The 57,844-nt window shown below is 39.3% G+C and overlaps 1 protein-coding gene across 1 annotated transcript; it reads right to left on the bottom strand.

The window, feature by feature from the left end:
- Positions 1-11,263: 11,263 nt before the first annotated feature.
- On the bottom strand, positions 11,264-41,136 carry SMPD3 (sphingomyelin phosphodiesterase 3, neutral membrane (neutral sphingomyelinase II)). Its single transcript, XM_009869581.1, has 7 exons — positions 39,787-41,136; positions 29,117-29,192; positions 22,109-22,264; positions 18,406-18,495; positions 17,501-17,564; positions 13,179-13,341; positions 11,264-12,065 (listed from the first exon to the last, which is right to left on the bottom strand). Exons 1-7 carry the CDS (start codon positions 41,134-41,136, stop codon positions 11,964-11,966), a joined length of 2,001 nt encoding a protein of 666 aa, XP_009867883.1. The 3' UTR covers positions 11,264-11,963.
- Between the last annotated feature and the right edge of the window lie 16,708 nt (positions 41,137-57,844).

The raw sequence follows: 57,844 nt of genomic DNA on the forward strand, positions 1-57,844 counted from the left end.
CGGCCGGCCCGCGGCTCACGGTGAGCGGCCTGGCTGTCTTCCTCCAGAAGCTGTGTCAGCGCCTGGTTGCACTCGGCGAGTTTGCACCAGAGAGCGAGCTCAGAGGCCTGCTTGTTTTGTTGAAGTCGCAGCGGGACTTCAGAAACAAAAGTTGGCGTGTTGAGTGTGTCTGTGTCACTTTAAGGCTGAAGCAAGCAAGCGCAGCCATGGTAATGGACTGGTGTAACAAAGATGCTCATACCATGTAATCTTGCTCGCTGTTTGCCACATGCGTATCCTGGCACGCCAGGACGTTGTACCGAGTAGTAAGGGGAGGACCACGAGAATGGCTTTAATACTGAATGTTCATGCCCGTGGAGTTTTAAATTAGCAGTTTAGGGTCTCCTGTCTCCTCAGCTGATGTTGGTTAAGCGGTCCCCGTAATGCTTCTCACAGCCTGGTTCTTGGGACTGTCTTCTGGTGGGAAGCTTGTGAAGAGGAAAAAATGCTTTGAACACACTTGGTTTGTTTCTTTAGAGGTATAAAACAAAAGGCTTATTTTTTTGCTGGTTTTAGTGTTACTGAAATTTAGTTGCTTTTAGGTCTAATTTAGCTGTAGACTATGTCTCTTTGTATGCCTTTATGAATAATAAATCTAACTAGCTATTTTTCCAGCCATGCTGACTGACAAGAAGGCAAACAGTATGTAAGGGGGTCTTGTGAGTTCTGCCCCACTTTGATCCCTTTCTGTGTATTATATTGCAGCTTTCTGTGCCCAAGGGAGAGGGCAGTGAGGGATAAAAGGAAAATATTAGTTGCAGAGCCTAATTTTGGGTTAAACTTAGTGTTAATTCTGTTGCAATCTGTACTTGCAAGGCTGAAGACTTCGGGAAGCCTTCTGTAAGTGTAAGTCATCTCTGGTTTGTTTTAAAAACAAATCCTAGCAGCTTTATCATACCTCCTCTGTTAAGTGACGCGGACTAGCCTCTGCTGCCTACATATACAGCTATCTCTGCAAATGTGTGTCTCTGCTGTGGTGTTCTCATCGGAATGGTTGACGTGGTCTCTGGACTTCAAATCTAGTAGTTTCATTCTCTGAAGAGAATTTAAGTGATGGTGTGCTGTTGGCATTGCTCCTCATTGAGCCTCTTGGCCTTGCTTAAAATCAATGGCCACCCCCTTCGTTTTTCCAACCTCTCTCGTGGCCTGTTGATCAGACAGTCTGTCCTGAGAGCAAAGCCGAGGTGTCAGGGGCTAGCAGAAAATCAAGCCAGGAAATCTCCCAGATTTAGGCAGGAACTTACTTAAATTTCAGGGGTTTGAATTCTCCCAGCCCTTCTCTTTTGGCATAATAGTGGCTAGTGCTCAACAAAAGCTAGCACTTCCCTCTATGCTGCACAGCAGAATGAACCATGAGGTCAATTTCCATGTCAAATGTTAATTTCCACATTTTGCATTATCTTGGCACTTGCCCTGCAATATACATCAAAAAAAGTCTCAACAAGGGAAGAAGGCAGAGAAAAATCTAGGAAAGACTATGTCTTCATATTTCAATACAAAACAGGCTTTATGTCTGTTGTAGCAGGGTGCTCTGCTCCACAGGTTTCATGGGTATGTACAGACAGCGTTTCTGTGTGGGTTGTTTTTTGTGTGTGGTTCTCACAAACAGGAAGTTCTTCAAGGGCAGCCTGCACTGCCAGGCTGATAGGGTTTTGATCTGACGTGAATGAAACAGCAGGGCAGAGGGTACAAGTAGCATTTGCCTTCCAAGAGAGGCACCAGCACCTCAGATCATCTAAGCAGTTCTTCTGAAACTGGGTTAGCGTCAGGGTTGCATTATGGAGAGTTGGACTCCTGTAATTTTCAGTACAGATGCAGTTGGCAGCATGTTCTTTGTTCCACAGTGGCAGTTGTCAGATATCAACAGGAGTTTTGCAGGATGTGACATGGCCCTTTGCCGTATGTGACATAGCCCTTTGCAGGATGTGACATAGCCCTTTGCAGGGTGTGACATAGCCCTTTGCAGGGTGTGACATAGCCCTTTTAGGTGCTGTTTAGCCTGTTCTCTTTCTTTGAATTCTCCCTCGATGGCAGAATGTGTCCCCGTTTAGAATGCTGCTGGTTTTGCATTTGTCACAGTGCCAGTCGGTTAAGCGGTGAAGTCTGCCTGAATAAATAAAGGTATTTTCTCACAGGAGATCATCTGTTCAGATCGATGCAATGCCTTAAATTCACTGCCAGCTTCCTGCTGCTTTCTTGGCTGCTGCTGCATGTATTCCTTTGCTTATGGGAAGAATATTCTGCTTGTGCCTCTGCCTCTGGCTGGGAGCTAGATACACTGCTCCATTGTTTACCTCCCCCTAAAAGCTGAGAGCTATGACTCTCTTTTTGAGACAGTCTATATTTGCATTCTCTGGATTGGCTGGGCAACACCTAATCAAATAATTATATTTAAAATAAGATTTGATTTTAAAAATCTCTAACACTAAAGGCAAGGTGTAGTCATGCTTCTCAACAGCAAAACTCGTCAGCAGTGTATGTACTGCAGAACATTTTCCAAATAACTAAGGATCTTTTAATCTTTAATATTCTTAAACATTTTATTACTTTTTTTCTTCTTTTTCCCTTTTTAGATGATCTTGTCTCTTTATAGTATGTCTGCAGATTGAGTATCTCCTCCTTCGATTCCTTATTTTCCATTCTCCTCTGCCTGCCCCATTTTAAGTACAGTCCTTTTTATATCAAGCCTTGACAGGAGGCTATTCATACCTGAAGAGTATATGCTAGTAAGCACCAGTTCTGCCCATGTTCAAAATGTGAATAAAAATATCTGTAGAATAAACTGAAGGTCCCAAACAGATAATTATACTTGCACTTGTAAATAATCATTACCCAGAAGCAGAAGAAATTTTGTACTTTTCCCCTGTCCTCAAACCAAATGCAGGGCTGAGTGGAACCTTCTGGGTTGCTCTGTATACCCCCTTTTAGGTCTCATGCTTATAATCTGTCTTTTAAAATAAATCAAACTCTGTTTTAAAAGCAGTGGAGTTTTGGAGAGGAATTTTTGCTTGTTCATTTGTCTTGCTTTCCATTGTGGTCACTGGGAAGCTGGTTTTGAACGTGTCTCATCTTGTGGTCAGAAACCTTCTAATAGGCCCTGGGAGCCCAGGTCTGGACAAGGACCTCTTACACTGGCTATGAAGGCACTGCCCAGCGTTTAACCAGACTCAGCATTTCTTGCTCTCCGGGTATAATAAATGCTACATTTACAGTCTCTAATTTGCCTAACATTGGAACACACAGCTGTAGAATGGTGAGGCTGAGGTTTTTGCAGTGAGGTGGAAGGGCACTCAGGGTCACCTGTGGGCAAGAGGAATCTCACCAGGGTAAGCACTGTTAGTTCAGAAATGCCACGGAGTTCCAAGAACACCCATCTAATAATTAACAAAATAGCTACACCATGAAGTTCTTATGTGCTTACTGTGAGATACAAGACACGTTTTGTTAAAAGTCTGAGTTTGCTGTGGCTGTAAATAGCTTTCTTGGCAAATGTGGAAAAGAGAAATTATGTGTAACCAAGGAGTAACAGAAAATAGAGTTTAAATACCTGTTTCATAAGTCTTATTTTGAGCCTGAGATAACGCATGAGGCTGTGTACTAAGAATGGGTTTGTCTTGTGTGATACACCTTTTGTTACAAATATATTTACCATAGTGCTTGGCACCATGCTAGGCCTGGGATCTTTTTATTGATTGGTGTCTTGCAGACTTTGCAACTGTTCTTTGTTCCTTGATATCCTGAGTGTCCTTACTAAGCAATGTAAAATATTCAGTGTTGGCTTTGCTGAAACTGGTGGCTGTGGTGGGTGGCTTCTGGAAAAGCTTTTTATTCTAGAGGGAGATCCAGCTGTATTTTGATGGGCGTTCAAAATTCTGTATTTGTGTTTGTTTGAAAGGTATGTAAGTCCCTGTTGCAGCCAAACACAATTTAACAGTTAGACTTAGTTAGATCTGAAAAGGTAATGAGGATATTACTGAAACTGTAGCAGGGCCAGGGCATTCAAGCTGACAGTTTCCTGCTAATTTAGAAGTTCATGAACCTCTTTAATGAGAACAAAAGTACCTAAGTAGATTTGATTTGGAAAGGTGTCATCTTCCTCTCTTCATGCTCATCTCTTGCCGTTCATTGTAGTGGGATCCATTCAGAATATACTGCCACCAGTGAATTCAGGTTCCAAGCTCCCACATCATTTCTTTCAAATACCAAAGTGTCTGTAGCGTGTGCTGCTGTGGCAGCTTTGGAAACCCTTTCAGTGGCTTTTACTGCATCTAGTATTGCTATGGAATAGAGCAGTTCTTACCACAGGGGCATCCTGGCATCTATGTGAGTCATTGTGCTACGCATTTGTGGAATCACAGGTTAAACGGGGAAGAGGTGTGTGTCCCCCCACCAGCTTTACAAACACGTTACTGTCCTCTTTGCAAGCAGCTCTGTTTCTCTGGTCTAACGCTGCAATGATCTAGCCATCTTCTTCCAGTCTGTGTCGTTAAGGCATAAGGATTTATATCAGCTACTAGCTAATACTCTGTTTAGTGCGTGTATCTCTGAGGCAAATCCCATTTTAGCTGGGTGGGATGCGATCAGATTTATCAATATGCAGTATGTGAATGACATGGAAGCATCTGTTGAGCTCCTGAGATTGACACATCTTGTTGCTGGGGTTTTGAAGAGTCAAAACACTTGCAAATAGGAATGGGACTTTTAAGGCTTCTGGTTGCTTTGGACACAAGCTGCCATGATTTGAAGAGCTTTAACAGAGCTTTGTAAAAAATCTGTTGTAACAGATTTGTGTAACAGTGAAAACTACTATGAAGTTTCAGGCTTTTGTTGTGGTGTTTATACAGATAAAGGATATTCTGACGCACCTGGCTTGCCAACTGTACCCTTGCACTGGAAGCAGTTTGGAGTTGTTCTGCCGGATTTGGCTTTAGAGACATCAAAGGTTTACTTACAGAAGGGAAAGAGAGGACTTGGCAGTGGTGGAAGCTGTGCAAGCGTGTGTTGGCGAGTACGAGATGCTCATGTGGGGAGTGAGGGAAGGTGAACTGTCAGCTTATGGCTGCTTCCAGAGGAACAGAGTAAGCAGGTGCTGTTTTCTGAGAATTACACAATTTGCAGACAGAAGACCAAGCTGAAAGCTACCATGTTATAGGAACATGGGGAAAATTTCCCTTTATTTTATGTGATCATATTCATTTATCTTATCCTTTAAAATGCACGTGAAGGCTGAGCATTTTTCTGTTATAGTTAATCTCCTATTTTGATTAGTTTACTGTTTAAATGGTTCTTGGTGATGAGGACCCATTTTCCTTGGCAATGTAGTGCTGTGGGCTGTATGAAAGGCAGGACAGTGACATGGTCTTCTGCCCCGAAGAGTCTGCAAGTCAGACAAGAGGAGAGTACATAACAAATGGTGAAGGCAGACTGGAGAAGCCTCTGACGGTGCTAGAGGCAATAGTATCGGCACGGGCATTGCATCACATGTAGGGCTGAGCACAATCTCAGCAGCTCATATGATTCATGTTAGTAAGAAATGGTCATTGGATCTATAGAGGGGTTTAGTAGGGATTGGGGAGGAGGGAAAGGGAGCGAAGACATGGCCCAGGTTAAATGTTGACAGAAATGCCATGATGCTTTTGGGTACACACACAATGTGTAACTATCTCAGACTATTTTTTTTTTCTCTTCCTTTTTGTTCTAATCTTACCTGTTATGAACACATATGTGTTCCTGTCCACATTTAATGGGTATAAGGAGTACTTGCTAAATCTGCCATCATGTAAAAGATAAGAAAGAGGACTGTAGCTTCCGTGCCAGCAAGCCCTGCTCACTGATTGCACAAATGCCTGCTTGGAGCCTTCCCTAAATGTCAGGGAAAGTATGGAAGGAAGTGGGTTTACAGATTTAGAAGTGGTGGATGGGAAATCTGGAATAGTCAAAAACAACCGTAGAGGCTTAAGAGCACATCTTTTGAACAGCCATGAAAATATAGATGAGTAACTTCAATTTACTGCAACAAGAATTGTCATATTCAAGTATTAAATAGTCAAAGAAAAGGGCTAGAAGAGTAATGGTTTCAGCAGCATTCTGAGCAGGAATTTCAGTGGGAGGTTTGTGTTTTAAGAGGTGCTTTGTCAAGAGAATCTGTGCAACAGCCAAAGAGGCAGATGGCATTGGCAGTTAGTGCTGACTGACAGGCAGCTGTGGGCAGGAGTTCATAATGAACTACACTACAGCTCCTGGGGCAGAGGGAGCAGGAAGGAGTTAGTTTTCTGTACTTGTTCTTCTTAGTTTAATGTATCGGAAATGCAAACTGTCCAGTAAACGATTGTGTTTTACCTTGTGGTTCTATAGCACTTTACAGAAGGAAACATGCTTGTAAGCTGCTCACATAATAATGCAACAGCGGGAAAGAAAATCAGGTGTTCCAGGCGACGTACGTGATAGGCATCCACCACTGGAGAATGAAGTCTGTCAAAGTACGATGCTACGGTAGCATCAGAATGCAAACAAAAATCATCTCTACAGCACTGGAGAGAGCTGCAGGGATCCAGCTCTATTGTCCTGTCACAAGATGGAGTGGTTCCTTCCTGAACTAATGACAGGGAACTTGTGTGCTGTGTTCTTTCATCACTGGCATTCCACTGATCTCCTTTCTGCTTGTGGAAAAAGTGAATTTTTCAAGGTGGGGTTCCGTACCAGCCTTTATAAAGGACTCTGAGAACTGTTTGGAAAAACTGAAATGGAAAAATGAATTCTTTTCCCTTGACATTGTTCTATTAAATCACTGGATTTCCTAAGGACATATGTACAGAGGGTGTGTGTTTTGTTTTTTAATTATCTATCTTTTACTGGACAGTATAAAGATAAAACCCTTCTTTCTGTTAGTTCAGGGACTGTGTAACGGTTGACATGTCGAGGTGCACAACTGCATAATAAGAAATTGTTCTTGTGAAGTGGTCTGAAATTAAATACTAGCAGAGGGCTGAGTGGATATCCTTGTACTTAGGAGCGTGGACTTGGCAGGAGATGTGGGGCCTACAGCCAGCACTGTGAATGCTTGCCTGAAGGGTGCACACCTTGAAAATGGAGTGGGCTGTTTCTGTGCAGGGGATGTTTGGGCAGTAGAGGCCAAGGTGGAGAGTGAGTTAAAAGCACTAATTTTTCTCACCCTTTGTTTCCTGAAGATTGACTAGAACAGGTGTGGCACTTGACCCATCCACCAGATTGCATCTTAGGGTCAGAATTCTGTTAGTGACATCAGACTCCACAAAACCAGAGAAAGTGGACTGCGCAGAATCATTTGAGCCTTGAAATTTTATTACCTTGTTTGCATCAACCAGTTATTCCTTTCAGCACCAATAAAAGACAAAAAACCCTATCTATTTTTCAAAATACCTTGTTTTTATCAGGTCCAAGATTGAGGTTTTCTTGCAGGCAAAGAAACCAATGAAAATATTTAAATTTTTATTTTTTAATACATTTATAACAAAATGTCAGGTGTGTGCTTACCATATAAAAACATTAGGTTCCAGAAGGATACAATACCGAAAAATTATTGAAATAAAAAAGGTTATTCTTATTATAGGATTTCTAAACCTCAGCAATAATACAAGTCTTTAAAAGCATCGAGAATATATTTAAAACATGATGGCATGAAAACATGAAACCTTCAGTAACAATTCGACCCTCATTGTAATGGATGATAGAATTGGGAGTTTTTCAAAGTGCTTGAATTGTATTTCTGTTCTCATCCTGTAGTGCCAGGAGGAGGTAAAAATGCTTCATTTCTGAGCTGATGATATGTGCTGACACTGATGTGCTGCTGTGTGATCACAGGATAGCTGAGAGACCAAACTAGGACAGTCAGATCAGATTAATCTGGGCCACCAAACAAAGGCCATTTAAAAGAAAAACATCTTCACTGGAATTATAAATTCCTTAAATCTTGCTGTCTCACTCAACAGGTAGGGCTGAGGATCTAGCCAGACTAGCCAAGAGTGCTTCTGGGACAAAACCTGGTTATAATACCAGCACAAGATAGGTAAACAGCAAACAGCTTTTTCCAAGTGTTTCTCTACTGTAGGCCACACCTCTGCAGGCTTCTCTTCAAGCCAGTCTGTGGCACAGCTGATGTTTGGTTGGTTTAGGTGGCTTCTACTAAGCATCCAGTTTGTGATGGAATAAAACTAGCTGGCCACCATGTCAATTAGTTGTAGTAAATGCTTTTTCACATGGCATGAAGCTGTACACTAGGCATTACTACTCTGGTCATCAGTGGCTGAGGTGTGGTGCAAAGCAGGTGGATCTTGCATCCCTCTGATTTTCAATCAATGCGCAGATTAACTGGATCTGAATGTGCCTGAGAGGCTGGGTTCTGTAGGTTGTGGTTTTGAAGTGATCTAAAGGTATCAACTTTGTAATGACCTGACATCCATGAAAATTCTGGAACTTCTTAGTTTGTGTCTTTTGTTCACTTGTTCTAGAAGTGCTGTTGTAGAATGCAAATTGAACATGAGAAACAGAAGGTGTTACTTAGCTTTTTATAAAAACAGATGACACTTCATCTACACTATCCCTCTTGAGCAGCAGTTATTAAACGAAGAATAGCGTTATCACCCACTTCGTAAAGGTACTTGAAAATCGTGTACAAAGTGGGGTAAGCATAGTAGGGTAACCTTAACTCAAATTTCTTATAAATAACATCCTCCTAATAAATTTGATCATGCTATTCTATAAGCAAAATAGGCCTGACATCTGGAAAAGCTGTCTGGGATTTGATTTCCTGGGCATGTTCTCCCTGTATGAACACATTCCCCTTTCTTTTTCTTTTTTTTTTTTAAATGCAAGTATTCTATTCATAGTGTCTGTCTAAGGCTTGTAATGATCACTATCGTGCTGGTACAGGCATTGTCTGATTCTCCTCTGTGAGATAATATATGGAGCTGTGGTAGTAGTGGTGTAGACAAAGCTAATTTTCCTTCAGGATGTTACTCTCCTGGAAAGGAAAGCCTGTTTGTTCCCATTACCAGTACACATGCTGTCTGACTTCTGCAAGCGTACCAAGGCATCAGAAGGCACAGGATCAATGCAAAAAGAGCAAGGAGTATCTGTACAGTGGTGCCACAATGCTGTACCTCCCAGCATCACTCTCGTGCAAAGTTAGATCCTTAAGACAGTAAATCAGTAAGAACTACCTAGACTGGTTAAATTACATACATTGTTTAGAGAGAACAGTTCACAACTATCAGTTCCTTATCACTGAGAAACTAGGAACATCAAAATCTACAACAGTTTACTTCAAATTTGAAAAAATATTTCTCAAAAAGTTGACAAAAGTGCCTGGCTTTTAGTCAGCATAAAGCCACAGAACAAATTTTAAAGTAATTTAGACCATGTAGTTTTACTGTAAATGATGTAACATTGTTTGGCAGTAGTTTTATGATTATATCCCACACAGTGTCAAATTCAGCTCCTGCACCTGGTACTTAGTGAAGTTGATATCAAATTGTAATTTACATTGTTAGGAAAGCTATTAAAAATACTGTACCTTACATTTAATCTTACTACTGAGAAATAGCTGCTGGACAGCACACAAATTGCTACTGATACTGTTTGGTTTTTTTTAAAAAGGTTAATAAAATACAAGCAAGGTAGAAAATAGGATTAAAAGCATTGTTTCAGGTAGAAGTTTTTTTCTGAATTGGGAGGAGAGATTAAGAAACCAGAAAAACACACTGCACTTATGTGCACCCTCCTGTATAAAGAGAAACATACAAAGTGGGGAAACTGGTGGTGTACTGGGATAGTACAATAAAGTCTCTGATGCTGTAAACTTGAATTCCTAATTTTATCAAAACAGGGGAAATGAGCCTGGTTTCATTTTTGAGTCCCCATGGGTTACACTTGCAGACTACCCCACGGTTTGGCACAGTACACTTTTAAGAGGCAGTCTCTGCTGAAGGGATGCCAGGACTGGAAAATGAGGCATAAAACACGTCAAGACCAGGTGCAGTTGGAGAGTGTGAGCAGTGGCCTACAACCTACTTGGAATTAGCCAATACTGCTAGTCTGGTACTTTCATGACTATTAACAGTTTTGCTACTTGCAAAATCAGGCTGATCCGAGTAAAGTTGCCTATAGTTTACTAGAGCTAATTAAGCCAGTACCAGAGGCTGTGCAGACTGGGATTTCTAACTTAGAACTACTCTGATTTAGCTCAAGCTGATTCCTAGCAGGTGTAAACTCACCCAAACCAAGAATATCTTCAGGAGTTTGTGGCTAGCATAACTAAAACAGTTTCCTTAATGGAGTTAAGTGTAAGCATTGACTTATAACTCTTCTCTTTTTAACATGGGGAATTTGTAATGTAAGAGGAAATAACACTAAAATTAAACAGGAAGTAGGCAAAAGAAACTAAGTATCAGTTAAAACTCACGGGGTCTCACTGTTCTCCCAGCAACACAATCCCTTCTGAATTTAAATCCCTATAAAGGTGCCCAGTCTCGTTACGGACACGATTCTCAGCTTTTCATTATTTTTGTTAAGGTTACAGCAGCTGGGTAGGTCAGGTCATAAGGATAAGATGGCAGAGGGGAGCCCCACATTTAAGAGCTGCACTGGAGAGAACACATGACTTAGATGGTGAGACCCCTGTTGAAGTCTGTGAGTGTTTAACAAACGGAACATTGTGTCTCACAGACAGAAACAAACCCTCTGCTCCTTGGAAGTGGTTACCTAAGGCCCGGCGTCACAGTTCTATTTTCTACTCTAGCTAGTCATGCTATACCTTCCCTTTAAGTGGACCAATTCCTTCAGAAAACTGTTAGATTATCCTGCCTTATCAATCATAACACGGTTCTACACTTTCTCCCCCAAAATGTCACTTACGTTTATTTTAACTCTATATCTAGCATGCATTTTACAAGCTATTTCCCCATTATTCTTTCTAGCTAAGGCAGAGTGTTGGCTCTGGTGTTACCAATGGTACTACAGGAATCTATTTGCTCTACTGTAACATACATATCATCCCATGCCATAATTCAGAACTGCCCCGCATATGGGAAAGAAAGAAAAGACATTACAAGGGAACTATATTTCTTCTTAAGGGAATAAGTTGCACTTAGAAAGCTAAAGGCCCAATTCTGGAGTCATTATTCAGACAAAACGCTTCATAATTTCAGTGGGAACACAGTTGCAGTAAGGGTAGAACTGAGTTCCTAAAGTCTTAATTCCGAATCTTTTAAGTATCCTTAAATTGGACAGGAAGATACTGGTCTGCTAATTGAATAGTTTTTGTTTGTTTTAAGGTCTATCTGTAATGACAGAAGGGTTTGCCAGTCCCAGAATGCCTTGCTTTGGCTGGTATCTGATTTTTGAACTCACTTCCATTCTGATATTCCCCATGGTACCTTACTGACTATTTTATCTCAGAGTGGCATGCAGTGCGGGCGCATGCTACTGATGCAAGCACGCTACGACAACTTTAACAGGCTAAAAAAAGAAAAAAAAGCTTTAGCTTCTCAGTTATACAAAGAAATTATGCAAAAAAACATTGAGCTGCACTAACTCACAGACTAATTACAAACTAAATTGTGCTATATATTAGTATAAAAACATGTTTTAGTAAGAATGGCACTGGTTCAGAAGGAATTAGGACTTCCATCTTGGTTCCGTTCAGTCCACAGTGAAAGCATCGTAGTACAGGCCTGTTGCCTCGGCAACTTGTGACTGTGGCATTTGGCCACAGCCACTTCCATGTCTTCCCTTTTTATATCTGCCATCGTTGGTACATTCTGTGATTGGCCTGGGTCAGGTCTGGTCTTCTTTCCTAACATGGCACCAGAATAGTTCATTCTTATCCTCTGATATTTTCTTAATATTGTTAACGTTTCCCTCTCCTGATCTCTCAAAGCTGGTCAGTTTTAGGGGTCATCTTCTCCTGTTGACACCATGAGACGCATTGCTACTGGTAGGTGGTCTGTCAAGCCTGCTAACTGGGTAATAAAGCTGAACTCTTCCACTTCCTGCAAAAGGAAAACAAAAGCAAGAGAGAAGGAATTGGAAAATTCATCTGTTATATATAACGTGTGCCAGAACTCAGCTTTTATGCCTCTTTTTAGTTTACTTTGAACTACCTACTCTATTAGATGTATGGGACCAATCGACTTGACTGGGCTAATGGTAAACTGTGTGCCACACAAGGTGACACTGTGGTGCAGTTGGTGAGGTGAACCATTTACATGATACACAGTTGATCTAGTCTGGATGAAACCTGTTATACCTTTCCTTTCCATTTACAGTAACATTTCTGTTGTTCCAGACAGACTTGCTTGGCCAGTACTTTGAGAATTGCTTGCAGGAAGCACAGATGTTTCAGTTCTCTTTATTCTGCCAGTATGAACCTTGTCAAAGATCTAATCTGGGTCAAGGCTATTCAAATACTGGTTTTGTTGCTATTTGTGCAAAATGTGAGATGGGTTTACCCTGCAGATGCACCGTGGGCATTTGTGTATCTGAAACAGGAAGCTTTAAAAGAAATTAGCTGCTAAGCTGCTGCATCCACAGAGGGCATGCAGAGCACAGGCAGGGTGAGGCATCATGCACTAGCTCTATTGCTCGCTCTTCTGCAGCATCTGCAATGGGGTGCGGTAAACAGGTGTGAACTAGCTTCTCATTTTCACCATGGAATTCTGTATAAGGCAAGGTCCTACACCAGGAAGCAGACAGTGCACTACAAGTTCTCATTCTGGTTAGCCCATGTCAACTTCTGCCTGTCTATCACAGACTTGTAACTTAGGGAGGTCCTCATAGGCAAAATAAAAGAACATCCAGACCTTCTTGAAAAGATTAAAAAATATTCAGACTGCTGACATGAAAAGTGGAAACAAGGCTTTTTGTTTGTTTGTTTGTTTTGAAGAGCAGCATTATCTACCAGTGTTGTGTTGCTACCAGAATCCTTTAACTCATATTTATGTAATAGGTTTACAAACTTTGTACTTGCATGCAAAAGTAGAAAATAGTAAAGTAGCAGGTTCTCCTTGGAGTATGAATTCCAACCCAAGTGGAACAGGCTGCTGTGCCATCCAGACAAGTTCTTTCTGCAAATTATGGCTCTTTTTGCCAACTCTGAAACTCACCACTTTCCATTCCAGGTAGAGGCCTTCTTCCGTATAGAGCATGTAGTCAATCCTCCTCCCGTTTCCCTTCAATGATGCCTTCCTCCCCTTTTGACTGGAACTGTGGTTCTTGCTGGTGGGATAGACTAAGTATCCTTTCCTTCCTTCTTCACTTTCCAGCACCCTGTTTCATTAAAAAACAAAGCAAATGTTTGCTTTTTCTGTCCATTGGTGTATTATGCTAGATTCTCTCCAAATCCCTGGTAACAGTAGTGCCTATCCAAAAGGACTTGTGTTAGTATGCAGACAATTAATATTGAGTATGGTCACAGCTGTTTTGCATGATAACTGTGCGTGCAGCGAGGGACAGATTAGGTTGTGGTTTTGCTACCTGGCTCAAAACACAAACAAACTACTTTCAAAACCACTTCCTTGAAAATGATTTTCCTTTACTTACCTGCCAAAACCTGAGCTCAAGGTTCTGTGATTTCCCTTGTAAGAGTTGATTACGCCATTAAGCTACATCATCAACTGTCGCAGGAGAAACACTGAGCCATGAACTTGGGTCCTAGCAGGTACAAAGCCTTTAATTTCACCTTGGAAAAAAATAAGATACTTTTGATCACGCAGTTTTTAAGACTTGACTTTGGATGGGTCTTATGGGGTTGGGTTTAAGAATTTTTGAATGCATGCACGTGAGAGTACAGAATGAAAGAAAAAAAACGAGACAAACACCAGACTCTCGTGACATGTTTTAACGTTTAAGATTCAAATGATTTGTGTGTCAAATTGTGTCTCTTAGGAAGGATCCAAATGGTGTCAGAGGGGACACAGCAGTTACTACAGCAGTTACTGCAAGTTTGCATCAGTTGTTACATAGGAGAAGAACTTTATGTGCCTTGAAAATATAACAGTAACAAAATTCTGGCCATATAGTTACTTAATCAGAAAGTTTCTTAACCTTCTGCACTTAGGGAGGTATACGAGGTTCTCGGAGTTTATCGTAATCAGTTTATGAAAGTAAGCTTCCTCTTACGTATTATTCAGTTTTAGACTCTCATCTAATAATTTGTGTTAAATTAGCTTACTCTCTGCACCTCATTTGCAAGCTGCTTCTCCAAAGAGCTACTGAAATTCTTTTTCTAGGTTCAAGAAAGCAAGCTCTTTGATAGGACTGACCTCTTTCAAAAATTGTATTTATATTTGGCAAAGCTAATTAAGTAACAAAGTAGAAGAAACTGCTGATGAGTGCTGCACTACTACTGCAGAAAAATCTTATTTGCATTAATTTAAAAGATGAATTTGTGTTAGCTTCAATAATGTCTTTTTAAAAGTCTGTGAATGCTGGGTATTCACTTAACCTGCACAACTGCTCGCGGAAGGGAAATGTTAATTTCAAATATATGAGGAAAATGAATTGTACATATGCATGCATCTGCTTCTGACTAAAACTTGCTCCACTTTATATGCAATCATGTGCTGTTTGTCTCTACAGGAAGTAGACCTAAGTACTGGACACCTGGCTGTGCTGTGCTAACAGTTAAATGTTAACAATTCAAGTGAACATAACTAATTGCGACTGAGTTGCCCAACTGAACCTGAATTTTGTCAGAATAATTGTCTTAATTCATAGGACACAAAGAAAGAGATGATAAAAAGCAGTCAGAACTTTATTTTTTCCTTGAAAGGTTTTCAGTCCCAAATAACTCTGAATTTTGTGTGAACATTCTGCCACACAGCTGTTTGGCTGATTAGCACTGACTAGATGCAATGAATTAACAGTGTATGCAAGGCAGACGTAACAAAAACCTTACTCCCTCATCATAAAGCTCGAGGGACCATCTCTCATTCAGGTGAGAAGCACCCGAAGAATTAAGGAAAGCTTGTTCTTACTGGTGTTGCCGCTTGGCGCCCAGAATTGTGAGCCACTGTCCAGTTGCGAAGACTGGGAAAATCTGAATTTAAATCTCATTTCTGGGCTGTGCTGTAATGTGCTCTCCCTCAGGGTTTAGAGATGAAACCAGGCTTGTTCTAGTGCTTTGCTTCACAAGCATCTCTGTGAGATCACATTTTTGTGTGTGTGTGTTTCATGAAGCTTTTCTGAGCCGAAGCTTTTGCATCTTCTAGTACTGTGGCAGGGCCCAGATTACTGCATCCAGCTTATTAATAGTTCTATAATTATAAATGACTTGGTCATTATTTGTACCAAGTATGTTCTTCCAGTCTGATGTTTTACATAAGATATTTAAGAGCTAGCTGTTTTGCTGCTTTTGTGGCCTAATTAGTCTAGTAATGTGTACTTCTTAATTTTATTTATAAACTAGAGAAGAGTGCTGATGAAGAAATAATTCTCTGGAGAGCTTATATTGCCAATTTAAATGTCTTTTAAATGTCTGTAATGCTTGATCGAGGTTTATTATTGAAAAATTTGAGAATGGATCAATTCTAGGCTGTACCCTGTTTTGCTGTGTATATGAATGATACTTGTTAGCTAGACAGCGCTGCACAGCTGCTGTGCTGAGATTTAAATGTCTTTTAAAGTCCATTAATGGCTTTCAATTTTACTGTACTTAATGGCAATTTTTATGTTTACCAGTGCCTTGCAGAGACAGGACAGGCTGTCTCGGCCTCTTGACATGATGGTTTCTCTAATATATAAAAACCATCTACATAATGTACACATGCAGATCCCTGCAAATCTACATTAAAAGCTAGTGGAAATTCCAATCTAATAGAAGGGGGTTTTCATCAGTTTAAGAGAATTATAATGTATTGCACAGTTGTTAGGCAAAGAGTCTTAATGTGTATCTTGTTACCAACTCTCAATAATATTTTCCAATTAGTTCATACTGAGGTGCTGTACTTACACATAGGTACCAGAATTAATACTCTTAAATCTTTTATTGATTGCTTGATGGCTTTTTATCTATCAGTCATGTATTTGTGAGAGTAACTTAATTGTTGAATACAAGCAACTCTTCAGGGTATAAAACAAAATACGCCAAAAGGTGTGGTGTTGGGTGATACGGTTTAGTGGTGAACTTGTAGTGTAGGGTTAATGGTGGGACTCAATGATCCTAAGGGTCTTTTCCAACCTGAGTTGTTCTGTGATTCTATGTAAAGTAATTTTGTCACAGACTGTCTCAAAAGGATGCTTGAAAACACAGGGTGGGGTTTTTTTTAATTTATTTTATTTTAAATTTAAAGAGCTCCAAGGCTGCTCTTGGAACCATGAAATAGAATGTTACACCCACATAGAGATTGGCACTTGGAAACTTGATTGTGGGGCCAAATTACCTTACTTTGCTTTCCAGAAATCCCTTTCTCATGTACCAAATTCACATTTTTACCATGTGAACAGAAACGCCTGAAAATTTTGCAGGCACTTGAATACATGCATTACTTGCTGTAAAAAAAATCCTGGTTTTGAAAATAAACTAACCCCAGAACTTATGTCTAGAACTCAATTTCTTTGTTCCGAACTGATAAAAAAGAAGACATTCAACAAAATGTCCATCTATACCATGCAGTATACTGTACTGCCAACATAAACTGTTCCTGTGTAATGTAGCATTTCCAATACGTGTTAACCAAAGCATCTGCAAAGACTCATTAATTCTAATAACTTGACCTCTTTAGCGTATTTTGGTAATGAAGAGCTGGAACATATTTTATAGTTAGCCATGATAAGAACCTATTTAGCACATTAAACTAGCCTTCAAGGTGGAGAAGGTGCAAAAAGGATTATCACATTCATTAAGTGCTGCTCTAAATGTACAAAGGTTATTATTTTTCTATTCACTGGCCTATTATTTAATGAAAAATGCAGGCATACAAGAAATTTGTTTTAAGACTTCTGCAAATTAAGTTTTTTTTATTGCTCCTAAGTCCACTAGCTCAAACCAAAGACACCTGTTTCACAATATCAAACACTCCTTAAAAGTAATGCTGCACTAATCTCACTGATAGATATTAAGCCATAGTCCTAGTTATGTCTGATGCACTATTTATTTCCTGAACTTTCTTTTTTAGATATATCAAATTCTGCAAGCTTTCTAGAGTATGTAACTAGTTGTTGGGTTAGAGATGGTGTGTTAAACTTCATGGATTTTTGAGGAAAAGTAAATCTCCTTTTGTTGCTGTCCTTTCCAGTGCCGTGACCATGGAACTGGCTGCCTGCAGAAGGACTTTCAGGAAGCTGTCCATGGAACTTTTCTGGAACTGCTCGGAGTTTCCTGTCCTATGGGCTTGTCCAGGTAGGACATGAAATGTTAAATAGCAAGCAATGAACTGGCTTTTTAAGGAACTGTCTAAAGCATATGGTAGGATTAGGATTTGCATACTTCTGTAGGTTATCTGGAGTGCACACTTCATCATCATATAACCCTTCTGGATCCAACAAGGTACCTGTGAACAGAAAGGGAGATGTGAGTGTCCCCGTCAACCTCCTGTGATGTGCCTCTAGGGAAGCTTCTGGGGGCAGGGGTGCAAGCAGACAGCATCCCAGTCGGGGAGACTGAAAGTGCTTCGTGTTCACTTGTCTCCAGACCTCCCTACTGCCTGCCACCTTTCAAAACATTGCCTCTACCCTTCCAGTTTCTCAGCCCCAAGGTCTGGGGTTTTTTTAATTTTCTGCTACAACAGAGTAAAGCCACATTATTAAACAGTTCCACGTTCTTCCCTTTAGTATCTTCACAGTTATAATTGCTTCTCTAGAGAAAGTCTAATTCCTGACCTAAAACTTCACCGGGTTCAGCCGAGTTTCACCAGGTGTAAATATCTGAGAGTTCTGTGAAGTCTTTTCTAAGATGAACTCTAAAAGTTCATAATAATGTTGAATTGCTTTGTTACATCCTTACAGTATTTATAGAGTACCAAATGGAACATTCTGATCAAAAGCTGCAGGCTTTCACTGCATGCAGCAAGTACAGAAACAATAATTTGGCTTCCCACCTGCCCAAGCAATCAAGAGATTATCTTAAAAAGTAGAATAGGTGTGGGAAGGCATTCAAGTAGCTTGATGCATAAGTTCTAGGATGTAGACTGAAGCTTGAGATCTCTGGTTCTTAATTATATTTCAAAAAGATGCTGTTAAGGTTCATAAAATACACATTAAATATGTACAAGGGGTATTTCTGTAGTCTCCACCAAATTCTTACTGTCAGTTAGCTCAACTACTCACTGCTTCTAGTCGTCATGTGAGTGACAGACAAGTGAGTGTTCATACACCAAAAGCTAAATCTCTTACCGATCGCCCATGGTTTATCCTCCCCCGGACCAATTCGACATGGGTCTTTGTAGTGTGTAAACAGAGAATGCTGTTGCTCCAGCTTGTCCTCTGCAGGGAAAGAAAAAGGCCAAGAAAAGACCCATCAGCTACTTGTTGTGAACCTGTCAACAACTGTGTGTCCTGCCACAAGAGAAAAGGCAATCCTCCTTCCTGCTGGGTATACATATACATGGGGCTGACTTGGATCAGTTCAGTTAGCTTTACTGCACAGTGATACCTTGTCTTGAGCAGAAGTTACAACAGATGCTTGCTAATAACAGTGCTTTCTTACAAACTCTTTGTATGAAAGACATTTTTGGAAGTCTCTAGCTGTGAATTCAAGTGAAGGTTTTCCAACGTATTTCCTTACCCTACCATTGACACGGCATTGCTTACACTGGTACAAAACTTGTGCTGAGATAGATCACACAACAGAATCAGACTTACTTCACAAACACAGTGTAAATGGCTGTTTGTGGGTGTATACACACATCTTGGTAAATTTGAAGATAAAATCTTGTGCTTGCTTCAGAAGAATTCTGTGACTGACTGTTTTCCAAGCTACAACAGGTAAGAGGAAGGACAGGCAATTGACAATTTGCTTGTGATATTATCTATAATCTCCAAAACTTTAAATTGTGGACTGTGTATCTTAGAATGCAGCTGGCACACTGTAAGAATCACGTTAGCTCTTGTGTAAAATGCTGTTCTTGCAAAGTGAAGAAGCTGACCACAAACATGGAGTACAGCAGTACTGTGTTCAGAGCTATGGGCACTTTTGCCATTTTGTGATCAGGTCATTAAGAGAGCTGACTGTCCGGCAGCTTCTGCATCCACGGCAGCTGATAGGTCAGACTGCATCTTTCTAGCCTCCCTCCACCAGCTCTTGATCTCAAGAATATCCTGGTAATTGCAGGGAGATCGAATTTGCCACGTACCCTGGAGTAGTGGTGGAGGATAGGAGGACTGACCCTCCCTAAGACTTGCCAAGTATGCAATGCAAAGAATTGCTCTTTCTATGTGAGCAGCCAATTGCTTTGTTTAATGTTTATGGAAAAATAAAAGATGAAATCAGTGCAATTGTTAATTTCTTCAAGTTTTCCCCTTGTATATCATACATCTACAAAACTTCCCGTGGTTAATTTGCAACTGTGGCACTGACAGTGACAAAGTCTCAGCTGATAAGTCAAACTTAACCCATCCGACTGGAAGGCTTTTTATCTTATGATAAAAGTTTTAGAAATGTAATACTTTTATACAAGTTAGTCCAAAACAACCTGACAGTAAGTGACTTTCTAATCATGTTCCCACTAAGAGTGAATTCACTGTCTGTTGTCATAATGTTCTGTAAAGCTGCAGGGGGAAACTGCGTTGTGGAAAACATGTCATAAGCATAAGGTCACTCATGGACCTGGAGATCTTTGAAAACTGTACTGTCAATATATCTCAGAATAGAAGGTTGATATTCACTGAAACATTCATTACTTGCTGTTATCAGTCTGTGGGGTGGGAAAGAATACAGAAAATCATACAGAGTTACAGAAAGCTGATTACTGCTTAAAACAGTAATTAGTCTCAAGATGTTAAATTCCCTGTAATGCTCACATATGTCCCTAAAACAACGAGTAATATAAAAATGGAGGAGAAAATGTTAAAACGTTGCATTAATTTTGCTTAGTGCATAAGGAAAGAAAGCAATCTAAAAACAAAATAAAAAACCAACCAGCTTAATTTCAGTTTCTAGGCTGAGTGAAGTTTAAAGGGGCGTGGGATGTAAATAGGTGGCAGAGAAAGCAAAAATAAAATGGATTTTTAGAATATACTTTTTCATCCTCTTTAAGTAGCAGTTGCAATGTTTACAACTATTATTTGCAAAAACAAATAGTTGTTTTTACCTTTTCTTTTAAAAGACAAGTTAGAGCAGCATTAATTATACCCTGTGCTGCTCGTGCAAGACCTTGGTTGGAGTGCCAGCACTTCTTGGGTAGAGAATACTGACCATATGTTCTGCCTCACTCTGTCTCTCTCCTCCTGCTGCACAGCCCCGCTCACTTCCAATCTGGCTCTGACTGGGCAGTCTCCCCTTTGATATGCACAGACTGCTTATTTCCTTGAGGGACACCTTTGCCTGCAGGCCACTCCGGCCATCCAACAGCATTGCCAGGGCAACAGTCCAGTCGCAGCAGATGTGCCCACTTGTATCCCTCAGTTTCCATCTCCCTTCATCAGGGCTGCTGCAAGTGCCTCCTCAGCTGCTCCGCATAGCAGCTTGGCTAGCTGAAGACCTGCTACAGTCCACATTTCTTCCTTCCTTCCCTAAAACCACTACTGCTACCAGTATATTTTATCCTAATACTTGTTTGTTTAAGTGCAGTATTCTGTAGCCATTACCACTTACTGTTCACCTCCCCGGTGCATAACTGACTTGTCTACCGCTCAGAGTACTCGCCAGCACCTTGCCAGGACCATTTGGAATTTACTTTGGATCATATACTTGTGACTGCTTTATTTTTTGTACATATGAGCTAGAAACAAACAACAGAAGGGCTGTGTTTTGGACTGACGATCCTTTCTACCAATCAAATGTTTCTCCAATTAATCATGAGATTAGGGAACACTGGTTATTTTTGAGATCTGATAATGCTTGCTTTTTGTTTCTTAAAATTGTTTTTGGTATGGTTTTTGCTCTCAGCCTCAGTTATCTAGGCTGCTTAGGAAAAGCACAGAATTCACACTAGATGCTGTTCACAAAGTCACTTGTTAACCCACAAACTCTGGTTTGAATTGCTGAGTCCCACTTTGAATGCTGCAGCCTGAGCTCACTCGTACACTGCACGTCTCCCTGGTAACACAGTGCAGACAGAATCCCCCTGTGTACCTGCCCTGTGCTCTTTGTAGCTCTGTACTTTCGTTTGGGCCCAGCAGGCTTAGTGGCCATCATGTAAAGCCAGCAAGGAGCTGTGCTGGCTGCCTGAGCTGTACCAAGCGAGAAGGCAGAGAAGATACACAAACATAATGCTCTGCATTTTATGTTGGCAATTTAACTTAGCAGAGCACAATATTTATGTTTGAAAACATTTTATGTCTCTGTAAACTCGCTGCCCATGAATTATGGTTTTGTGGAGTTCTTCTTCTAGTATCCTCCATGTCCAAGTTTAGAAAAAAAATTAAAAATTCGTTAAAGCCAGAAGTATACAGCATTAGTTTATTTTTTCCAAGACTGATTCAGTGATTTTTAGTTCTCTTTGCAGCATTAATCTCCTATGTCTGTGTATATGCACTATCAAATTATTTTTAAACTACATGAACTTAATACTTGTTCTCCACAAAAATCCCGTAACAGATACACGTCTTTCATTAGTAAGTAAAATTCTAGGACAATAGGTCTCTACCTAATTCAAGTAAAGCTAAACCACACTATTGCCACTACCAGTCACATTATTGCCCTTTGTGCCTTAAAAAACCATCATGCTTAATAACTCAGCAGAGCTCATAAGTGTGAGCTACTCCCCTTGGCTCATCTCAGGGCTAGTACCTATTTTAGACCTATCTGTAGCAACTAAGTCTTTCCTTGCAAAAGCCACTCACAACTTAGTATACTGCTATAACACACGGGAATCAAGAACTCTCTTATTCCTTTTTGGAACAGGTAGACCCTAGGAAAAAGAAAACCATGTCTTACCAGAGGAGCAGTTATCAAAGTTGAGATCTCCACAGATGACGTCAAAAGCCACCAGCTCCTCTGGATTGGCTGTACTGGAGGAGGAGGTAGATTTTCTGAATTCAGACAGCCAATCTTGAAGCATATCCAGTTGCTCACATCGAACACTAGTGTCTCCTGTAGCAAACAAATAACCAAAATAAGAAATAAAACCTCCTTTTAGCCTGTTACTCAGCCACATCTTCATTGCTAAGCTATTGCCAGACATCTTGAAAAAAAGGGTGAAGGATACAAAAAAAAGTGCTGTGGTACATAGTGCTTAGCCCATTATGAAGTTCATTATGAACCACACTTTTCAGTTATTTGAATATCTTCTTCTGGAATCAATCATATTAAGCATGTCCGAAATACGAAAAGACGGCATCTGTGCTGCAGGCGACCAGACAAAATGATGACGTTTCTAGCTGCAGGAGGAGAATGATCTGATGCTCTGCCTTTCTAATCAGGAGTTCAGAGTTAAAAGCCTACTTCAGATAAAACTGGACCGCTTGTTCTGGGGTAAACCACTTGACCTTTGCTTGCTTTCTAATTTTTAAACCTGAAAAATTTAACTTTCAAGTTCTATTAATAAATATATATCAGTTGCAAATTCAACTTACTCATATCTCTACTTGTCCACCCGAGGAAGGGTTCTATTTATGTTCAGGTAAGAAGGCCTAAACTGGAAATTTTTGTATTTTTCTTTCCATAATTTTAAAGGTATGTGTAGATACAGGTTTAGGAAGGCAGTACTTCAGAAATAAAGAACAAGACCCGTCACACCAGGCTACATGTGCTGAGGATGTGCGCTTATTTTACAGGAATGTTATAAAAGGGCTGAGAATGATTAGTTGCCAAATAGTTTTTGGTTGTGAAACCATCTGACACACGAGACACCTCTGTAATTATAGCAACTATTCACACTTAATTTCAAGCACATTAGGTGACATAAAGTCTAAGAAAAAATTAATTGCTGGCTCTCTTAAAATGATTACAGCAAAGGCTTGATGTAGGGAAAAACACATTCTAGAAACAATTGTTCACTGCATTGTTTTTCCTTCTGTTTTCACTGTACCTATAGTTAACAGTTACAATATTGCTTGTTTCAGACTTGAAATATCAGAACAACATTACTTTTCTTCAAAATAAGATTTGTTTTCAAATGTCACAATTGGAAGGAAGAGCAGCAAACTCAAAGTGACTTATATTGACTACAATTTTCTTTTAACCTGATATACTACATTGTGCTAGCTATTAGAAAGGTGTAAAACACAATTAGAAACTCAGTTGCCTATGTCCAAAGGCTGCTTTCAGTGGCCACTATGGATATGGTGAGTATTTGAGTCTACATCCTCACTTGTCCCAACTGCAGCTGTCACCAGCACTTGTTATAGACTTCAAAAACATGAACTCCGCAGCACGCTGTGACTGCGTTAGCACAGAGACACACCTGAGGCCTTAAGACCTCACTTTCCTATCACTATTAACCTGTGAAGGGCTGGATTTTCAAGAACATCTGGGTTTGGATATGATGCTAAAAGAACAGATAAATACAAACTGAATCAGAAATGTTCGACCAAGCATGATTTGATACAATCTTAAATAATTAAAAGAAATATTGATAAGAACATGATCAGGAAAAGAGAGAACATTAAGTAGGTTCTGACACACGCTCCTCTCTTCAGACTAGTAATTCCGACAGCAAACAATGTAATTTTTTTCTTCCACTCCTGTTATTCCCAACAAATCTTTACCAGTTTGGCTGTAATATAAAAGCAGGTACAAGTGCTTCCTGACTCTATTCCCTAACCTACAGTCTCCAGTTACTTGTCCCTCAAGTTCTTATAGGACACACACAGCTTGACACAAATCCAGACCACGTGTTCTTGGGAAAACCCCATGCTACACCCCCCCCCTCCCCCGAAAGCTGTACAGTGAAGATGTAGCTAGACAAAAGCACGAGAAATAGGTCACGTGGAATAAATACAGCCTGGAGCAGGTGACACTAACCACAAAAGGTGTGCGTGAGTAGCAGATACATTCTGCTTAACTAAAGATACAGACAATATTACAGATTCACAGAAAGCACAAGCTTGAGAGGGACTTCTGGAGATCATCTAGTCCACCCCTTCTGTTCAAGCAAGGTCACCTACAGCAGGTTGCTCAGGACCATGTCCAGTCATGCTTTGAATCTCTCTATGGTTGGACTCCATAACCTCTGAGTAACCTGTTCCAGTGCAGTAAAAAACATTTTCCATTGTTTAAACAGAAGGTTTTGCATTTTGATTTGTGCTTATTGCCTCTTGTCCTGTCGCTGGGCACCATCTTCCTTACCCCCTCTCCTGAAGCTGAACAGTCCAGCTTGCTCACTCCGGGTGAAGCTTATTCAAATTCATGGACTGTTGTCCTTCTGTGACATCTGAATCTTTCTATCCTAGCTCATCTCCTTAGGCCTGTGCTTTCTTCTGGCCTTTGTTTCCTCATGGCATTTCTTGACAGGAATATGGTAACTGGTCTTGCTCCCCACAAAGTCAAAGTCATAATGATATAAATTGCTTAACTGTTCAGCTTTTACATCTCTGAATTGTCAAGTTGTTTTGTTGTGTTTTTTTTTCATTTTCTGTAAATTATCCATCTAGCATGGCTTCACTAGGATGCATGACAACATAATGTGGCATTACTACATAGGTGTAAAACTCAGGCAGCAACCAGCACAGACCAGTGTAAAGAACACAGCAAACCCACTTAACTGAAACTCGCAAAAGTAAAATTTTCCAAAACAGAAAACTTTTGAGGCAAACAAAAGACAGACAAGCACAAACATGTTAGCAGGATATTGTGAGAGGTGTCTGGTAACATGCATTGCTATTATTTAAAAAAGCATTACATACATAGGGATATACAATCTCCTGCAGTCAGAACACTGAGCCTTTGCAGCAGCACTGTACACCGCATTACAGCAAAAGAGTAGCCTGGGAACTCCAGAAAGAGATGACTTTCGTTTCTTTTTTAGAAACCTATGACAATCTGGCATCTCTGATTATCCCCACTAGAGGTCATAGATGTAATTGCACTTCAGTACACTCCGTGGAGCTGTGCAATGAAGTGAGCAACATTTCCATAACAAAAGACAGGGTCCTTTAATATGACTTGAATATCACTGTTTCCTGAGATTACTGTTAAACTAATGGTGTCCAGCTTACTGCAGCTACACTACAGGTTCAGAAACTGCTGCTGAAATGAAATAACATCTGTAAATATTAATAGAAGAGAACTAGATAGTAACTCTCAACACTAACATTCAACAACTAGCCTTCAGCTCTATCAAACATTCAGATAGAATCACTAATCTGATTGACTGCCACCAGTGATTAACCAGAGAATACAGGTTTGTGCTAATTGCTCTGTGCTCTCTTCCTTGGTAACTGGCCTGGAAAAATGCAAATACTTGTGTTGTGACTGATTCCTGCAGTCAGCATTTCTGAATTCTTAGCAAGTTTCCTTCAGCTTCAAACTTTGTGGAGGGATACAAGAGTAGTGTGGGAAACCTCAGCCAGCACAGCACAGATAAATACTTCACCTTTGTTTATTACAGGATAATCACACTTGCCCTTTCCATTAATTTTGGAAATGCTTAACTGAAATCTGGGCTCTAGTTAGAACTGCAGGTGTACGTACTGTACGCTGAGGAAGACCGTTTTGTCTTACTATGAAAGATGTTAAGGAGCACTGTGGTGGTTGGACAAAGCAGCTGACAGGCCCAGTCAGAGAAAGTTAAAAGATCCAGTAGAGGGTTTTAAAAACAGAGTCCTCAGCTTTGGTAAGTGCTATGGGATGTATTGGTAGTGAACCTGGGGAAAATAAGCAAAAAAAGCTTGTAAAGCCCAGTCAAAAGTAAGGATTCTTTCCAAGTCTCAACCAAAGGCTTCAGTTTAGCCCTAAAACATGCTGTGTCACACGTGACTGTGTGACAGATTAAGCAGACCCCTGCACTTGCAACACTTAATCCAGTATAGGCTGAGAAAACTGAATAAAATGAAACAGAGACAAACTACCCCAAAAGCCAAAGCAACAGCAAAACCACACCCTTTTATTCTGCTGTTACTTCTCAGCTAGGTTAGGCCCCTAGTCAAGAGCAACACCTACGGCAGCCTACAGGCGCAAGGGCAGGCTGCCACGGCGTAGGTGCACCAGCTCTGCTATTTCAGAAACATACGTGGAATTGCTGCCTAAGGATGCTCACGTTACTCCTGATTGCACGGCCAGAACTTCAAACACTGGGGGATCTCTCAATCCTCAGCTGAGTTCTGCTTAAACTATGTGTAGGCTTGTGGAACCTGAAGCTTGTGCTAGAGGAGCGTGAGTTGCCAGTACCTGTGCTGCTGATGACTAGATTCACGATGAAGGCAAAATAGGGACATGAACGAGGTTGTGAGATAGCGTCCAGCATGCGACAGCATCGACCTGGGCTGGAACAGCTTGGGGCGTACTCTGTTTCAGTGGCTTGGTGGAGTGGCTGAAAGGCATGACTCAAAGAAACCTGGGAGGTGGCTGGATTCTAGGCACCAAAACCTGTTCAGAACATTAATCACTGACTAATTGAAACACATAAAAGAACCGTGGAAACTTAACAGCCCCTTGGAAAATAATTACATTCAAGTCTAATTAAAGCATCCCTTCATTTGTCACTGAAATGCAGTTATTTCCACCGTGGAAATGCAGAGCTGCTTCATAGCACCATTCGGTAACAGGTAGAGAACTGAGGGGATAAGCTACATGTAATTCTGAAGTTTTATTGAAAAAGGTGAATGTCAGGCCTGTAAAAATAGTAATTTCTCCAAACAGAGTTGAGCCAGTACATCTTTTGAAAAAAGCATTAGTTCATCCCTGACCATAAGCAGTTGGATCCCTTCATTTTATACTCACGTAAGTATCAGAACTGTCAAGTCTAAGTTTATATAGCCTAGAAGAGAAGCCAAATTACACTCGGCCATGTGTGACAAGATGATTTAAATGGCTGACCTTTTAAACAGCGCTTGCTTTTATAGATGCCGCATCTTTACATCGTTGAACTGCTTTTTTGGATAATTTTTTAAATGTGTGAAATGTTATGAATCAGATGATACAAATCAGAAAGCAGAGCTCTGCCAAACTTATGAACTTCAGTTTTCCATTTCATTACATAAACTAATATGATATATCAAAGGACAGTTAGACTCTTAAATTACAGTCTGCTCTATCTGAAGGTAGTTTGAACCAGATAAGCCTAAATATACGAAGCAAGAATGTAAGCAGGGAAATGAAAGGCTGCGTTTTACCCTTGAATAGGCTTTAGACCGACTTTGAAAACAGAACATTACTTCCCCATTCTTCTTCCCTCTCCCCTCTTCCTCTTTAATATTTTAGGAATTTCAAAATGCGGTTATCAAGGACTAACTGAGAATACATGGCTAGGTAGTAAAAAGGGAAAGGACTAAAAATGGAGGTTTTTAACCTAAGCTAGAACAGCAACAAATTTCAGCCCCACAACAGCAGTCTCACAGGACATTACCATAATTCCAGAGTTAAAAATAGAAAACCAGAGAAGGATGTTACATTGTTAAAATGTAGCTGAAAAATTCATGACTCTTCTTTAGAACTATCAAGTCTCTCTAATGTACTTCAGGGACCAGCAGTTCTGTTCCCAAGCCTGTCTCTCTGCAGCTGCAGCACTGACGAAATAGAACGAGTGCCAGCACCCTGCCTGGGTTAACCTACCCAGGCTGCGGCGCATCAGTTCACAGTTCTACCATGTATAATACATCACTGTCTGCAGCATCCACGCTGTCTGCGAGCAGTCTGGGAGGGCTGTGTCATGCTCTCCAGCTCTCGGGAGCACAAGAATCACAGCTGCATCAAGTAAAACTAAGAACTACCCACCCCTCTGGCTAAACTGAATTCTGATCTTACACAAAGTAAAGGTTTGTAGGTTTGGCCTTTATTTTATTACTACACCTCATCTAATTATAGAACTATAGTTTTGATGCAAAAGATAGGAGAGATACATGGAAAATTTTCCACAGGCATCTCCAAGAAGTTCCTAACTTCTCCTTGTTTTCTGGACTTGGGTTGTAAAATGGAGGTAAGGTCACACATCTACCTCAGTCTTGTTTCTGAATATTAATGTTAAAAGGAGAGCTAGGTGTTGAGATATCAGCATATAAAAAGGTCATAAAAGGGTCATAAGATGGTTGAGGAGGAACAGGCTCCACCCCAAACCTGCCAGACCTACACTGAATTCCAGTCTAGTTATGGAAAAAAGTGGAATCCCCATATCTCAGACACAAAAACCTGCTAGTAAAGAACATCTCATTCATTTTAAGGATAATTCATTGCAAAATAAAAAAAAAATGCCTTCCACACTCTGCTAAGGGTTTTTGCATTGTATTTATCTTTAACAACCTTAGGAAATTAAGGACACACAGCATGCTGTGTCAAACGGAACTTCTTTTAAACATGACCAAGAGGATTTTTCAATGAATGTATCAACTTGCTAGCCATTTATGAATGAAATTTGCAGGTCAAAAATAGAGAATTTGGTCTATTCCAACTGCTAATTTCTGATGGAAAAATCTGTCCCAGCTTCTATCTTCTGATGATCCCTTAGTTATGTACAAAGACATTTTAGTTTATATGCTGATATTCATAGTTAAATGCTGATTAGTGATGACAGTAATGTATTTGCTAAAATAACGGAGTAAAGAGAAGAAAAGCTCTCAAGGGATATTTTTTGTTTGTGTACTATAATACTTAAATACTCTTGAGACTGAAAATGTGAATGTTTGGGACAGACTTGTCTATCTTTCTTTCTTCACTATTTCACTGCTACTGGCAGCACACGCTGCACTTTATCAGAAATACGGGAGGAGCAAATCTCACTACTTTGGTACAGGAATACCACCACAGGCCTAGAAATAGTGAAAACCCAAGATATGCAAATTAGGACAGTACCTGCAATAGCTTGCAAGTGAGTGCAGGAAATGTATCCCACAATTCTTTGGTCCTGAGGTGTACTTCCCACTTGCACCTGGAATGAAAGGAAGAAATGAAAAAGTGATTAATGGGAAAGCTCCATACAACTCAGAGAACTCTACTTCCAACCCTGGCCCTGCAGCCTTTGTTCAAGGCATTGGCTTTTTCTACCACTCGTTCCATCTAGCTCTGTTTTGAAAACGCACACACGAAAACATTCAAATCAAAATTCCATATGATTTGAGGAACAAGATTTGGACTGAGGCAGGAAACTAGTTTGAGCATATGGTTACTCTCTTGACAATTAATGTGACAACACTGCATGGACTACTAAAGAAAAACCCATGGAAGAAAGTTATAGTCAGGGCTTGGAATTCAAAACCACAGATGACTCTCCTTCACAAAGCGAGGCTCAGATTTCACCTGGCAGCTCTAAGTAACAAGCAGAGCTGTGTTTCATACTGACACACTTTTGTCAGCTTGGTTGGTTTTTTTTTGTTTTCCAGCTATCCAAGAACCACCTGATTCATTTTATAACTGCAGTAAGCGAATTTAGAAGTCATTTGTACTCAGCAATGTCTTCTTAATTTCCAGTTTTTGTTCAGCTAGATGAGTATATAATAAACAACTTGCATTATTCTCTCATCAGTCTGTTCAGTCCTTTTATAGACAGTTTTTCAAGTGAATATTGATGGTGATCTCCCTACTGTTCCCAAACGGTTAACCTACTTCAGGCAGGGTAAGGCAGAGGAAGACAAGGAAAATACTGCGCAATCACTGATGGATCTAGCCCTACGCCAGAGGACTCTCCTGAACTCAGACAATGGTAGCAGAGTCTAAAGGAAATGCCGATCCACTGGATGGCTCGTAGTGACTCCTGAAGGAGCGTTGCTAGGCAGACCTTCTTCCTCCCTCGGGCTGCCTTGGTCTGAGTCTGTCACAATGTCACAGCTGAATTAGGAGCAGCGTTCTCTCTAATTTTTTTATGCAACATATGCCATGCCAATAGAAAAGAGGAAAACTACTAGTTTATAGCCTCTGCTATTTAGGGCCAGCAGGTGTATGAGTTGTGTTTTCCAAACTTAACTCAAAATTAGATTTTCTCTTCAGCATTGAAACTATATATTGTAAAATCTCTACTAATTTACAAATTTGCAGTGTTTCCCGCTGCAGAGAAGCATGCGTGTCATATGTCTTTGCCATCTACTGTAACCTCACTGAACAGAAAATACTGCACATAAAGTTTCCTGCCTGACAGCAAGAATGTGCTGCTTATAATCCTCTTATTGACTAAAGCAGATAGAATAATTTTCAGTGTTTCTATCCAAAAAGCATAAAAGATTTAAGTCTAAAAGCTGAACATCCAAACATAAATTATAGTCAGTTGAGAAAAAGAAGTCAACTCAAATTGGCTTTAGAATTTCCTGTGCAGCCTTAGCGGAGTGCCTGAGAAGGCCTCGTCCTCATCAACCAATTTATGCATAGGATCACGCTCATTTCCATTAATCATAAATAAATATGTATTGTGCGGTGTCCCTGAGTGCCCACATCTATCCTGAAAGGGACTGAGGATCTTGACAAGAAATGGCCTAGAGGAAAGACTGACTGCCGCTATACGCTGGTGGGTGAGTGCAGCAGAGGCCCCTCGGGGTTGGAACCGCAGAGGGACAGTGCCCCAGGGCTCTGCGCTTGGTAGGAACAACGGCTGCTTTACACTCCCTCTGAGTAGGAAAGGAAAGGAAATTTCATAAACACTTTGCTAATTAAAGTGGGGGAAGGCTCAAAAGCAGGAGCTGAAGACATTAACATAATTAGAATTTCCCTGGGAAGTGCCAGCACAGAAGTACATCCAAAGCAGCTTTTCTCTCAGATTGCACATTTTCCTCAACTTTTTTGATTTTGGGGGTTGAGGGTTTTTTTTGAATGGCAGTATTGATGTAAAACACCAAGCAGAGTCATTTTGAATATAGTCATCATGGAGGGAAAGATTTGTGACAACTACCAGGAGACAAAATAAATAGCCCTGAAAGCTCCCAGTCAATTCCCAGCTACAGTAGAAGCACTAATTTATTAAATATAGTCTGAAATAAAATAGCAAGGAAAAAAATCTAATTATTCAGTCTAATTTGTTATTTCACGGATGGACTATGGGATGTGCAAATAGGAAGACTACTTGACCTCTGGAATATTACAAACCCTATAATTTTGCATAAAAACATTCCTTTGTGTGGCCAAATACTGTAGCTACTTTTACACTGTTCCATTTTTGAGGATGTATGATATTGTGGTGAGCGGCCTGAGCAGCTACGTGGCAGTCCCGCAGAAAGACAACACTGAGAGTTCATTTCAGCCTGCAACGTGGATCTTGGCAGAAAGGTTCCACTTCCACCAAACCAAGTCAGTGCTTCACAAATAGAACATACTTTTTTTGCTGCATGATACAGAAGAAACTTCTAAATTCACAAAGAAAATAAATGTAAGCAAATTAGTCAGAATGGCTCCTTCAGCATAAGCCTGACTTAAGTTCACCTCAACTGTTGTAGATTTGTAGGTCTGTATCAATAACACGTTCATTGAATTACCCTTCTGTAAGGAACTATTTCAGAAACTGCTTTCCAGAAACCATTGTACAGTCTTAATTGAGTCATAGACCACTATCCTATGTCTATGGAAATTCATAGGAAAGCAGTAGTTAAATATATTTCTACGTTCCAAGTATTTTAAAATAGGATAATTATTACAAAAGGAAAAAGTTGTATGTGATGTCCTGTTGAACTCTGATATTACCTAGAGGCAAAATTAAAACTGAGAGAACATATTTGTAGTTATTTTGCAGAGAAAAAGTAATATTTTTCATTATTATGCCAAAATACGAAAAATTCATTGCAATTCTCAATATTTTGCAAGGTTAAGTCAAGCATTTGGAAGCTAGGAGTGGATTCTACCCCTACCGCAGAACATCACATTTTGTTAGCTGTCGGGGTATAAAAAGCTTATTACAGATGAGAGGGGGTTTTTCCCATAAAGGGAAAAGCCTACTAAGGCTGTGTTTGGAATTCGAAGTGCCAGTTTCTTCTGCTGCATATTTATATTTGTCCCTTGCCTGTGAATTAAATAAATAAGTGCAAAACTGACAGCTCTGAATTTTTATTTTCAGTCAGAGTACTGACTGTGTCAAGTACACAAAAGAACTTAACATCAAGTACTTTTTTATTAAAAGATTTCCTCTCTGTGCCATAGCACATTCGTACGATCTGTTGGAGAGACCACGCCGACACTGTGCTGTACTATGCAAAATTCTGTCTATCCCTATAATTGTGTATCAAAAGCTTGTCCTGTATGGACTAAGGAGTAGTACGTCCTCCAGTTAAGACTGCTGTCAGGTAATAAATAGTGCTCATGAAAGAAATCAAGCCTAAGATATCAAGGCTATGTTAAGAAAAAAAAAATTCCTAAATAAATTCCTAAATAAAAAATTCCTAAATAAAGCAGACAGTTTCTTAAATGTGTACCTTCCAATATGAAAGGTATGAATACATACAGGTCCAAGTGTCTCTTCCTTCATGGGAAGCAAATCTAGGTGTGCAAACCAGAAGAGAGGTAAAATTTTGGCCTACTCCTGCAAGAAGAGCTCCAGCATTTATCACTCCCACAATCTACATGCATCTATTAAACCCAAAACTGGGAAAGGTAAATAATCTGAATGCAATGTGAAGAATCCTTCGGGGAGACAGGAGGATGCTCCAGAGAAGAGCTCTAGTTTCAGCAATTACAGTTTAATCACATCTTGGACTGTAAATGAGCAAACCCACAAAGGTGTCAATTTTGCCACTGGAATACCTGTGTAGTACTGATTCCTGCATTCTTCTTTTGAAGAGGGTTTGTCTCCAAAGTATATAGCTCTTCTGGAAACAAATTTACAGTCATGATAAGAACCAAGCTAATAATGTTCATATTGTGAAGAAAAACTAGCCAGGCTGAGAAGCACACCTGCATGCTCTGTGGGAAAAACAACCACCTCTCTCCTTCAAAACAAAAGCATGAACAACACATTTGTAAATACACTCTAAGCAGAGGCCTCCAGTTACTGTTTGTCTTAGAAATAGAACACCTCAGAGAGAGATTAAGACCAGGGCACAGAAACAGACTTTGCAGTAGATGTGACAGTGACTTTACTCCCACAGAAATAAACATTGTACTATATCATACTATATGTAGCCAGCATTGGTTAAGTTCACGGGAAGCTCCATGGAAAATACAGGAGCACGAGATTCAACCGAATTCCTGCAGATGAAGAAGCTGTAAGTGCACAAGTAGCGATGCCTCCACACCCGGTCATGGTTCAAACCTCCCGGATTTGATGCTCTGAGACTGGCGGGTATCAATACCTCCCAACTTCAGCTACTGTGCGAATACCATCATAGGCATCCTATGAAATGAGCAAACAACAGAGTGAGGAAGAGAAAAGAAAGAAGTTTCTCTTCCAGGGCAACTTTTCCATCATCTCCCAAACAGTATCAACCAAGAAACTAACTGGAATACCCAGTCAAACTGTGTGCCAAAGTCCTTATTCCCATTATTGTCAAGAGATGATGCCAAGGAAAACTTGCAACTACTCACACGCACAACTGAAACATTCCTGCCCCACAGAGATTACTTCGATTAGCCAGGAAAGCTGTGGTTTATTCCTGTACTTTGTGTTCTTTATAGTAGTTTTTTGGTTAGTTTAGACATAGTGTAAAAAGAACTGTCTTATTTTTAGGACTTTAACAGCTCTGCCTTTGCCTTCAGGGAAATATAACAGCTTCTAAAAAAGATGCATTAGTTAAATTACTAATTTATTATTATAAATATATTATTTAGGTATATTAAACAAATCAAAGAAGTTTAAAATGTTATAGAGGTCAGCTCAAAATTCTGTTTGGTGCTCTGCAATTCTTTCTAGCCACATTTGAGCTTGATTATTTCAGAATCCTATTTTTTGCCACCCACCACATAAAAAATACTGTTCCACAAACTCAGAGAATTAGTTATTTGTAACGTATTTGTAACATTAAGCTTATATGTGAGGTAAAGTGGCTGTAAACTGTAAAATGGTGCTATGAATCAAGGTCTCTTCCTCTTCTGAAGAGGATAAAGCCCCCAACTTACATACCTGTATTTCATTCTGCCTAACAGTTTTGATAAAGGAGAAAAAAGCTGTGATTAATAACATTAATTATCTCAAAGTGAACAAACATGGTACAGTGCCATAGTAGGGTCTTTTTTTTTCTTTTTAAAGAAGTCTCAGACGGTTTATTGGACTCTGTCCAATTCCTGCATTAACATTTCATAGCAGAAACTGAACATGTGGAAAATGTTACCCTCCTGACTTAAATGGCACAGCTTTAAAGTTATCAAAACAAGTTTATGAACAGCACAAGACATTTCTTTTAAACATCTTGGGATAACTGTAGATACTGGACAACTGATCAAGGACAAGAAAATCTAACCACTGAAATCTCTATATGATCTTTTACCAGGGGCAGAAAACAGCCATTGCCTTTTTTCAGTGTAATCCTTAGGAGAAAAAAGCTTCCCCTCAGTGTACTGTGCAACTGTGTAGCCGAATTTGCCCTTTCCCTCTCAGCCACAACACACACAGATTGGCAAGGGACAGTAAAAACACCTTAACTGCCCGAGCAGAATGTATCTGCATCAGTAATATTGAAACGGAGAATCACAGAGGTTAATTCAGGGAACCCTCATTTTATCATACAAAGCAGGAACCTCGAGAGTAGCAAACAGTAAAAACTGTGCTTCAAAGCAGTTTTGCAATCAGAGTTACTGCTCCTTCTGCCATCTGCTACCACCATATCAGCTCTTTTGAAAGCAAGTTTAGCTTTGCACATGAAGCAAAGGTTGCTAGGTTTCCTTTAAGCAATGAATAATAACATGTTCTCTGCACAATTACTGTACTTCCTGAGAACAGCATTAATTTTCAGAGAATTTGAAAAGTAAATCTGTTAATAAGCTTAGGAATTAATATTAATTAAACACAAGTTCTTTTAGACATTTAGCAAAACCTACAAGACTTTTTCCTTTTGATTCTTTTTGATTCAGTTTGAATACTATTAGCTGTTCAAACTACCCCCATCAGACTGCAGTTTTGCTTTTGCTCTATGTTCACATGCTGTGTTTTCAGCAAGAATTCTTATCTTTGCTAAAATTCTCTCTCTGGCAGTTGCCAAACACCAGAACAATTTCTTACTAAGAATGGTAGAAAGAACAGCCTTCTATGCCACATAGTTCCATATCTCCCGGTCTCAGTTGGAGTAAAACCACTCCAAAACTTTTCCTCAGCTAATAACCATTTTGAGAACAGTGACACTTTCGTTCACCTCCCTACTCTGAGTATACACATACATGTCTTGTGTCGCGTAGATTTATGTTACAGTTCTAGGTCTTTTAATTTACGAGTAAGAGAGTCAAAATGTGTCAGAGGAAGTGACATCTTTTGTTAGATGATGCAGCTGGAGAAATATGGACAAGCTCTCCACCACTTCATTAACTCCTCAGGTCAAGCTAAGGATGGTTTCTGGTTTTATTACACCGCTTTCCAAAGCTTACACAGCATCCCTGAAAGACAGTTTAACTAAGGCTACATCCTGCTTCTATCTAAAGATGCATGTTGACATTTTGAAACCTAGTAAATTACAAACAGGTGATGCATTACACAGTTTCTGCTCAGCGCTCACTGATACCTTTTAAACTTGATTTGACTCCAAGATCATCACCCAATTTCTGAAAGGGACATGTACTTTAAGACTCTCTTTTCTTTAAGTTCATCAAAACCAATTAAATTGAATTAAAATTATGTACGTGTCAAACCAACAGAGCAACCGAGAGCGCTGCAGTCCGCAACATGTTATATACAGTTACATACAATCGCCAGCAAAGGGCAGCATCTGTGTCGGTCCCGCTTCCCTCCTCTACCTGTAGCGGAGTAGCAGTAAGAGACAACTCGAGTTATAAACCTACAAAGCAGACTCAAGGGTTCTTTTCTTAGGCATTTTAAATTAATGTGAAATGCAATGCTAGAACAGAGAGTCACGGCAGAGTCTCCCCAGGGCCTAGACTGTCAGAGTATGAAAATGGATGGGCTGATTTATATATTTGCTAACTTCTCCTCTGAGTCTTCAGCAGTAACTAGGAACAGTGGTTTAACACTTCAAACATGAAGCTGTCACTTAGATGCAAGTGACATTTCCCCCTTCTTATATGCTATTTTTTTCTGTGACTGTGTCCCTCTTACATCCCAATGAGACCCTCAGATTGCAGACAGAAACACTGCTAGAGTTTGAAGATATCGAAGTGCTGAACATAAATTAGTCCTCCAGTTATGCAGGAAAAGGGCTTTACACAGTAGTTGCTCACAACTGTGTCATCCTCATGCCTTCATGGAGGCTGACCTGGAAAGCATCAGCCTATACAGATGGAAAAAACAGTCTGTGAACTCTGTCAGGAAAATGCCAGCAGCAGCACCTTTTGTGGCAGACATCTTTAGGAAGAGAACACATCGAGGCTAGCAGAATTCCTTTGCGCAGGTCCCCAGATAGATGTTAGGTGGCATGATGTCAGTAGCATGAAATAGTGTTAAAAGCCTTTGTAATTTACTTCCACCCCAGGTGTCAAACCACAATCAAATCACTTTACCTTCCTGTGCTTTAGTTTCTCCTTCCATTAAGCAGACACTGACCTGTCTTTATTATGCACTCTAAGACATATGAATGAAAAGCAGTATGTAAGAGCTGACTGCTATTATACCTACTAATAATAACCCTTGAGCTGTGTAAGTCTCTCAGGTAAAATTCTGTATGACTAAGCAAATCTCTCAAATCCTTCCAAATCTCCACCTGAACTTTACAATCTAGATGGTGAAGGCAGGGCAGGGAAGACGAGGGCAAGGGGAAATAATTTCCTTTACACTGGAAACAGAACCCATTTCAAAGAGAGAAAAATACGTGAAACACTTGTACCTTTGCAGTAGGCATCTGTTTTGTAACACCACTCTCCCAAAGGTTTTGCCTTTTTATTCAAAAGAATTCAGCTTTCATTAAATGTTTAGTTCTGACACCTTTAATTTATCTCCTTAACAGTTATATCTGTAGTAAGGAGACAAACTGTACTCATGAAATAAGAACCAGTTCCTTTCTCTGAACATTCTTATGAATTTGGATGTTGGTCTTACCTGAGGTTCAGGAAGTTTTGAACCAAGGCAACAGCCTCCCAGTAAGTAGAACCATTAAGTGGTTTTCAAAATAGGCAACTCTTCTCCCCTCACTTGCTCTTCACAACATTTTTATTTTTTTCTTAAACATAAAGAGCAGCTGCTTCTTTGCTCAGAGATGGCAGCTATGCAAGGGCAACAGTCTTCACAAGTGTACTTGCAAACCAAAACTCAATTGATGTCTTCTCAACTTCAGAAATGGAAACACCATGCTTTCTGCAGGAGTCAGGAACTCAAACCCAGAGTTTGCATGGGATTGTTCTGCAAGGCTCTCTTACCGTCTTTGAAACCACACTGAGATAAACTCCAGGGTCGGGCTGGATTGCATTATATACAGACAAAATATTGTAAAGAGCCGATAAAAGAAGTTATCTAAAAGCAGTGACAGAAGCTCTGGATTTTGAATGACAGAGTAGTGGCTAGAATGACACCTGCCAACCACGATATGCAGTGCTAGCTTGCTGCTATCCCCGTGTAAAACCTTGAGACTTCTGAAGTTAATGAACTGATTCTTACTGACTTGAAAAACAACCTGGGCTTTTAATTACTGTAGCTTTTGTCTCCGGAGTCCACACACACTCAGTTGCTCATAAAGCACTACATAAGAAAAACAACCTTCAAACCTACTTTGTTTTAAAGCTAAAATTAAATAAATCATTCTGTCTTTTTTTTTTCTCTCCCATCAAAGAAAAAAATGACCGATGATCACTTAAAGTACAATTAAGAAAGAAAGTCATTTCATATCAGGTCAGACTTAACTCAGAATGAAGAATATTTTAGGTATAAAGTACGGTATATCAGAACACACAAACATGAGGAAAAATGGTCTTTTAGCTAGGCCATAATTCTGTCATATTTAAAAGAATGTAGTTGTCTTTGAATCTTTATAATAATTGGTCCTTATTCCCTGCTCAACTGTAACATTATTTAACGACTTGAATCCATAATTAAGTTAATCGCAGTGGAATTTTGAAAAGAGGCTTAATTTTCTGCAAGGGAAATGGAGATATTGTGGCCTGCCTAGCAGAGTAGCAAATAAATGACTCAGCATTGGGCAGTTAAAAGCAGATTGTTTTTAATCTCTTAATCCCTAATATAGGCATATGTTGAAGGGTAGTCTTTGTGACCCTGATCATACTTGTACTGCACAACATGTATGTTCATTTTTTTGCATGCAGAACTTCATGATCAAAAAAAGAAACTTTATTTGTTTACAGACACAAAAGAGGACAGCTTAAAAAGCCTAGACCCAATTTTTGGATCGCTTGTCTATGAGATATTGAACTTTTATCAGACTGCAAATTCTAATACCTGGGTTTTTTTTATGCAAGCCACAGTACCTAGATTTTTTGCTTTGTTTACAAATTACAAACTGTGTACAAATCCCCCCACTGATCCTTATTAACAATCCATATTCTCAGTGGCTACTAATAGCTTTTGTGGAGGACTTGTGAGCATGTGCACTAGAAAGTACATATAGTTTGAGCACCTGATGTATTTTTCTATCATTAGGAAAAATGTTCAAGTTTTAGTCATGAAATACGTTCCAAACTGATAAAATCACAAAACCTGAAAACTAATACTCTAGGAGATTTCTAGATTTGTTCAGATTTGGGTCTACAGACTTGGATCTCTTCACAAATCAGAAAAATTTTTATGAAAAGCACACCCATATTCTCCCAAAAACTAAGCATGACCAGCCACTTGTCTTGGAAAAGCAAATAATTTCATGGAGACTTTTATTTCTGTGTGGTTTTTTTTTTTTATTTACAGATGTATAACCCCAGCCTTCTTGTTCTCACTACCATTAGTAAACTGCGTTAATAAAGCAAAAAAGCTCTGTGCTCCCCAGTGAACCAGGATAGTTTTTTTTTTGTTTACTCTCCTTTGTGTCTCTCCTTAACAATTCTTTTGCATCCAAGAGAGAGGGATAGCCACACATTTCATTGCAATTCTTGCATGCTTATTCTACTGGCATTTAGACTTTGGATTGTCTTTTGATTTCCACATGAACAACATGCATAACCTGTTTTCCAACAGTATACCCGCTGTACTATACTCGTTGAAAACCTTAGAATTTGTGCATTTAATTAATGATTTCTTTAAAAAAAGAAACTAAGATTACATGAAAGTTAGTTCAAATCTTGACACTTGAAATTATACTCAACTTCCACCTCCAGAAGTCACTCATTATTTCATGCACATCCATCACTTCAACACAGTATCTAGGCCATAAAACCTATATATAGTTACATCAGGTAATCTAGATCTGAATAGTTCGTCTTTGAACTCTAACTAAAATGACTGAGAGAAAATAACATAACTTTATGACTTCTCACATAAATAGAGTCAATATTTATGACTTCAAAAAGGCTCTTACCTTGAGAAATAAGGCTCCTTTGGAAGCCAAGGAGTCCGTTCCTCTTCCATTGGGGTAACAGTGATAGGCAGCATCCATAACAGGATAGCGGCTGGCAAAAAGTAGACCACTGTTCACGAACTTAAAGCTACAGCAGCCGTGGCAGCTGTAGACCCCAACATCATAGACAATGTATTCAAAATAGTGATGAAGCTGCTCTTTCAATTTCTCTGCAGCTCTTTTGTCAAACACTTCCTGCAGACACAGAAAGTCCAAGTTGGCAGGGAAGAAAGCAGAGATCTCATGATCAAAGGTCTCATCTGTGTGTTTCTTTTTCCGCACCGACGTCTTCTTCATGATTGAAGCTTTGTAGAGGAGCTTGTTGTTGACAGTGCTTTGGTCCACTGTACCATCTCCAACGCGAACTTTAACTAAAGACTCTCGTGAGGCAGAGTAGCTGTCTAAACTCCCAGAATCTCCTTCCTTCTGTTTGTGGTTAGGTGTTTTTGAGATCTCTGCATCACCTTCTGGTGAGGGCTCTGCTGGGCAGCTGGCATGAGCCTGGCCATTGACGGTGTCCGCTTCTGTGTCTGACATGTGGCCATTATCCTCCCCGTTGATGCGGACAATGCAAGTGGTTTCTTCTCCCTCATTTGGCTCTCCAGCTCCGCCTCTCTCTTCTCTATTATTCTCTATTATATTCTCACCATTGTTTGAGCCAGAATTGTCTCCTTTATACTCCATTGATGTCGTCCGTTTGATGCCAGCATTAACAGTACGATTAGTGCTATCTCCACCCTGGGGGGAGACCAAACTACTGAAACTCGCTGCGCTGATGGATGTGTTGGTAGGAGAATCTATGTATATTTTGATCTGTGGTCTGCTTGCCCCATTCCGGATCCTCCGGCCAATCTCTTTAGCCCTAGCCTGTGTATTGAAAACGTTATTAAATCTTGCCAGAGAATCTGGCAGCAGGCAAACATTGGCACTGCCAAAGCAGAAGCTTTTCCCATTCCCTGCAGCCTTCCATTCAGTGAGCAGAGTGGCTCCATTGCTGTGGTTCTTGTCTTCTAGTCTGGAGTAGATGTATGGTCTTCTGGCTGACTGGAGCGGGGACCATAACAAGAAGCCGATCAGAGCAAAAGGAAGAGAGGCAACCAAGAGTGCCAAGTAGATGGGAGTGGTAATGATGATGCAGAGTGCATGAAAATAGCATGGATCATCTGCTCTCTGGCGTTTTTCATAGGTGGTCGGAACAAAAGAGGCCACAAGCCTATCTGCTAACCAGTAACATGGGAAAATCAGGCCCCAGGAAAAAGAATGCAGAACTGACAGAAAGCTGTTGGGAAATGGGGAAGTGTATAAAACCATTGCAACTTAATTATGACAACACTTCAGGGCCTACTACATGATGTCACTCGTGTCAAGCATCCATATGAACACTGGGAGAGGGCTGGGGACAAAAAGTCTGGTCAGGAGTTTGTTTGTTTTTCCAGTGAGAGTCAATAACAAAACTTTAAGAGCACCATTTCACTGTGTTGGAGTCAAAATGAAACAAGGCCACTGTTTCCGTCTGGCTTTTTGGCATCTATATTTGTCAAAGGATGTCATTGTTCACTGGAGGCTGCCATAGCGAAACACTCCCACGGCAAAAAGGAAACCTGTGAAAACAAAACACACGAAACATACGTAACAGTTATTAGAAGTATAAAGTAGATTTTCTCCCACCAGCTTTGCCTCACAGTCTAAATAATTTATCTCCTTTTTTTTTGGTTTAATTTAGCATTTTTGATAGTCTGTTAAAGACAATGAATTTAAGGCAAATACAACAACAAGGGACTGGTACTTCTGCAAATGAAACCAGTACATTGACCATTTAATGCATTTTGTCACACACTTCTATTATGAATTTTAAGCCTTATGCTGAGAAATATAGTTTGCAGTTTCTTTTATTTAATAATCCCTTTGCACTAGTATTTATATTTATTTCTATTAGGTGTTTTCAGAACCTTGCAAATGGTGTTCTACAGTTATCTCTGGGCTGCTCTAAAAGACTATCACATCTAGTATTTTATCACTGAAATTAGTAGACAAAGTCCTTAAAAAAAACAACCCAAAAGTGATGTGATGGAGGTACAATGGCAAAATCATCTTGTTTGCTATAAAATATTGGCTTGCTGCACTTTAAAACAAAATAGGCATATTTAAATAAATTAAATTACTCTTCACATGGTTGAATCTGGTCTCAAATTTTAAATTTGTGGCTTATTAAAAGTATTAAGTCAAACTAATTTGCTTTAATAGCTGGATACGTAATACTCATTATTTATTTCAAGCTGCAGTTTGATTTCATTTAGCTACAGCCCATGAAAACTCCTGATGTGATTGCTTATTAAAGGTTTCTTACATATAATGAATACTTAAGCATAATATAATAATATAATCCTAATTAATATTAGTGGTTTTCAATTCCAATTTTCAGCTTTGAAGGAAACAATACTGATTGAATAGATCAAGTAAGAACAATAGTTTCACGTCTTTCCTCTGAAGATAGACAGTGTCTTTCTAAAGTTCTCTCCAGTCTGACCTGAGGTACTCAGCAAGTGTTGAGTTATTTGAAAAAACCAAGTAGTTGTATTAATCGAATTTTATCAACTTTGAGAATGGTATCACCAATGAATGCAGTGTCACACTCCATAAATGGAAACCGTGGCATTACCCAGTAAGAGGAGCAAAGCTAGATGACTGATGAAGGCAGAATTCCCACTGATAATGTTTCAAGTTTCAAACCTAGAATGTCACCAATATTAAGCAGCATTAGTGTGGACCGTACAACTGCCAACACAGTGTGGACTGTACAGGCCAGAAGCAGTAAGTAAGACAATAAAATACAGGGTTTAACTAGCTCTGTTTACCACGCCTTGTTTTTCTTTTATTAACAATAAGAAAAATCATTCCTTAGTCTAGATTCCTGATCAGCAGGACTTAGTAGTCACAGGACAATAGATCTGCAGCCACACCTTTTTGGTAGGTACCATGGCAAAGAAGAATTTTAATAAAGGAACTGATGACGATGAGATATTTTTGCAGATATTTTTTCCCAGAAGTGAAAGACAAGCCTGGGGCAACACGCAAAGCGTTAGTCTGAAAAATCTAGTAAGATGCTGACAGAGGCTCGTAACAAAAACTGACTGGAGATAGGAACTAGATCCTAAAATAGAATGAGAAACATCAGGTTGGGTGGGGACAAGATTATAAAGACCTTCAAAAGTGAAACCAAGTAGCTGATACCCAAATACCATAGAGAAGGAAGAGTCAGTAAGCACGTGCGCTAAAAAGGATGGCAGCATCACAACAGCAAACTGCCTTTAACTACTGCTTGCTGGAAAGCTGTATCTTAAAGATCTTATGCAGAATCTTCAAGACAGAAAATGACACTTAATGAATATACATGTACTGATATAAGGAAAGTATCTCCAAAACCTGACTAAAAATAAAATAGCTGGGGGCAGGGCAGAAGGATAGAAGAACAACGAACTGTTTTACTGCAGCAACACACACCTCGCCTCCCGAGTGCAACACCCCTGCAACTGCTCACAGCCAACTGCAGGGTTTGTCAATACCAGGCAGACAATTAGGTTTGATGGGATATGCGATCCTGTGTATTTTTGCCCTGATGGTACTATTTAGATGGAAATCGGAAAAGTTGGATTGCGGGAAGTGCTTTTTTTTAATTTTTAATTATTAGCTTAGCATAACTTTCACAGTCTTATGCAATATGTTTGAGTTTAAATATATGAGTGACTAGTCAAATGCCAAATAACAAATGCTTGGCATTTACTCATTGCCAACGGCATTTTGGGATGTTGATAATAGGGGGAAGCCTAGCAGATTTGTTTTCCTGAATGATTTTTAGGACTCTTCAGTAAGACTGCTCAAAAGAGACTTTGGCATCTACACATCAGATAGAAAAAAATAACTTAAAACCTGTCCAATTACATAAATTGCCATTAGACAAGAAACAACTATAAAGAAGTTATTCTGTTCTATTAGATGCTTAAAATGCTTTATAAAAGCCCTGTCTATTTACATAATCACTCAGCAGACCAGAAGGGTTCTTGTTTACAACAGTGCCAAGGGTAAACAGAACACTGTTGTTTAGGGTACGTGAAGCGAGGACGGACCGTGAACATTATATCCCAATTTTCAGGCTTTCTGGTGAAAGCTGCAGTTTTGTCGCAGACTGTAAGGTCAATGTGACTTTTACTATCTTTAAATAACACACCAGGGAAAAAAAAAAGCGCAGAACCACAACGTATCCATAATAATTTGTCTAATTTGGTCTTCTATATATAAGTATTTTGTTAAGTATATGATGACAGGGTGTTAGAACTCCTAGGGAAATGGGACATCAAGTGACAATTTTGTAAACAGAGCAGTCAGCACATGCTCGATGATGTGATGAAGTAAAAAAATGAAGGAAAAAAATCATCAATCCCAACATAAATCATGCTGGTTCTGTTACAGACTGTAGCATCAATAATCTACAAGATAAACAGCTGTCCAGCAAACCATAAAATGCTCAGCTAAAATGGATTCACAAAAACAATTATCCAGATTATGGAGACATAAGGAATCCATGCTTACTGTAGATCCACCACACTAACGTGCGTTAGTCAAAAAAAGGAAGAAAAATGACGGCAATCGGCAATCTTTTCAAAGGATAAGATTACACAGCAAGTGTTATAAAGCAAACTGGTTTGGACTGAGGTCTGGTTTTAAAACATTTAAGAAAGAAAGTAATTCTTTGTAAACACTAAGGATTGAATGATGGTTCCAGGCCACACTGGTGATTCCCGTACTTCCTCTGTCTTAAACAGGGATAGTACCCTTGAAAGTCAGGGATTTGCTGGACAGTCTTTGTCCAGGTGCCAGCTGCATTCCTCCTTGCTAGCCAGGTGAAGTGGGGAGGTAATAGGGATTTGAGTGCACAGATGCATTCCCTCCATTTTATTCTATGAATTCTAACAGAATTCTCACAACTAATGATACAGAAGTAGAAAAACTCTGCTACCACAAGTTCTAAAATATGATAGATGGAGAAAAGAGAGGAAGGGATCATCAGCTGGATATCCTTTAAATTTCTGCGTAGTGCAGAAAGATGTACCCATGTACATCAAAGCCCTAATTAAAAATTCTCTTCTTGCAAGTAAAATATTACCCTAATGCATTAATCTTATAGATGAATGAAATGACACAATTTGCCAAAGCTCTGTTACCCACTCACTGGCACACTCAGGAACAGGAACTAAATTTCCTACTCTTGTATCTTTGCTACAAAAGCTTAAAGCCACCGAAAAAGAGAGAATTAAGGGAGTCATAGGAGACACATTTTATCGCAGCAAGGGTGAGGGAAGGTACCACGTGAGTGAACCGCAACTTGGAAAACATGACGTCAGTAACATCTCTCCTAATGCAACGGTTTAGATGGAGCCTAGGGCTAAAGTGCCTAATTCCTTGTGATGAAGGGTATTACTTGGTAATCCAATGCTTTATTCATAGGGGTTTGAGAGATTAAGGGAGAATTTAAGATATTGCAATGAAACAGATATTTTTGTATGCTACAAAGATGTAAACTGCAGTCATGTTTAGTTGTTTTTATTATTTTCTACATGTTTGAAGGCTAAAAAAAGACTTTTTTTTTTATGGTGCCAGTATAGAACATCTCAACTTTAGTGATAACAAGACACCAGGTGGAAAGGTTTCAAAGATTTTTACGATTATAATTATGCCCAGAAGTATGCTAGAGACATCACAGATCAAAAGAGATATTCCTAGCTCCAACATGGCTTGCAAACTAAATAAAGGATGATACAAGTCAACAAATTATAGAGAAACAGAAGAAAACCAATAAATGTTGCAATAAGGTTACGCAGACAGAAGGAAACGGTCAGAAAATGTTTAACTTTCTTTTTCTTAGAAAACTAAAATACACTTTCAAATTCAGGCAACTCAAATTTCTTCAAATTTGTGGTTAACTCCTCAACTGTATTTTTAAAATACATGTAAATTGCTGCAAGAACAGTTATTTTTTAAAAGCAGAACAACTGCTGAAGTGACAAACTGATTTGGAAATTTACTCTATGGGCAACATAATAATTCACATAAATTCATTAAAACTAGTTTTTCTTGAATCCTGACAATTCTGTGGTCTTCAGTGAAAACTACAGCAATATGTATCTAAAACTGGATTCTAAACAAGCAGTTTATTTAGACTGTGTTGGCTTTTTGTTAACTTTATTTCATTATTACTGTAATGCGAAGCAGAGAGATACAGCTTACAACAATGCTACCACCACACTGTGCAAAATAGCAAAACTTAGTGTTTGAAGCTGAGAATAGACAAAATGAAGATCTGACAGAACTGAGACAATTCCCATTCAGGCTCACATCCTTGCTTATTAGACAAACCACAGCTTCATCTCTGCTTTCCTCCATAGCCTCCTCTGTTTTTGCTCACATACAGTCTTCATAAATTCTCCCTTTCTTCATTCAGTCTCTTTCCCCTGATTATTATTATACATGCTTTTAATTACAGTCTATTTCAACAACTAAGTACTAGTCTGGAAAAAACAACCACCTATGCCAAAAGGCAAAGTACTCGTGGACCTGTTTTCCCTGCTTGATTACATGACTGCAATTGCAGAGCTGCAGCCATCTCTAGGTGTCAGTGGCTCTCATGGAGATGCTTTCCTGCTCCCTTGTGATCGCTTCACAAGCCAGTGTTTCACCCGAAATCCTGTCATCCTGTGTAGGACTCATTCCATGAAGCAGTTCAAGATGTAGGGTGAGGGAATCTAAAAGCAGCATTTACTGGCTTATCTTAGCTTCCATTTAAGTCAATAACAATTTACAGCTTATGAAGACCTTAGTAAAAATGTGGCTCCATACGATATGGGAAGCTGAATTAGGTGACTCGGAACAAATCAGTCCTTCCACAACAGAGCCCACCGTACTGGAGTTGGATCGGTAGCGACATAGGGAGCAGCACCTGTCACCTGAAGGACAATGTGCCCACAGTGAGCGAGAGGCAGCAATCCTGTTCAGCCGACAAAACGTGGGCTGTAGCTAGCCTGCTGCTCACTCACCTCAGCAGAGACACAAGGCTGCATGCTAGCATGCTATCCTCTATTCCTCCTCACCCCAAATGGGAGTTTTTCTATGACAGTGCTGAAAATTTCCTTATGATCAGACTGTTAAACTTGCTCCCTGCTTTACAGTTAAGTGTGACATGGCAACAGATTTTCATTGCCAAAAGCAAATAATCTCAATTTGGTAGTCCCAGATCACATTCCTAGGCCAAAAACCATACCCACACACCTTCTGCTACATCAATTAAATTACATTAAGTTTTAAACTTAATACTAAAATGTAAATTATGTTGATGTATAGAAACACACATTAAAATATATCTAAAATTATAACCAACTGAAAAACTTGACAGTTTTATCTCTTTTTTCTTTCATAATAGATGGAAAATGGAAGCTGCCTTACTGCAGAAAATAACCAGTTTTTACATTCCTGCAAGCAGCCTTGATTCCATTCTAACACAACAGATATTGCTTGCTTAAAACTTACATGCAGGATCATAAATGAAGAAGAGATAGATCATATCTTTCAAGCCTAGAAGAGATGTATTCCTTACTTTACACATATAAACTGCAATCCTAACTATGAATCGTAGAATTGTTAAAGCTGGAAAAGACCTTTAAGATCACTGAGTCCCACCATTAGCCTAGCATTGTTAGGTCCATCCTTGGCTCCCAGAAAACATCACCATTCCAACTCCAAATTCTAAAATACACCTTCAATACTTTGTGCATTCTGTAATTTGAATATGGGTCCACCAAGACAAGGCTGTAAACATAAACTTCCTAGTCAGATATATGCCATGTGGAAACTTTCTAATAGAGTGTTTAATTCTACTTCGCTGTAGGGTACAAAGTCTCATCTCTAAACTGGATTCCAAAAACTTTAATCAATTATTTTTATTTAAGGGGAAATAGAAGCAGAGTAATAGTTTCTATGGTATTTTAGAGGGGTCAATGCCACAAATGCCTCTCAAAATATCATGCAAACTAAATAAGAAAAAACCAATGCCAGTTACGATCAGCAAGCACACTACTTTAAAACATAAATGTAAGTGCGTAATTTGAGTAACTTCTTCAGGAATTCATAAAGGAAATCCCGATCAGCAAAACTCTCTTCTTACATGGACACAGTCATGTATTTCCAAATTATCAATCCATATTTATAGCCTTAGGAACTAGCAAGAAGTAGAATCAACAACATACCCTCTAACAGCTGAAAATAACAGCAAATATTTCCTACAGCTTTAAGTTTTCAGAAAAGCTTTACTATCGGGCAAGATTTAGACCAAAAAAAAAAAAGTCATCTGGCCACTTGGTGATCTCACTCAGTACCTGGAAAGCTAAACACTCTCTACTTTGAGACCTTATTTGGTGTACTTTGGTACCGAGACAACTGCAGCACACAAATGCATGATTCTGTGACACTAAGCTCTGTTTATACAATGGAAATGGAATGGGCTCTATTTACAAATTCACCTCTGAGTGTGCTTTGGCCTCGTATTTTACAGGAGCTAGAGTAATTCAATAATAGCTAAATAAATCTCATCTTTGTAGATGGTTTGTTTAACAAATCTTAGCAAGATGGAACAATATTAGCTTTGTGTGTCCAAGACAGAATTGGAGATAAAATTTTTCCTACTCATCTTTCACCATCTAAAAAGCCTGCAGAGGCCTGAGTACAGCCATGCCTAGTTCATAAATTGTTGGGGGCACAGGCTCCCTGTAAAATGAAAGGCTGTACTTTCTCAAAAAGCACTTTGAGCCTTCATGCTTCTGGTTAGTCCTGTATGTCTCATCAGATAAAATTCTAAAGTAATAATTTTCCTCAGAGTGGGTATTTTTAGACTGTTGAAGTTGCTCTTAACAGCTGGCAAAGAAAAGTTATCTTAGCCTAAAGTAAATCCAACACAAATCCCTGCCAATAAAATATCTGTTTTTCTCTGAAAAAGCTCACCTACCTCAAAATGTTTTATAAAGGAAATTAAAATACAACATAACTGAATTATATCACAGCTACCCCTATGAAGAAAACTGAAATACATTTATTGGTGTTCTACATACAGAAAATTAGAAAACCGGAGCATTTGTAACTTAAGTGGGTTTCATGGAAACCCTAAGATGAAAAAAATTTCCTGCTCTCCTGCCAAAGGCATATGTCCTCAGGATTCACAGAGATCTAACTGTATGGTGGATAACCATGAGATAATCAGCATCATTCAAAACTCAAAGCAAATACTGAATCTTTCCCCCAAAACTTGTTACGATGTTAGTCTCTCTGACAAAAATTCAAGAATTCAAACTCAGGATTTTTTTAAGATTAAATTGTTCTGAGATAGGTTGAATATTTTTGTTGCATACTTTCCTAACAGGTAAATGTAAGTCTATTAAAATTCTATTTAAAAAAACCCTGACAAACAACCCAGAGCACTCTACACTTTTGACTTTTCAAATGTGGTAACAAATTCAAGCAAATACATTGTTTACTTATTTGTAAATCCATTTTCACTGTAATATACTGGTAGACTAAAGTACATCAATCCTCTCAAATTTTTATTTCTTCTCACACAGCAAGACATAAAAATACCCAGTTAGCAATATATGATTTTTTTAAAATATCCCATCCTATCAGCTTGGACTCTAAGAGAACATTTGCTACTATCTTTACATAAAGATTTTTGCTCAGATATTAATCTCTCAAATACTCATGAATGAAATATTTAAAACCACAAAATCTGCTTGGTGATTTGTCTTAAAACCACTCCTACGAAAGCAGAGAGAAGATTTTGTGCAGGTTTATTCTAGGAAGCCGCATGCTGTGTTACAACTACAAACCACATCATAGAAGAGCGGCACAGACCTGTTTCATCGCTTTAGTGTCTACAGTGGGGTGATCTGGTACTCCCTGTTGCACTGGGTGTCTCTGGGAGAACAGTAACTTATACCTAGTAAGACCCACGCCAAGAATCCACTTACTATCGAACTACGCGACCCCACTTCTGCACGTTTGTAGAGACTCTCTGCAGCGTTCTTTTAAATATGTTTGCCTCCAAAATAGCATTCTTGAAGTGTTCTTCACTCTCACAAGAATGCAAAACAGAAGGACCGCAATGTGTTTCCCACTCATTCTAAAACTTATTTCACTTTTTATTAAGCATTGGGTTATACAGGAAATGCTGATCCTTCCTCTTTTCCTTCTGAGACATCCTGACAAACTGGGAAACATGCTCAGTATGTTCTGGACGCCTTACTGTTACAGCACAGGAAGCAATGTTCAGTCACAAAGCAGCCTCTGAAGTCTACTTGCACTGCCTAATCAGAACCAGGTTTCTGGCACTCTCCCCTAAATTGCCCGAGTCTCCCGTATTTTCTTCTGGCAGAACAGATCCTGGCTCATGTCTGAATGCTTCCAACCTTTCAGGTTCCATGTTTCAGAGATTCCTATTCCACACACATCACTGTGTTTCTGTGCATGAGTTAGGGAGGGGGGATTTGACATAAAAAAAGTAAATGCAAAATTTGAGGGGGCAGTCTTGTTTCCAAGACAGAAGATTTTATACTTATATATAGAACAAGAAGAGGGGGAAATCTCGTTTTTGTAGTATGATCAGAATGATGTTTAATCCATACACACCCTGAAATATCAAAATTCTGTTCTTGTTACTCAAAGTGCTTCATGTTTTAAAAAGAAACAGGAGAAGCTATATGAAACACAGAACATTCTAACACTTCTACACTAAATCAGAGTAGCATAAGCCAGTAGAAGAACATGACAAGAATTTAAAAGGAAAAAACACCAGTGAATGAGTGAAAATGAACAGCTAATTTATTTGGGTATGCATATCTACACACAAAGTTCACCTTACTATTCTGTGGACTTTTACTTTCTTTAAGAATATAGTAATTGTTTATGGGTTTTTCTGTTAATAAGTGCACTTAGAAAGATCAGGACAATCTACAGGTATTTCCTTTTATACCCTGACCCCCATCTTTGAATTACTCTTACAACTCGAATGAAATCAGCAAGTTTTCTACACCCAGAACACACAGGAGAGACAGATTTACATATTGAAAAGGAATCTCTGCGGTGTTCTTGTGTGATCACCAATAGATGATGCAGACTAGATTCCTCTCGTAGCCATCAGCAGAAAAAAAATTGTTTAAATATTTAGTATGCTTTTAAAAATTTCTACTGAGTCAAACTACTACCAGTTTTATCATTGTGACTGAAAGTAAAATGTTTAATTGAATAGCTTTTAATAAATAACCAGAAGCTGTGAGCATGAATGCACAGTATTTCCAGATTCGATTTTCATGTGTGATATTTCATGCGTATTTTCCATACATAGAATATAAGATGTCTAAATAATATCTCAATCCAAATAACAAAACTTTGGGAAACCGGAAGTATTGACTCCGAAATAAACCTGGGCCTATTTCTGGTACTTCCAATCTCCTTGGCTTTGGCTTACCTCATCCCCACTACAAACCTGAAATTGTCGCATACCCCTACCTGAGAGTCTGTGATACGAATGGCACAGCTTCAGTGATAAAGCAGCAACTGTCTCTTTTTTTTTTAAGGGCAAAGTGGTCTATATTAGCCAATAGTTGCATTTCTACCTCGGCTAATTGCCCCTTGCCTGTGCTACACTTTGCAGGACATCTATTTACTCGAGTATTGCAGGTAGAGATGCCTTTTGTTTGCTGGGCATGGCATGTACTGCAGTGTTGCCTTTAATAGGACTATACCTAGAGTTAAATTTGCATCAGTGAAGCAAACGCATACTGGGAAAGCATCAGAGCACTGTTAGAGAGAACAACATTATTTATATAATTCTGATTATTATGCATTCCAAATTTTGTAAGATTTGAGGAGACGTAGAGGGAACATACTGTTAGTATCTTAAATAATTCATCCTGATCACTTAAGTAGTTTCTTAAAACAGCATCCCCTGGATGCCTCTTTCTGAAGTGTTTAACGAGTTATACATAAAGAGGGTAATAATTACAATGGGGGTGTAATGAGCTTCACTATCAACGGGAGTCAAAGTACAGTAGGTTTTTATCTCAGATGATTATTTCTGTGTGCAGTAAACGTACCAGCAAAACTGAGGAAATAAAGCCTTTGAATTACTCGTAGTGAAGGGATTCACAAAAGAGAATGTTAATTTTTATTCTGAATTTGTTATATGAATCTGTCAGTTGTTAAGCTAATAAATCAGGAGACCAGAAGCCTCATGTATTGACACAGATCTGTACAGTACAGCCCAAGAAGCAGATTTAAATTCCAGCGTGTCTTGGCTACAGGTAGTAAGAAACAACTGGTTTCTATGGAATTAAATATCAAACTTCCCACACCAAAAGGAAAACTCATTGTCATACGATCAAGAGAAATAACTGCCCGGGCTATGAGTAGCAGACTGCTATCACAGAGATACACAGGAACCAGCATAATCCACAAGATACTCTGTTACCCTAAAATGAATGGCTTATTCCTAGGGAAGAGAAGGTGTTTATTTACAAGCCACGTTCACTCACCCTTGAGCCCTACAGCCAAAAGAACCACAAAATTCCCAAGTGCTGCTGATGCATTTTGTAATAAGTGTTGTTAAACTGGTCAGGGCCTGCGCTGAGATCACCGAATGTGCAGAGGACACTGAAAGCAAGTACCACCAGCTGGTTAGTCTATTCATTCTGATTAACAGGATTATTGATCTGTTTTGAATACTACAGGGCAAAAGCGCTGAGGCCAGTACATGGCAGATGAAGCTGTTTCATCCTTCCAAAGACAAAAAAGCTCTACTACTAAAGTAAAAAACTTTGCGTTCTGTTTTTCTGTGTTCCATTTTTCCTAATGAATACTTTTTCCTTTGTATCTCAGAGTGTCTTATGCATTTAAAGAAGTAATTTTATAGCTGAGATCAAAATTACTGTATGAAGTTATTATTCTGAAACTACTTGAGAGTTACAACTGGCTCCACTAAGGCAAAGAAGCCCAGCTGGCAAGCAGTGAAGACAGTAAGACTTTACTGCTCACTCAGCTGGTAACACAACTTGATTTGCAGCATTACGATGAATTAAGTAAACAACTCACGTAGGTCAGTTTGAGAGCTCTAGCCTAATCTCATAAAACTCTTGTTGGTAAAATCACAAACCTGTCAAGGTACCAAGGAATTGAGAGAAGAAAGGAAGGTATGAATATAAGCTAAGTAAACTCAAAGCAAAGTCCAAAACCACTCTTAGTATGAAAGACATTCTTTTAAATCAGCTGTTATTTAAATGCAGGTTTACTCATTGTTGTTTTTCTACATCCCAGGATTTTTTGTGCTGCAACATTATCTGAAAACAAACAAAGCAGAACAACAGCTAATAAAAACACTAATTCTATGTTTGTGAATATTTCTCAGAAGCCAAATAGCTGCCTTGTTTTACCACATTCATCCCTCTTTTCAATTGCAAGAACTCAGACAAACAAGTTTTGAGGAAGCAGCTACTTTTGTAATCAACATTGATGTTCACGGCAAATGTATATTGGCAGTTCCCTGTCACAGGCTCTGCTAAGCTATTTACATTCACCAGCTGCATTACAGCTAATTGCTGCAGTTATACAACACATAGTTCTACGTTACATTTTTATAGCAAGTACACACTGGCAACCACAAAGCATTTAAGTTTGAAAGTTCTTTGCTGAGTCTACCTGCAATGGCTCATACCCACAAATCTACGTAACTGATCTGCAACAAGTAATTTAGCCAGGTCTAAACCTTTTTCGGACTGTAGCTGTTATCTTTTCAATGCCATTGTAAACATGAACTCTCTAGTCAGCTACAAAGTCTCTGAAGACAGTCACATCGTCTACTTGTGGCAACAGTCACGTTAAAGAAGTACTCTGAAGTAAAACTTGGCTTGGTGCAGGCAAAAAAAGATCAGGGACCTCAAACTTTGCATTACCCTAACAGCACAGAGACTGGTTATCTTATAGGATAGTTCAACTAAAAACATTTCTCTACTGTGCTGGAAAGTTGAAATAACAGAAAGGTTTATGGGCTTTCTGGAGGGAAGCCTCTATGAATAATTTTTTTTTAAAAAAAAATCTTTTTTTGTTTTTTCTTCTGACCTCCTACCCACACATGTACTTCCTAAGGAACCTCCCACTGGGGCTCAGAACAAGACCTTCGTCTGTAATCTTGGGATATGCTTCAAACAATATGCTTGAAAATGCAGATCAGTACTCATCAGTACCAGAGCTATATTTTAAACTAAATGTCAGAGTAAAGGACGTGAAATATATTGAATGCAAAATGTTCACTTTCCCTTTCATTACTACACACAAAAGGTGATGCCACCTGCAAATTAATTTAATACCCCAGCAGCTGAATGCCAGCTTCTGTCAGCAGGACACATGGGAACTAGGTACACTTGTTAGATGCCACAAACTCCTCCAGGGAAGATCTCCTATTACTGACCTTTTCTTAATTTGATTGCCTTTCAGAAAAAGGCATGTTAGAATCAACATTAGGAATGCTAACAGGGTAACATGCAGAGAAGTCAGATAGATTAAACTCAGACAGCTTGTACGTGTCACCTGTGAGGCCAAACACAAAAGAAGCACTGAGGTGAACAGCTCGATCCTTCCTGCACTGGGTTTTTGAGGCCCGTATGGATAGGGATGACTCATATATATGAGTCTGAATTAAGAACTCACCTGTAAAAACCTAGGCTTTAGTACACAGTACCGTAAATATAACTAAAAAGTTGCCCTCAATGAAGTGTATGGAAGGCTTTATAAATTAATTTAGTGATTGTATTCCACTGTGTAGAATGACCCTTTCTTAAATCCCCTCACTACACCAATCATCCTCACCAACACTAACAGATCTCAGCATCAGTTTTTCAAATATACTGATCCAAAGACTGGACATCATGTTTACCATTCTGGACATACTTCTGACTGAAAATGGGACATCTGGAAACAAATTACTTCTGCATACATTTGGCTCAAAGAACCACTCATGATTATTTCAAACACAAACTTCTAGCTTTATTTGGAGAGCAGACGGAAGGTACAGTTTACACTGTAAAAGCTTAGAATGCCACTGATCATGTTGTGTCAGCTTGGTGTATAAGAGCAAGATTTCAGCGTCCAAATGTTTTGAATAATCACCAGAAAAAAAAATAATGTATTTTTTCAAAACAGAGTAATCTCTGGGATAATGAAAATAGCCAGCAAGACACGCATACTTTGTTACACAGTGATCTGATATGGTTGTTTGCTACTTCAGAAGACATTTTTTTTAATTCAGTCATCTCTCCAAGTCACTTTTTGTTGAAATACCGTCAGCAGAATCAAAACAGAATGCTACCACCATTAGGTAATATTTACGATATGTAAAAATTGTATTCCCTTACAAGCTAATTCACAGACAAGCACTGAGTAGTCAACCCCGCAAATATCAAACTCTCACTGTTGTCAGCAGACACATTGATTCTCAAAAAAAACCCCACATTTCTATTCTGAATACGCTCAGGCTGAACTGTCCAGTTGCCTATAAAAGAACTGGTCTGTGTCTGAGACTTGAGACTTGCCGGGAAGCACAACATACAGTAGCAGTCATCAGCTGTAACTCTAGCAACCACAGGGAGGCTGAGGAAGAGTTGACAAGGATTACTTGATATTGTGCCTCATATGAGGAGGCTGCAAGCTGCTGAGGTTTAACTACTGTCTTTCAGTTTCACCTGGTGAGGCTAGGACAGACTTTATGCTTTAATTCAATCAGAAAAAATATCTTATTTATAAAAGGATAATCTAGGCAATGTTCCCATCAAATAAAGTAATTATAATGCAGGATGTGACTTAACTTTCTGTTTTGCTTTAAGATACAAATCTGTTGGCCCTAGTTTTTAGTGGTTTATTAGCTATTGGACATACTTATCCCCATCCTTCTTTCCTTTAGAAAAATCCTTCAAATCACTTCTATTTCTTCCTATTTGAGGGAGTATAGCTGTATGATTATTATTATTATTACTATTACTTTATGGAAATTATTGAAACAGGAATAAGTGAGATATACCTACACAAAAAACAAATCACCAGCAAAAGACTTTGCTGTTCACATAGTAGGAAACTCAAATCTTACAACACACTTTGTCTTTTCCTTTGCATAACATCTTCTATTTCATAGTTTTCTTTTAATGCATGCAGACAATACTGCTAATACATCTTTGTTTCTGCTAATTCGTATTTATATAGCATATGACTGCTTTCAAGTTAGCACCTTCAAGACATGCTAAATTAAAGGTAAATATAGGAATGAACCAGAGATGCATCTCTTGTCACTGGCTTTCCTCTCAAGGAGACAGTGGTAATGATGGAATTAAAAACTAACTGAACTGTCAGGACAGGACTAAAGGGTGACCTCTACAACAGCCTAACACTAACTCTAAATAACTGGGTTTTGTTACATGAGGAGGATAAACTTGATCACCAGAGTAATGGCCAGGTTAAGGCAGCCAGAAGAGGACAAAGCACTGATTCACAAACTTCTAGACGTGCTTTGCCATTTCTGACATCTCTGTATCATCCACGGTCTCAATTCAAATACTGCCCTGCCCTTGCCTCCTTGCCACTGCACAACATAAGCAGCTCAGACGGGGCGATCCAGAAACTGCTGAGCAGCAGGAAAGGTGCCAGAGACACAAAGCGCATTCCTCCTCCTGCCCCCGTCACCGGCCCCAAGGCAAGCTCTTGGGCCTCTGGGTGCACCTCCTCATTCCCCACTCTAATCTGGTTTACCTGCCGTGACTTCTGTGCCATGTTAGACCTTGAATTTAGATACAGCTTGTTAGGGAGGCATCTCACTGATCAAGAGCCCAACGAGCTAGTGAACTTGCAGCCATCAAGCTCTAAGAAGTCAAGCTGCCATCTAAAAATAGATAGTTTTATTCTTTGAGGAGACAATCAGCTGTGTAATGCTAGTCAAGCAACTTTCCTCACCGAGATCACTTAATTTCTTGCTCTGTGTCCCACCCCTTCATGTCATAGCTTTTAGGAGTGCAGTAACTGTCAATGTTGGTGGTTTTGATGGACAAATTATTATGCATTGCGTAACATTTCCCATTGTACATAGAAATATATATTTCATACTTATCACATTAAAAAATGAGACATTTTTATTAACATAATTAATGTTTGTTGTATTATCACTCAAGTATATACAGTTGTGGTTCTAGAACAACACCCAAGCACTTTTCATCTGTAGAACAGTGCAAATGCAGCTGGTAAATCAGCTTTTGTGAACAGGCCATCAGCACAACTAGCATATTAACATCTCAGCCAAGGAGCAACACTTAGAGGCATTCTTTTAAAGGTTAATGAAAAGGCTCAATATGTACTTTAGCAGTGATTATTTCCAAGAAACTGTTTAAAGGCAAATGGGCCTCACTTGAATTTTAATTCAGATCATAATTTTAATCTGGACAGTTAATATAGGTGTTGCCTGAAATATATGCTTGCTCCTAATCTGTGGTAACCTGCTTAGATTTGGTCAAATTAATTGTGTATGGTGTTACTGATTAAATTCCCTGGGAAAGGGACACACGTTGGAGTTCTCAAATAAATTGGCATTACAAACAGACCAAAGAGCATTAGTTCCAAAGATCTAAAGGCTAAGGAACAGGACAGGTTCATCCAGGCAGCTTACCTTCTGCTACAGAAAAGCTACAATTATCTTTCCTATTTCTTCAGCTAGGTTTTATGTCTGTTGTAGTGTAATCCTCACCTCTGCAGTCTGAAATTTTTGAAGGTTCCTTAGAAATGCATTCCCGAAGGATCAGACCCTTGAGGTAGAATTGCATCATTCCTTGAGAATGAACCCTCATTCACCAGTTTCTCAGCAAAGGCAGCCTCCTAGCACTTCAGCTACAAGACTCAC

Source organism: Apaloderma vittatum, unplaced genomic scaffold, assembly GCF_000703405.1.
Source record: "Apaloderma vittatum isolate BGI_N311 unplaced genomic scaffold, ASM70340v1 scaffold12785, whole genome shotgun sequence".
NCBI lineage: Eukaryota > Metazoa > Chordata > Aves > Trogoniformes > Trogonidae > Apaloderma > Apaloderma vittatum.

Coding starts and splice junctions, on each gene's coding strand:
- SMPD3 (XM_009869581.1), bottom strand. CDS start 41,136: ATGGTTTTATACACTTCCCCATTTCCCAACAGCTTTCTGTCAGTTCTG. Junction 17,565..18,405: donor GGATAAACCATGGGCGATCG/GTAAGAGATTTA, acceptor TTCTGTTCACAG/GTACCTTGTTGGATCCAGAA. Junction 13,342..17,500: donor ACTCCAGATAACCTACAGAA/GTATGCAAATCC, acceptor TTAATGAAACAG/GGTGCTGGAAAGTGAAGAAG.